We start from the raw sequence: 72,089 nt of genomic DNA on the forward strand, positions 1-72,089 counted from the left end.
ATGTACACTCTTCCAGTAAAATAACTTATTACAGAGCTTTGGAGCAACAAACCAGGACAAGCACACCCACTTTTGAGGAGTTCACTCGGTACAACCTCAGGTGTCCAATAGCTTTCCTCCCTCCCCAGCCCTCTGGCTAGAAATCTGAGGTAGCCAGAAGGATCCCATGGGCAATATGGGGAGTGGGTTAAGCTTCCATGTCCTTGCTTCCAAAGACTGTTGGTATGCAAATTTTAACAACAATTTTTTTCAATTAAAAATCTGGCCAATGAAGTTTCTTTTTCTTACTTAAGCAACTGTATTAGACTTTAGTATATCACATTTTCCTGATTTATCCAAACACTTTTTGTATTCCAAGTTGAATAAAACAAGTATCTGCTTTTTGATTTAACCCTTCTATTTAATTTTGAACTAGACTGTCTTATGAAAATATTAAACCCAACAATTCTGGCCACAAGACAAACACCACAAGACAGGACAAAGAACACAAAAATAATTCCTATTGTACCAGTAAATGCATGGTACATTGAATGCTGTTCAGCTGGCATCCGTTTTCTCTGATGATCTGAAAGACAAAAGAACAGAGGTCTACCCCTTCTGGGTAGTCAGTCATTGCTTAAAATATTTCCTTTATATACACATACTCTTGTTGATTTTAGACAAAACAGAGGAATTACCCCATATTTCCTTGTATTTGTTTCATAGGCAGCCCAGGTTTCAGTGGCTTCTACCTTATTAGTTAGAAAATTGCATTAATACAGATGCTTTCTGGCTTGCTTCCAGATCCAAAGCTATCCACAGCTTAAAGATTCTTACTTTAAAAGGGACACAATTAACTTTCCCAGACTTTTGATTGCCTTTTACTTCTAACTTCTGCTTTCAAACACACAGTGATCTGAAAAAGACAACACAACCTATATTGGTAGGTTTGCATTTCTTTTACCTCTGCTACAATATACACTGCACATGTTCTGGGGAAAATGCACATCCTCTCCACAATTCAATTTCCATAACACTAGCCACATCAATTTCTACACAAGGTGTAACTGTTTCTTTTGTGCTTACAAAATCTCCATGCACCCCTAGTAAAGTGACAGCTCGACCACACAGAGTCAGGGGCACTGTCCTTCTCTCTCTTTTTACCAGATCTTTTATCTGCTATTTTGTTACCCAAAACCAAATTCAAATCTTTTATTCTCCTGGCTTTGACTACCCTGCTGCAGTCACAACCTTTTGTCTTTAGTTAAAACATTTTAAATCTTGTAAAGCATTAAGTCACCTTAAGGATTAAATGCTAAATACCATATTAAACCACACTAGTTTCCTGTGTCTGGCAAAAGTATTCTCGGTTTTTGCAACTTTAAACAATACCAATTCATCTCAATCTATTGCCTGCCCGCTTGGGCCCGATCCTGCTTTTCTCGCTGAACCGTCCCTTCCATGGGCACTGGCTTTTTCACTACCAATTTAGATAGGAGGGTGGGCTTCTCAACTAGCCCCCACCCTTCCTGGTCTCTTCTCTTAAACATTCTTACTCACAAGGCTACCCGAGTCCTCCCTCGTGAGGCTTGCCACTTGGGCAAAACGCATGGCCCATTGGCGTTTAACTATTCAATTTTCTCTTGTGGCAAACACACTGCTGTTACAGCATATGCAAACACAAATGGTTAAATTCTGACAAGTCCCTGAAGGACCGGTACTTGCTTAGCCAGTGCTTCCTTTTCTGCCTGGAAGTCCTGTCTCAAGGCTTGCAACTTGCCCTGGGCATAGGTTTGAGTTGCTGCCTGGTTCATGATCTATGCTCTTAATTGCTCAATTCTAGTTATCAAGTACACAACTCTTCCTATTACTCCAACTTCTCTATTGCCCAGTCCTGCTACGACTGGGGTAGATCCACCTGACACCCTTCCCGGTCAACCGGGGTGGAGAGAGGAATGCTAAATCCCTCTCCGGTTCTCAGACTTACTGCGGCTGAGAGTAGGCACACTTTCATACTCACACACGTATGTCCAGACTGGCCACGTCTGTGTATAACGTTGAGAGAAGGTGCTGTGCAATCTCCAACTTGCTTCCTCTCTTGGGAGGGCAGTTCTTTTACACCCTGAGGTCTCCTGGGGCGTCTTTTCAGTGATTCCAGTCCAGGCCGGCTGCCTGTGGCTTCTTCAGCGTCCCCAAACCACGCCGGCTCCAGGGTCGCAAAGGCAGGCTGTTGGATCTCACTGGACAGTTAAGCTTTGCAAATGTAATCTCAGCACTGTAACTTGTATTGCCTTTGGTTTGACTATGTCTATATTTTTTCACAGCCAGCCGGGGCCGAAAGCAGTTTTTCTTTGTACTTTGCCTGGTCTGCATTGATTCTTGACCTTGAACACAGATTAACTTTCTCTTTATTTCTGGACCAAGCTGAATTTCAAATTAACCCGTTCCTTTCCTCAATAGACAAATTGCTCCCATTGTGTGTCAGAGGCTTTCTTTTGGTGATTAAAAGCTCCTCTGAGATGTATGATCTTATCCAGATTGAAGGTACCTTCTAGTGGGCATTGTTTAGATGAATTTTCACGCGTGTAATGATTCCAATTCTCTAAATACCTGCAGGTTTTAGGACCATAATGTACGTACATAAAATAAGCTGGGGTACCCTTAGGGGGTGAGAGGGAATCCTTAGACTGTCCCCCACCCATTTTCCAATCACACACACAGGGAGGAGGATGCCCTGTCCGCGCTAGCGGCACATAAACTAAGGATCTCTCCCTACAGGGTATTCACACAGGAAAGACTAACGAGGATAGCCATGACCTCCTACACCTCCCTTCAGCAAAGAGCGTCGGCTAATCTCAGAGAGACGGCGCCGCATACTCTGTTGCATCCAGTGAGATGGTCAGACTGTCAGTGGCTCACACGGAGTGGAAAAGGGGAGGGAAGATGGGTTCACACACTCCTAGACCCAGGTAGCCTCCTCGCCGGATGATGCCAGGCCGAGTTAGCGTACCGTGGGTCGGATCTCCTAACAGATCCTCTAGTTACCGGGCTTGCGTTAGAGTAGTTCTGGTCACGAGCCAAAAGACTTCGCAGAGTACTCTGGGCGTCTTCCGGTAACACTCAATTCACACTGGTGTACACACACACACACACACACACCAAGGCCTTACTCCAGGTACTATTCCCAAGTACCTCAGGTACTATTCCCAAGTACCTCGATGCATCACTCGAGGCGGTAAAAACCCCTCTTGAGGCAGTAAACAACCCCTCTGTCCGGACTATGAGGCGGTAAAAACCCCTCCTGCTGAGGCAGTAACAACCCCTCAACACAGGTGCAATCCTATGCACCTCGCATATGCATACAAGGGGCGGCAAACAATTCCCCTACGCCGCTCAGCATCTGACCTTGCTGCACAGTCAATAAGTTCGGATGGCGTGAGCCCAACAGGGACAGACGGCCCCACGGACAGTCCTCCTCCGACACCCCAATAGAGATTTCAAAAGGTCTCCTACCTCTATTGTGGCGCCATGGGGTTCGAAGGGGAACGATCCGTAGCAACTGCCGGTGCCTCTGCGGGCGTTGCCATCCCGGACGAGCCCCCAAATTGTCGGAGAAAAACTGAGTTCTCACTCTTTTGTTTGGGTACAGCAAGTCAGAAGCTTTATTAACTCTCACAATTGTGCAGAGGGAGAGAGCTAAGCAGGTCTCTCTCTCTGATACCTAATTACAACAAGCATTTATACCTTTCATTACAGAAATAATGAGGGACAGCTGCATTTTGTTTATACATAAGCCATCTTGATATCTTATTTCTTAATTGTTTTGACTCTTGCCAACATACAATATTTCCTATACCTTATCTACACAAGGTCTTCTACACCTTATCTATACAAGGTCACAATAACTTCTCACACAGTACTTTCTCACCCGCCTCACACAATCCTCGCTTCTACAAATCTCGCGTTATCAGGGCTACAGTTAGCCTGACTCTTGCTAACAAACTGTCATGCATTGCAGTTCTTTTCTGACAGTTCTTTTTCTGCTTCCACACATATATTCAATTTGTGATTGACTATGACCCCAAGATGCTTTTCCGCAGTACTAACCCTTAGCTAATTATTCCCCATTAAGTAGCTGTACATTTGATCTTTTTTTCTTCCTAAGTGCAGTACTTTGTACCTGTGTTTATTGAATTTCATCTTGTTGATTTCAGACTAATTCTCCACTTTGTGAAGTTGAATCTTGTCCTCTAAGGTGCTTGCAACCCCTTGGTGTGATCCACAAATTAATAAGCATACTTTCCACTCCATCATCCAAGTCATTAATGAAAATGCTGCTGCTGTGTCCTGCCGGGTGCTCAAGATGTATAAGACCAGGAAGCATGCTCAGTGCAAATGAAAGAACAGTGACATCCCAGGAGTAGGCTGAGGGTAGATAAAGGTTTTATTGATTGCTCCCGCAAAATAAAAGTTTAAGGCAAATTGGTACTCAGTCAAGTTGTTCACATGAAGAGAAAGTTATATTAAGACAAACTTTCCCACACATAATCATGGTGGATCCTTCTCTTTCAGATTGAGGCACTGAGAACCTTTGTCAGTATTAGAACTGGGACCTGCCATTAGCTTTCACTATCCAGGAGGGATGTAGATAATGGGCCTGAGACCAGCATGAATTTCCTGAATCTTATAAAAAAAAAACCTTTGGCACTGAGCCATTAGTTATCGAATGGGTAGGGTAGAAACGGTTTAAACACAAATGGTTCAGCATCTCTACTACATCCATGCTGCTGCTATCTGTTTGCAAGTTTGTTCTGCATCTCCAGGACCACTGCTCTAAATTCTGTAAGTCGCAATGCCCTGTGGGTACCTATCCCATCTTTCCGAGTGCAAAAGTGAGAAGCAGACGATTCTGGGAGATTTTGAAAGGCTGTTCTTGTGCAGTGGAAATTATTGGGAGGGCTCCTTGACCCACAGCTTCTCTTCAGTGATTCTAAAATCATTCAAATTGGGATTGTTTGGGACCACATGGCATTTAGTGCTGTTGAAAGCAAGCCTAGTCCCAACAGCATTAGGCATAAATGTAAACCATTGGCAGCACTTTGGTAAACGGACATGAGGTTTGTAACAAGTGGGCTAGGGAGACCATAGTGTTCTTGGCATGGAACGTTTCTCCAATGGGGACAAAGGGGGACTGACTTGGTCAGGAGGTGTAAGGATACCTTGCCACCAGGCAGAGTTTACTGGGCTTGAGGTGGTGAATTTAAGGAACGTCCCTTTTCACCATGCCCAGTACCATGGAATATGGTACAGTAGCAGGATCCTCTCCCGAATTGTGTACTTTGTGTAACAACATCTTTAATTATCCAATGATGTCAATGAGAACCTCTTCCCTGGTGACTACAACAGCTCACAGCAGGGCTTCTGATTGCTCTCAGCTTGTTCATGATGCACCTGTAACTTTCCTTAGTGATTTGAGAAGCTGGGATGGATGGGGGAGGGCGGGGAGTACATGAATTTGCCTTTGTTGTGTTGTCCCCTGTGACATGGATATTGATTGCCCATGACATCCAGCTCAGTCCACCCCACCACACTATTAAAGAACACCTACAAATTATTTTTCCCCAAAGGTACTTTTAGTTTGATCAACGTTATCCTTGGTTTTGTATTGCTTCATAATGGCAATTACTTCTGTGATTCAATGCAAAGTAACAAAGTAAAAAAAAAAAGTTGGCAACTAAATCAGATTTATTTATTTTTACCAATTTATTGAAAGAAAACTATTTGAACCAGATAGTTTATTTTAAAACAATAATTAGTTCACTATCAATGAACTGGAAAAATAAAAAGAAACCAGGTTCGGCTGGTTGGAGGGCTTTTTTCCAAAAGACGTGTCGTTTATCAGATTTAACTATCTGCTTTTTACTCTGAGTGGCCATTCCCAGCACCTTTTGACACAGACTCATGAACAATATGTGGTCACAACAATGTGTGTTACAATTTTACAGTATGAACACAGCCTCTGAAGAGGAAAAGATGAGAGTGGTAGTATTTATTTGGGGATATTTGTCACTGTGTTTGGGATGCCCCAGATTTTGTGGTTTCCATGATCCATCTCATGCCCATATGTCAGGCTTTGGCAAAAGAACCAGCTGCTCACAAATATAGAGCTTTGCATCTTTGCATGGTTCAGAGGAGAGCTTTCCACCTGTGACACGTGCACAGTTCCCATCAATGTATCCTTTCTTTACTGCAAACCTATGACAGAATAAAATGTTACTTCAAGTCATTCTGGTCATATCTCTAATACTACCTTATTTTTTCAAGGTATCAGTAACCAACATATGGCAAAAACAAATAATTTTAATAATAACAGAGAAATTGTGGAGAAGCAGAGGGGCCATTACTAAAAAAAATCATCAGTAAACATGGTATTTATGAATGTCAGGGAATAACTGCTTTGGCTAGAGTCAGGAGTGGTGCACCTCATGTTGTGCACACTTCTCACTTATCTGCCAGTGCACCTCCGCCATGACACACAACTTCCTCTCTACGTTATTTTTTGAGTCACTACTCCCCTCAGTTCTGCCAGTGCACTTTATTCTTGACCTGCAGTACCCACCTCACTTCTCCTTTTGGTGTTTCATTACCTATAGCTTTTAATCAATACATCTTAACCTTGACTTACACCATCCTCTGCTGATTGGGTCCCCATAGAATTTTAAAATACATTTCAGTGATTACATAATGCACTTCTTGTTATTGAAGCTTGGGTTTCTCTCCCTCATGGCACTATCAATGCACTTCATTGAAATGAGAAGTTTCTAGCTGTGTCTGGAACTCACTGGTCGGTGGAGAAAGCTGTGCCATTCACCCACATCCAGGGCCTGTCGGTCTTGTCACGTGATAATCCTATCCAGTGAGAAGTTGCAAGGGGGCTTATGAAATCCTGTACAAAGACAAAGACAGTTAATTCTTCTCCCTGCTCATTTAATGGGTGTATGTACGTCAGGTATTTGCTTGTTTCACAAGGGTATGGATATCAGGTACAGTGATGTGGCTAACAGTGATGTGGTTAATATGCCGAGACAGCCTCATGGTTGATCAACTCCATAGGCCAGACTGATCACATTCTTCATTTCCTCCAAGCATGTTTGCTGTAGAAATTGTGACAGCTTTCTCTGTTGGTTAATCTCTATTCCCTCTCTTGTCTAGAGGGCAATACCTCCCCTAGATCACTTCTGAGACAGAGAAAAATGCCCAGAGTGATGTACAGGTTTTTCTTATACTACAGTAATAGATGTAGCTTGATATGAAAAGTGCTGGTGACATTGGGGTTTTGCCTTGCATCAGGTGCTTTTTAATTTAATTTAGGGTTCAATTATGGCTCTAATGCTGGGGAGAGATGAGGCGGTGTAAGGGAATTAGCCCTCAAGAAAAAGCAAGACACCAAATGAAGCCAAATCTCATTTTCCACAATCCTCTTTTCACTGACAAATCTTCTGTTGGCTGTTTTGAATATGCAGCTTTCCAAAGACAAAGATACTCTACCAGCTCTTCTATGTTTTCTATCAGGAGGAGACTGGAGCCATGAGAAGAGCAGGCCTTTCGACTCTCCAGCCAAGGTTTGTATTCAGTAGAAAAGCGGTAACATTTCTCTCCATGGAGAAACCAATTTGCTGGGCAAAGAAACTTCCATCCTTAAAAAGAAATACAGTTTACATTTCTTCTGTTGCTGTTACCCTTGTCCTCCCTCCTCCATTTCCTCCATTTATTGTGTCTTGTCTGTATTAAATTTGTCATCTCTCTCTTATGGTGTGTTTGTACACCACCTAATATAAATGAGGCCATACCTGATTGGGGTCTCTAGATGTTATTTTATTAGAAGTATTAAGGTCAACTTATGATAATCGATTTTCTGTTGTAGTTTTATTTTGCATCTAGTGCATCACAAACTGACTTGAGATTCACAAGCAAAGACATGGTTGCTGGTATTTTGATGCTGGCATGAGGACTCTTGTTCTATAGCAAATAGAGTAATTATTATTATGCCTACACCACTTTCCCTTTATATTCAAATCATGTTTGTTTGCTTTTCCCCTAGGGGAATTTTGTGTATTTTATGGATTCTATACATTAAGTGTGGGTGCTATTGTAATTAATTGGCTGTTTCTTTGTTAGCAATTATTGAGGAAGATTCTTGCACAATGGATACAATTCAGTGATGATGTGCAAGTGAGGCTCGTTCATACAGAGTTAGACTCCATTTATCACTCACTTACTGATATGCAAGTGTCATGGAATCTAAGATTGTTAAACCTACAGGTGGAGAAGCACCAGAGATGTGATGGAAAACATTAAAATGGAAGGTTGACTAGTTTAGCTTCTTAACAGATGACTACCGTGGCACCAGAGGGAAAATAAAAACCAGTTGGTCTGCAGGGATGAAACTGGCTCGCCACCTCAGGTCCCCCATCCACCATGGCCAAGAACCAGTATGCGGTACTGGCAACAGGAGGTGAGGAGCAGACTCCAATGGCTAAGGCAGAGGATCCACCTGCCCCCAAGGCTGAGAAACTCATGGCCACTACACCCAAAAGGAGGAGGCATTGGGTGGTGCTGACTGGGGACCCTCTTCTGATGGGAACAGAGGCATCCATCTGCCGATCTGACATGATGTCCGGGGAGATGTTCTGCCTTCCTGGAGCTCGCATCCAAGATGCTATGGAAAGGCAGTCATGGTGCATCCATCTTTCTGACCATTTCATAGAATCATGGAATCATAGAATATCAGGGTTGGAAGAGACCTCAGGAGGTCATCTAGACCAACCCCCTGCTCAAAGCAGGACCACACCAACTAATTCATCCCAACCAGGGCTTTGTCAAGCTATGCCTTAAAAACCTCTAAGGATGGAGGTTCCACCACCTCCTGAGGTAACCCATTCCAGTGCTTCACCACCCTCCTAGTGAAATAATTTTTCCTAATATCCAAACTAGACGTCCTCCACTGCAACTTGAGACCATTGTTTCTTGTTCTGTCATCTGCCACCACTGAGAACAGCCAAGCTCCATCCTCTTTGGAACCCCACTTCAGGTAGTTGAAGGCTGCTATCAAATCCCCCATCACTTTTCTCTTCTGCAGACTAAATAAGCCCAGTTCCCTCAGCCTCTGCTCATAAATCATGTGCCCCAGCCCCCTAATCAGCCCTCCGCTGGACTCGCTCCAATTTGTCGACATACTTTCTGTAGGAGAGGGGCCCAAAACAGGACGCAATACTCCAGATGTGGCCTCACCAGTGCTGAAGAGAGGGGAAAAATCACTTCCCTCGATCTGCTGGCATTGCTCCCACTAATACAGCGAATATGCCCTTAGCCTTCTTAACAAAAAGGCCACACTGTTGATTCATATTCAGCTTCTCATCCACTGTAATCCCCAGGTCCTTTTCGGCAGAACTGCTGCTTAGCCATTCGGTCCCCAGCCTGTAGCAGTGCATGGGATTCTAAGTCTTCCATCCTAAGTGCAGGACTCTGCACTTGTCCTTGTTGAACCTCGTCAGATTTCTTTTGGCCTAATCCTCCAATTTGTCTAGGTCGCTCTGGACCCTATCCCTACCCTCCAGCATATCTACCTCTCCCTTCAGCATAGTGTGATCTGTGAACTTGCTAAGGGTGCAATCCATCCCATCATCCAGATCATTTAATGAAGATGTTGAACAAAACCGGCACCAGAGCTGACCCCTGGGGCACTCCGCTTGATACCGGCTGCCATGCTATTCATCCACATGGGCACTAATGACCCTGAGCAGATCAGTAGTGACTACAGGGCTCTGGGAGCAAGGATAAAGAAATCAGGGGCATAGGTGGTGTTTTCCTCCATCCTCCTGGTTGAGGGCAAAGGGCTAGGCAGGGACTTGCACTTCCTGGAGATGAATCCATGGCTGTGACAGTCAATGAAAGGACTTCAGCTTCATTGGCCATGGGATGTTGTTCCACAATGAACGTTTGCTGGAAAGAGATGGGGTCTGCCTGACCAAGAAGTGGAAGAGAATCTTTGCACACCAATTTACCCGCTTAGTGGGGAAGGCTTTAAATTAGATTCTATGAGGGCAGGTGACAGAAGCCCACAGGTAGGTATAAAAAAGATGACATTAACAGAGGGCTTAATGTTGGGAGAGGGGAATGGAAAACTACAATAGAGTCATAGAAGCAACAAAAGGGATAACTGTGGGGGAATCCGATCAACAGTTTAGATATCTATACACAGATGTAAGGAGTATGGGGAATAAACAGTGAGTACTGGAAGTATTATTGAGTAAGTGAAATTATGAAAATGTGGGATAAATCTCAGGACTGGAACACTGGTATAGAAGTGTACAGCTTGTTCTTGAAAGACAGGCAGATGAAAAATAGGAGAAGGTGTTGCACTGTGTATCAAGAATGTATACACTTGTTCTCAGGTCCAGAAGAAGGTGAGAGGCACAGCAGGCCAAAGTCTCTCTTTGAAGATAAAAGGAGAAAAAGCAGGAGTGATGTCATTTAGAGCAGCAAAGAGTCCTGTGGCACCTTATAGACTAACAGACGTATAGGAGCATGAGCTTTCGTGGGTGAATACCCACTTCTTCGGATGCATGTAGTGGAAATTTCCAGGGGCAGGTATAAATATGCAAGCAAGAGTGAGTAAGGCTAGAGATAACGAGGTTAGTTCAATCAGGGAGGATGAGGCCCTCTTCTAGCAGTTGAGGTGTGAACACCAAGGGAGGAGAAACTGCTTTTGTAGTTGGCTAGCCATTCACAGTCTTTGTTTAATCCTGAGCGGATGGTGTCAAATTTGCAGATGAACTGAAGCTCAGCAGTTTCTCTTTGAAGTCTGGTCCTGAAGTTTTTTTGCTGCAGGATAGCTACCTTTAAATCTGCTATTGTGTGTCCAGGGAGGTTGAAGTGTTCTCCTACAGGTTTTTGTATATTGCCATTTCTAATATCTGATTTGTGTCCATTTATCCTTTTACATAGGGACTGTCCAGTTTGGCCGATGTACATAGGAGAGGGGCATTGCTGGCATATGATGGCATATATTACATTGGTGGACATGCAGGTGAATGAACCGTTGATGGTGTGGCTGATCTGGTTAGGTCCTGTGATGGTGTCACTGGTGTAGATATGTGGGCAGAGTTGGCATCGAGGTTTGTTGCATGGATTGGTTCCTGAGTTAGTCTATAAGGTGCCACAGGACTCTTTGCTGCTTTTACAGATCCAGACTAACATGGCTACCCCTTTGATACTTGACATCATTGTAGAGGTCATCCGGAGGAGTGGATGAGGCATTTCTAGAACAAATACCTGAAATATCCATGACACAAGACCTGATATTAATGGGAGATTCTAACTACCCAGACATCTGTTGGGAAAGTAATATGGCAAAACACAGAATGTCCAATAAGTTCTTGGAATGTATTTTATTTCAGAAAGTGGAGGAAGTAACCAGGGAGAATCAAAATCTAAAATGTCTGACTGATGGGGAGGAATTGGTTACAAATCTGAAACTGGAAAGTAACTTTGGTGGTAGATTTCAGGATTCTAAGTGCTGGTCTACACTGAGGGGGGGGTCGATCTAAGATACGCAACTTCAGCTGCAAGAATAACGTAGCTGAAGTCGACGTATCTTAGATCGATTTATCTTGGGTCCTCACGGCGTGGGATTGACAGCCATGGCTCCCCCATCGACTCCGCTTTCACCTCTCGCTCTAGTGGAGTTCCGGAGTCGACGGGGAGCGCGTTCAGGGATCGATTTATCGCGTCGAAACGAGATGCGATAAATCGATCCCCAATAGATCGATTACTACCTGCCGATTCGGCGGGTAGTCTGGACGTACCCTTAGGAAAGGAAGGTGTGAACCAGCAGAATAAGGACAATAGACTTTAAAAAAGTAGACTTTAATAAATTCAGAGAACTGGTAGGTAAGACCAAGTGTAAGGAAAATCTAAGGGAAAAGGGAGTTCAGAAGTGCAGGCAGTTTCTGAAAGGCACAAAAGCAAACTCTCCTGATGCGAAGGAAAGGTGGGAAGAATAGGAAGAGGCCAATATGGCCTCATCAAGAGTCTTCAATGACCTGAAAATCAAAAAGGAATCCTTCAAAAATGAAACATGGATAAATTGTGAATAATGAGTACAAAAGAATAGCACAGGCATGAAGGAACAAAATCAGAAAGGGTACAACAAAAAATGAGTTACACCTAGCAAAGAACATTAAAAAAAAGTGTCCCCCTAAATGCATTAGGTGCAAGACAAAGGTGAAGGAGAGTGTAAGCACATAACAGATGGTATCAAGAAGGTTGAGGTGTTTAATGCCTATCTTGCCTCTGTCTTCACTAAATAGGTAAATCGTACCAAATACTAAAAAAAAACAATTAATATTAACAAGGGGGAAGAAACACAAGCCAAAACAGGGAAACACCAAGATAAATAACAGTTAGATGTATTCAAGTGAGCAGGAAATACAACCTAGAGTACTTAAGGAATTAACTAAAGCAATCTCAGAACCATTAGGAAATATCTTTGAGAACTCCGGGAAGAGTTCAGAGGACTGGAGTAAGGCTAACATAGGCTAACAGATCTTTAAAAAGGGAACAAAGAGGATCTGGGGAATTATAGAACAGTCAGCCTAACTGATACCTGGCAAGACACTGGAACAAATTATTAAACAATCAATTTGTACATATCGAGAGGATAATGGGATGATAAATAGGGCTGTCGATTAATCGCCATTAACTCATGTGATTAACTCAAAAAAATTAATCGTGATTAAAAAAATTAATTGCAATTAATTGCAGTTTTAATTGCACTGTTAAACAATAAAATACCAATTGAAAGTTATTAAATATTTTGGATGGTTTTTTACATTTTAAAATGATTTCAATGACAACACAGAATACAACGTGTACAGTGCTCACTTTATATTATTTTTATTACAAATATTTGCACTGTAAAAATGATAAACAAAAGTAATAGTATTTTTCAATTCACCTCATACAAGTACCGTTGTGCAAGCGCACAATTGTGCAAGTGCAACTTACAAATGTAGACTTTTTTGTTACATAACTGCACTCAAAAACAAAACAATGTAAACTTTTAGAGCCTACAAGGCCACTCAGTCCTATTTCTTGTTCGGCCAATCGCTAAGACAAACAAGTTTGTTTATAATTACGGGAGATAATGCTGCCTGCTTTTTATTTACAATGTCACCTGAAAGTGAGAATAAGCATTCACATGGCACTTTTGTAGTGTCACATGGCATTGCAAGGTATTTACGTGCCATATATGCTAAACATTTGTATGCCCCTTCATGCTTTGGCCACCATTCCAGAGGAAATGCTTCCATGCAGATGATGCTCATTAAAAAAAGAATGCGTTAATTAAATTTGTGACTGAACTCCTTGGGGGAGAATTGTATGTGTCCTGCTCTGTGTTTTACCCGCATTCTGCCATATATTTCATGTTATAGCAGTCTTGGATGATGACCTAATACATGTTGTTTGTTTTAAGAACACTTTCACTGCAGATTTGAGAAAACACAAAGAAGTTACCAATGTGAGATTTCTAAAGATAGCTATAGAACTCGACCCAAGGTTTAGGAATCTGAAAAGTGCCTTCCAAAATCTGAGAGGGATGGGGTGTGGAACATGCTTTCAGAAGTCTTAAAAGAGCAATACACCAATGCGGAAACTACAGAACCCGAACCACCAAAAAGAAAATCAACCTTCTTCTGATGGTATCTGGCTTGGATGATGAAAATGAACATGCATGGTCTGCACTGCTTTGGATCATTATTGAGCAGAACCCATCATCAGCATGGACGCATGTCCTCTGGAATGGTGGTTGAAGCACGAAGGGACATATGAATCTATAGTGCATCTGGCATGTAAATATCTTGCAACGCTGGCTATAACAGTGCCAAGTGAACACCTGTTCTCACTTTCAGGTGACATTGTAAACAAGAAGCAGGCAGCATTATCTCCTGCAAATGTAAACAAGCTTGTTTGTCTGAGCGATTGGGTGAACAAGAAGTAGGCTCTAAAGGCTCTAAAGAAGTAGGCTCTAAAGTCTTACATTGTTTTATTTTTGAGTGCAGTTATTTTTTGTACATAATTCTACATTTGTAAGTTCAACTTTCATGATAAAGAGATTGCACTATACTACTTGTATTAAGTGAATTGAAAAATACTATTTCTTTTATTTTAGTGCAAATATTTATAATAAAAATAAATATAAAGTGAGCACTGTACACTTAGTATTCTGTGTTGTAACTGAAATCAATATATATTTGAAAATATGGAAAACATCCAAAAATATTTATATTAGTAGTATTCTATTATTATTCAACAGTGCGATTAATCGCGTGATTAATCTTTTTAATCGCACAATTAATCGCAATTAACATTTTAATCACTTGACAGCCCTGCTTATTGTGCTTTGTCTGTATTAAGATTGTCATCTCTCTCACATAAGGACTATCTCTTACAGTGTGTTTGTACAACATCCAATATACCTGATTGGGGCCTCTAGATGTTACTTTATTAGAAGTATTAAGTTCAATTTGTAATAATAGATTTTCTCTTGTAGTTTGATTTTGAGTCAAGTGCATCACAAACCATCTTGAGATTCACAAGCATTGACACGGTTGCTCGTATTTTGATGCTGGCATGAGGACTCTTGTTCTATAGCAATGAAGTAATTATTACTATGCCTATATCACTTTTCTTTTATACACAATCACGTTTGTTTATTTTCCCCTAGGGGAATTTTGTGCATTTTTGGCTTCTATACATCAAGTGTGTGTGCTATTGTAATTAATTGGCTGTTTCTTTGTCAGTAATTATTGAGCAGGATTCTTGCACAATGGGTAAAATTCAGTGATCTGTAAGTGAGGCTCCTTCACACAGAGTTAGTCTCCATTTATCACTCACTTACTGATTTGCAAGTGTCAGGGAATCTAAGTTGGTGAAACCTACATGCTGAGAAGCACCAAAGATGGATATCCTTAAAGTGGGAGGTTGACTAGTTTATCTTACAGCTTCTTAACAGAGAACTGGTGGGTAAGATGCCCTGGGAAGAAAATCTAAGGGAATAGGGAGTTTAGGAATACTGGCAGTTTGTCAAAGAGACAATATTAAAGGCACAACAGCAAATTATCATGATATGAAGGTTCTTTCTGTGGTCTTTCAGGAGGTCTATGTTGCCCCCTGACTGGTTTTCTTTGTTTAGCATCTAGTAACGACAATTCTTGGCCCCTGGCTCTAATTAGGCTTAGTGGTCTGCTTCAGCCCCTTCGGGCTGTGTTTCTGGAGTCAGAAAGGTGCAGAGGTGTCACCCCTATGTTGTCTCAGGCCTTTCTCCCTGACTTCCTTTTATTTGAACTCTCTCTTTTTATAGCAGGCCCTGTTTCCGCTATTGGTTGCAACTGTGGGTCCCTGCCTCCATGACTGGCAGTTGTGATAGCTGCATAGGGGTGTGGCCAGGCTTCTTGCCTCTTGGCAGGAGAGGCTCCCCTCCCCCTTCTGCCTGTGCTCAATGTGGGGTCTGATAGGAAGAATAGTAAGAGGCCAGTATGGCCCCATCAAGAGCTCTTTAAGAAACTGAATATCAAGAAGGACTCCAACAAAAAGTGGAACGTGGACAAATTGTGAAGGATGAGTACAAAAGAATGGCACAAGCATGTAGGAACACAATCAGAAACGGCAAGGCACCAAATGAATTACACCTAGCAAAGGACATAAATGGTAATAAAAAGTGTTTCTGTAAATGCATTAGGTGCTAGAGAAAGGTGAAGGAAAGTGCAGGTCCTTGACTTAGCACAAAGGACAGCTAATAACCAATTATATCAAGAAGAGTGAAGTGTTTAATGCCTTCACTTAATAGGCAAATGTGACAAATATTTAAACACAATTAATATTAACAGCAAGGGGGAAGAAACAAAAGCCAAAACAGGGAAAGAACAAGATAAATAATAGTTAGATAAGTTACATGTGTTCAAGCGAGCAGGGCCTGAGGAAATTCACCCTAGAGTACTTAAGGAACTATCAAACATAGTACTGATCTTAAAAGGGGGAACAAAGAGGACCTGGAGAATTATAGACAAGTCAGCCTAACTTTGATACCTGGAAAGATACTGGAAAAATTATTAAACAATCAATTTGTAAGCACCTAGAGGATAATAGGGTGATACATAATAGACAACATAGATTGATCAAGAAAAAGTCATGCCAAACCAACTTAATTTACTCCTTTGACATGGCTACTGATCTAGTGGATAGAACGGAAGCTGTAGACATTATATATCTTGATTTTAGTAAGTCTTTTGACACAGTCTCACATGACATTATCATAAACAAGCTAAGGTAATATGGTGTAAATGAAATTAATATAAGGTGGGTACGAAACTGGTTGAAAGACCTTACTTAAAGAGTAGTTATCAGGGTCATGGGTACAGTATTATCAATATTTTCATTAGTGATGTAGATAATGGAGTAAAAAGCATGCTTATAAAAGTTGTGGATAACACCAAGCTGGGAGGGGTTGCTATCATTTTGGAGGACAGGTTTAGTATGCAAAATGATCTTGACAAATTAGAGAATTGGTCTGAAATCAACAAGATGAAAATCATTAAAAACAAGTGCTAAGTACTACACTTAGGAAAGAAAAATTAAACACACAACTACAGAATGGAGAATAGCTGGTTAGGCAGTGATACTGCTGAAAAGGATCTGGAGTTTATAGTGGATCAAAAATTGAATATGAGCCCCCAGTGTGATGGAGTTACAAAAAAGTTTAATATCATTTGTGGGTATATTAACAGGAGTGTCATATGTAAGACATCAGAGGTAACTGTCCCTCTGTATTCAGCACTGGTGAGGCCTCAGCTTGAGTCCTGTGTCCATTTCTAGGTGTGACATTTAGGAAAGATGTGGACATATTGGAGGGAGTCCAGAGAAGAGCATCAAAAATGATAACCTGACATATGAGGAAAGTTGAAAAGACTGTGCATGCTTAGTGTAGAGAAGAGAAGACTGAGAGGTGACAAGAAATAATCAAGTTAATCTTACCACAAGGGAGAATTGGGTTAGATATTAGAAAAAAATATCTTTCCAAGTATAAGGATTTTTAAGCACTGCAATAGTCTTCCAAGAGAGGTTGTGGAATCCTCATCTTTGGAGGTTTTTAAGAACAGTTTACACAAACACCGGTCAGGCATGATCTAGGTATGTTTGGACCTGCCTCAGTGCAGGTGACTGGACTAAATGACCTCTTGAGGTCCTTCCCTGATCTACATTTCTGTGATTGTATTATTCCCTCCTGTTAACTGTTTTTTTCTTCCTACACTCCTCTCTGATGGTCTTTCAACATGTGACTTAAACCAGCCTGGCCTCCCTTATGTTCCCTTAAGACTCACTTTGAGTTTTTCACTGAATGTACAGTTTTGGTAAATAAGGATAAAAAGAACTGGAATCTAATTAACCAAAATGTCATACTCTGATATCCATCAGTGTAGCAACAGTGTTGGAAATTCAATATGAAATTATTTCAGTCTAAAGTTACAGCACATAGAAGAAAAAAATTGCCCTCCTGAAGCCAACTGACCTGTATCTTTCCTGTTTAAAGCCATTGGCAGGGTTCTATTCTTACCTTGGGTAATTTCCTGGTGCTGGCTGAGGTTATCCTGCTGTCTACATGGTACATGGGAGATCTGAAAAACTTAAAGCCAAAATAATATAACAATATAATGTACCACTCAAAAGTAAATTGCAGCACAGTTTTACCGATCAATATATTGTGCCTTATAGGGAAACAAAGGACCAAGTTCTACCCGCAGTTATACCATCGGGCAGAGTGTCTATTATATTGTTAGAACAACATATGTTATATGTACTTTTTCTTGTTAAAAGTCATCTTAAAAATAACATTTTGAACATAAAACCCTGAGAAAAAATGGTGTGGCTGAAAATCTTGACTCTCTTAAGATTCACATAAAATAGCAATTGAAAACCTCCTGGTTTCTATCATCTGGGTTGAACACAGGTAATGTTTGCAGTGACCACAAAGCAGAAAAATCCCATTTTCCAAGTTAGACTCCAAAACTGAAAAATCAGATACTTAGGAAGAAAGTAGTAAGTGAAAAGCCCTGGAATCTTTGCAAGGAAGACAGGGACACTTACACTATGGACAGGAAATTCAATGAGAGTATCAGCCCAGAGGAATGCTCACATCAGGGGATGTGTTTTGGCCCATGACACTGAAGCCAGTGATTTAGACCCCAAATTCATGATTATGCAGGGGTTCACAGAAAGTCTGTGCTTCATATTTGTTCTGGAGGACCCTATACCCCTTCTGGCTCTTGGGTGATGTGGACAGTTGGAGTTGTTATGCCAGAGGCTTGTCAGCTGCAGTTGTGCCTGGAAACTCTGCAAAGGGGGGGCACTGGTTTGTGTGTGTGAGAGAATGTGACAGAATCCAAATGGTGTCCATGCCAAGCCCCATAAAGCCATAATTAGGCATCTAAATAAGTGGCCCGATTTTCAGAGGAGCTAAGGATTGCAGCTCTTCACCGACTTACATCTCATGAGATTTACTCTCCAGCAGTTAAACAAGGAGAACCCCAGCACAGAGCTTGTCTCTCAGTATCTACTTTGTTCATGCTTACCATTCACAGCCAAGACTCCCACTGCTATGAGCAAAGCCAAGCAGAAGATCCCCAAAATCCCTGCTACGAGCCTCCATGTGGGAGCTGGAGCAGAAGAATCTGAGAGAGAGAAAGAGACGGGAGAAGTACAGAATTGTAGAGGGAAATGCTTTTAAACCCCAAACTAGGCATAAGCCATTCATATTCTCAGTGTTAGTGAAATGCAGCTCAACCGCACACAAGTATTCATTCACCTCCCCCTACCCTCACACATATTCAGCCGTGTCAGAACAAGTTGTCAGGGCTCTTGAACTATGGAATGAAAACTCTTGCCCTGTTCAAAGTTATACAGGTCAAGATACCCGGAGAGCAGGATCTAGCCTTAACGAAGCCTTAGTAAGGAGGCAGACTGTTTTACGTGGGACCTGATGGCAACACAACTGTGCTCTGGGGTCCTAGCAGAACACCATTAAGGGATATTCCTTCCACCGTAGCACTTATATGGAGCTTTTCAACAGTAGCACTTAAGAAGGTAGAAAACTATTATCCTCATTTTACAGATGGGGAAATTGAAACAGAGAGAGGTGAAATGCTTTGCCCAGGCTTACCAAGGGAGTGAATAAAACCCAACTCTCCTGGCTGCCAGTTAGAAGCCTTGTGCAGTGGCCCAAACTGCTTCTATGTAGCAATTTGTGAAAGAGGGGAAACATTATATTCATTCACTGCTAGTATCGTGTACACTCATAAAGGCAGGGTAAGGATAAGGAGGCTCAGAACAAGGAGTTCTAGGAAAAATAAAAAGGGCTCCCCCTTCCCTCTTGGGAGTTTCACCTTCAAGGGCACCTTAAAAAAGCAACAAGGGGTCAGCGGTGCCCTTTAGGAACTGCCTTGTGTTGGGACAGTGTGGAGCCTCCCCAGCAGGAAGACCGGGTTGGGATTGTGTCTCCTGAGGCACAGTCCCTCCCCGACCTCGGAGGTGTGCAAGGGGAGAGCACTCACTGCACCATCTTATAGGATGGTGGAGCTGCTCCCCTGTGTTACCTAGTGGGGGAGGCAGTTTAGGTGCTAGCCCATTGTGCGCCCTAAGCAGGAATATTTTGTGCCCCCTAATTCTAAAACAGGAAAGTTTTTATAATAAAAAGTGAATGGGGGGGGGGCCCGTGGAGCTGGTCAGGGACCTAAGCAATTGCTTAGTCTGCTTATGTCTAGCACTGACTCTGGGGGCATTTCCAGGATATTTCCCCCTCCATCCACTTTGGGGTGGCCAATGCATCTGTACATTCTAGGAGAGAACAATCTCTGCAGCTGGGAAGAGAATATCTGGCCAATGCATTTTGGGGGTAGAAGGCAGGGCACGCCTAGTAACCTCTGTTCCTCTCCCTGCAAACATTCATTCAGCAACTGAGAACAATCTGGCCCAGTTCCCTTTATTACATGGATACATAGCACTGCTCTGAATTTATTTTTAAGGATTAATTTTATATCTTAATATAAAGAATGTGCAAGGAGGCCAGGTGGATCATGCTTGTGGCATCTTAGCCATTGAATGTCTTGATTTGGGGTATTTAAATCCTGATTATTTATATGGAGTTTTGCTTTTAATGTTCTCATACAGTTCAAGAAAGGTGTTAGACTATGGACAGTTAAATAGTAGTATGAGTGGAGTCAGCAGCATGTAGCACACAGTACCTTTGCCCTGGGGGTTCATAGTCCTTTGTCTCCTCTGCTGCTCAGAAGCATTATGGCATTTCAGTTCTGTGTAGGTCACCACCTCCTCATTTACTGCTAGTGGGTTATAGCATAGAAACAGTGAATTTCATTCATTGCACTGACAAGGTCGTGTGGCAAGGCACCTCTTTTCTCTTGCCAGCCTTAGCGTTTCTCCCCCCGGCGATGGTGGGCCTGGTGTAATCAGTCCCACTGAGGCAGGGTTTGCCTTCGCCCTTCGGTGCTCACTTGGTTGAGTCTCCAGGGTAGGCATGAGGGTAAGCCTAAGGGGTGCTCCTTCCCCACTCAAAAAGGGGAAATAGTCCCATAGACCCAAACAAAGGGTGATACCTTTCCCTGCCTCCTCGCTGGGATGGGGTGTTGTTTTGTTGTTTGTCCTGGGGTGTCAGTCCTTCCTCTGGCCAGCAGTCGTGCTTGTCTGCTTCCCCTATGGGGAGGGGCAGAGCCTTTCCTCCTGGAGAAGCTACTTCCCTGCTGCTACTAGCCTGGTAACAGCTAGTGTCTCTCTCTCTTCCCCTTCTCTTACTGGAGGAGGGGTTTTAAAAGGTCTCAGGCAGCCCTTAATTGGATTCAGGTATCTCTAATTAACCTGAGATAACCCATTCTCAGTTTGTAGGGAAAAGGGCCTTTAACATTCTAGGACTAACATATCTGCCTTCCACTACCCTCTTGCATTGAGGAGCAGTGGGCGCTGTCCGGGGTTCTCTGCTCGGTGTCCCCTTCTGGTTCCTTAGTTTTGGCCCTTTGACCCACACACCTGTTCCTGTTGTTGCCTGTGTTGTCCCCCGAACTCTGTTGAGTTCCGGGTTTAGTAGCCCCTCCCTAGGCTGGAGGAGGGGCTTTCAGCAGCTAGCGCTCGCCCACGTCCCGGTACTCAAAAGGACTACCCTCTTGCATTGAGGAGCAGTGGGCACTGTCCAGGGTTCTCTGCTCGGTATCCCCTTCCGGTTCCCTAGTTTTGGCCCTTTGACCTCCACACCTGTTCCTGTTTTGTTTTCCTTCATTGTCCCCCGACTATAGTTGAGTTCTGGGCTCAGTAGCTCCTCTCCAGGCTGGGGGAGGGGCTTTTAGCTGTGTTCCCCAGCACTTCCCAGCACCCAATAGGACTAACCTCTTGCAGCCATCCAGCCTGACTTTATCACAGTGGACAGCTCTAATTACAATCTATAGCCATATAAAAGTGTCATTGTAGTACACAGGGCATGGCAGAACTTTGGTATTAAAAGGTTTTGTCCCAAAGTACAATGGTCTGGAGTAGCCTGTCAGTGTACTGGGGTCAACCAACTAACGTCTGTGAATTCAGAATATACATCTTAGCACCTTGTTTCCAATATCTGACTCCTATTTAGCGTCTTACCCAAAAGTGTTGTTACATTTAAAGTTATTCAAGTTACTTATATAACCATTTGCACATACACTATAATCAGAAAAATACAGTTACAAAGCTAATCATTAAAAGTGTATGGAAATATCCAGTTAAGATAATGTATCTGTTTGACTACCCTTAACTCATTCTGCTAATGACAATCTTGAAATGTAAAATTTCACTTTACATACTTCAAAACAAATTGAACTATGATCTACTAAGCGTATTTATAAACTCATTAAACATTTCCAGTGCTATTTCCTTGATTTAAAGCTTGCTTCTGCTCCTATTGAAGTCAAAGGCTGTTTTACTATTGATTTCAGAGGAAACATGGCACTTGGCATTATGCTCTTCTAGATGGAGCCCATTTTTTTCGTTTTTTTAAAGAGTGTTTTTAAATGTCATCTTCTCAAAAACTAACTGCTCAACTTCTTGGATGCTCAGTGGAAATCCTCTGTAGCTCAGGAAATTCTCTGCTGGACAGGAATGATCTTAAGGCTCTGGGATGGTAAATAAATGTGGACAATTAAGGATCAGTCATGACTTCATGATATTGACTAGCTCAATCAGGCAAAGCATAGAGAAAATGGTACTTTATTCGCATACGAATAGGTTTCGGAAAGGTGAGAAGAATTCACAGGTCACCTCCTTTAATCTTACAACCACAAGGCTTGACTTAAAGAGACCGTGTCTCCTTGAACACAGGGCAAATCAACAACATCCATTGACATGGAATGGTTTGCGATAACACAATCGCAGAATTGTGTTCCAGGGCTCTGAAGGTACGATAACTTTTGCTCCCCATGCCCAGAATACAGTGTAGCATTCCAGGGGCATTTCAGTGCCTGACAGATAACAAATTACTAAAATAACTGTGCCTGACACTGAAGAAAAAGCTAATGATATAAACAACCAGGAGTCCGATGGCACCTTAAAGACTAACAGATTTATTTGGGCATAAGCTTTCATGAGTAAAAAAACCTCACTTCTTCAGATGCATGTCCATGCATGTCCACGCATCTGAAGAAGTGAGGTTTTTTACCCACGAAAGCTTATGCCCAAATAAATCTGTTAGTCTTTAAGGTGCCACCGGACTCCTGGTTGTTTTTGTGGATACAGACTAACACGGCTACCCCCTGATACTTGACACTAATGATATAAGTAGATAAAGTCAGGTACAATGTGTACAGCTCAAGGAAGAGATTTAACATGGACAATAAAATATCAGTAATAGCAGATATGGTCACAGATGCTTACAAACATACCACACCTTTGTCCCTGGTGTTCTTAGGTGTCTTTTTCTTCTGCTGCTTGGAAGGAGTTTGAAATTTCAGGTCTACATAGGTCACTGCCTGCTCACTCATTTCTGTTGCATTCTGGGATAGAAAGGTTGGGTTCAGTAGACTGAGATGAAAAATGGGATCTGATGGAAACTGATACATGTACTATGGAAGAAAAACAGCAAATGTCAGAATCTAATAGCAGAATAACTGAGGATTTGGAAGAACCAAGCCTCCTTCTCACCGCATCTGGAAAGTGGCACCTAGTTCTGAATGGGGAACACATGAATACACACTGGCAAACTAGAGGGATTCAGAAAAGAAAAACAAACAAATAAATAAACCACCCTGGGACAGATTTAGGAGTCTAAAAGACAGAGCTACGATTTCATTTGCTCTGGCAGTGGAGGGAGGCTGGACACAATCTGGCTCCTAATGCTGAAGAACTCAATAGTTAGTGGCAGCGCTAGTAAGAAAAAAGCCCCCAGTCAGACAATTTCTCGGTACTGTGGGAACTGGACTGTGCCCCCCTCCCCTTGCTGACAGGGGTGGCTGTGCAGGGGAAATGCTTACAACATATGTCATACATGCGCAATATTACAAGGAATGCCCCTCTCTGCTCTCCCCTTAGGTTTCTAGAGGCTCTGGCTCTGATTCTCCACCTGTTTTATACCACCGACTTTAATAAGGATTATGCGCCTAAATCACTTATGCACTTTTGTTAAAAATCTCCCCCCCTTAGGTACCTAAATATGGATTTAGGAACAGAACTTTAGACCCAGTGCCTCCAAGAACTGACACTTGATTGGTGCACCTCCTCCATCTGCTCCTCTCCTGAGTGATATCCTTTAGTACTATGCACATTGAGTTCCAGTACAGGGTCACGGGACCAAGTTATGCTCTGAGACGGCCCTGTGTACATCTGGCGTAATTCCATGGGTATCACTGGAGTTACTCCAGTTTTACACAGTCCAAAAGAGGTCAGAATGTGGCCTGAGGCTGCAGAGATAGAAGTGAAGATGTCAATCCCATATTAATGTCATTTATTCCATCCTTTGGGAGTCTGTAACAAGGATAATGCAGCAGACTGGAATGGTTAAGGGATCCCTGACTCTCACATGACAGGGAAGAACAGAAATCAGGGTCCAGAAAGGTCACAGGGGAAAGGAGGTCCTCTTTCCCATTGGCTGGTTGAGGCAGGGAAGCCTCCGGGGCTTATGAGCAGTGTTTTCAGTTGTGTTATTTTTCTCATTTTTGTTTGTTCTCATTGTTGTAAACAATAAAGAAGGGGATGGAAAGGGACTTGGGCCCGGAGATTGCCTCCCTTCCCTAGCTGGTGAAATAGAGACTGTCTTTCCCCCTTCCCCCTCCTCCTCTCTCCACCTCCCCCCGGTCTATACAACAATCCTGCACTGAACACAGACTGGGGCTTATACTTTCATATGTTTGTCCTAGGATTCTGTCTAGAGCTTTATCCAGTCTAATTTTAAATGTTTCTTGCAGAGGGATTTCCATACCTTACTTTGGGAAGTGTTTTTGTCTTACCTCCCTCCCTTTACACCTAGCTCTACAACCTCACACCACCCTGAACAACCCATTTCCCTCTTCGATGTTGATACACTTTCAATATTTCTAAACAGTTATTGTACATCCCCTTTTAGTCATGGTTTGCACAAAGTTCATTATACACACTTAGTTGTTCCATCTTTTGTTTATAAGTCAATCCCTCCAGCCCCTTTAATAAAGTGCATGTCTTGTCTCTGAATTCCTCCAAAACTTCCAACCACTTTCTTCCTTTAAAAAATAAAATAAAAAAAACAAACAAAAACACATTTATCTAAATCTTTGGATTAGGGACCATGGCCAAAATGTTCAAAATTGGGTGCTAAACATTAGGCTTCCAAGTCTATGTGTGGGTGCCTATTTAAGCAGCCAGATTTTCAAAAGTGCTGAGCACCCAGTAGTAACTATAGACTTCAGAGGGGCTGATGGGTGCTCAATATTTTTGAACATAAATCTACTTTTAGATGCCTAGATATTAATTTAGGATCCTAACTTTAGGCACCCATTTTTAAGAACATAAGATCGTAAGAATGGCCATACTGGGTCAGACCAAAGGTCCATCTAACCCGGGTATCCTGTCTTCCAACAGTGGCCAATGCCAGGTACTTCAGAGGGAATGAACAGAACAGGTAATCATCAAGTGATCCATCCCCTGTCACCCATTTTCAGCTTCTGGCAAACAGAGGCAAGGTACACCATTCCTGCCCATCCTGGCTAATAGCCATTGATGGACCTATCCTCCATGATTTTTTTGAAAATCTTGGCCCATCTCCCCTACATTCTATACAGACAGCTACACACTAGGCGCTCAACAAATAAATAATAAAATACTAATAATAATGACTGAAAATGGAAGTGCACAGAATTGAGTGTGGTATTCTAGGTACACTCTCATCAGAGACATAGAGAGACAGTCCTGTAACACAGTGCATCTAAATATGCACAAAATTTTATTTACCTTTTTGGAAACATAACACATGCAACTACATGTTTAATCTGTTCTCCACTCTCACTCCTACATTTCTTTCATCATTACTGGCTTCCATTTCTCCCTACCACTGAATAGCCATGTGTTGGATTATTACATCAGATGTTATAGTTTTAATATCATTTTCTGCTTATTTTGCTAAACTTTCCTGATCTTGTTTGTGTTTGCAACAACCTTCCATTTAGCATCATCTGAGAATTACATGACATTAGTTTACATTACATTAACAGGCTATGTACTCCAGTTTCCAGACTATTTGTGAAGATAAAGATGATAAATTACAAAGATCCTGACACTAAACCCAGTCTATTTCCATTTATCATAACATTTTTTTCACAGTACTTCAACCAGTTTTTAATTCAGTGATAATGTTCTTATCCAAGACTATTTGCTAAGTAAGATTTCTTGAGAAACGCTGTGAAATTCCTTGCTAAAAATTAAGATATTAGGTCTCTGGTCTTCCCCAGTTTATGCTGATCTGCTAGATTCGCCATATACATTTAGATAGTCTACATACTGCACCAGAGATGCATAAAATACAGAAATGTAGAATTCTAATGCCTGTGATAATAAATCCTTCCACAGTCATTTAATACAAATAATAATAATGAAATTGTACTATATTTCATACTGTCTCTCTTAAGTTGTAATCAGAAGAAAAATATTGTAAAGGTTGCAGACATATGTCTATCCGACAATAACTAATTCCACTCATTTCTTGAAGTATATCGAAGTAATAAACGATGCCTCTTACAACGACATGCTCTAACAATGAAGGTCCCGGAAGAATGTGGAACTCATACCTTTGTAGCTCTTTGATAGGAGGCTGGCGTGCAGGAACTAGACCTTGAAGTGCCACAAATGGTTTTGTCCTTCATGAAAATCCTTTGGGGATGGAGAGAGAGACAGTTTGGTATCACCCTGTCACTGCCTTGTAAGGAGATGGACAACAGGAGCTGAGAGGGGAAGAATTATTCACTCTGCAATGTTCCATCTGAAACCGCACAGGAAATTCTCACTCTGCTGGTTTGAAGTGCGCTGCACCCGCACAAAGCGCTCACAGGAACTTCTCTCTGTGTAGGTTTACGCAAGGCCTAAGGTGTTAAATTTAACTTGCTTGAGGTCAGTTAAATATTGAATTTATTAAACAAGGTTGCTTAAGAAACTATTGATCAGCTAGTGTCTCTGCACTTCATTTCAATTCCATCCTATGCCATTTCCTGGGTTAAAATGTCTAACTGACCAAACACTCATTTTTTTCCTCAAGAAATTTTCCAATAGATTTATTAAAAACCATGTTTCTTTCCCTCATTTTAAGACACACCTACTTCCTGAACAGCTCTGTAACGATGCTGCCCTTTGGTGGGACACTTCTGAGAGTATCAATTCAGGACAAATTGTTTAGAGCAGGGCAGTTACAGCCCAAGGCTGGGGTTCCTTTACTCGTAAGGCAAACCAAACCAGCCAGACAGAGAGGACTTTGGTTTTATCCCACTGGCTAACCATAAGTCACACCAGCAATTCCCTTAGACACTCGAGTTTCCCAGTATCACCACCAGTGCCACTGGTCATAGGCGCCGACTTCTACTGGTGCCAGTGGGTGCTCCACTCTGGCCCCGGCCCCACCCTGACTCCACCCCTGCCCTGCCCCCTCCCACCCCCATTCCAACCCCTTCCCCAAAGTCCCCACCCCAACTCCGCCCCCTCCCTGCCCCTATTCCGACTCCTTCCCCAAAGCCCCTCCCCGGCCCTGCCTCCTCCCCTGAGTGCGCCTTGTTCCCACTCCTCCCCCCTCCCTCCCGGAGCTTGCTACAGCTGTTTGGTGGTGGCAAGCGCTGGGAGGTAGGCAGTGGAGCAGGGACATGGTGCGCTCAGGGGAGGAGGCAGAGGACGAGGAGGAGGTGAGGTGGCACGGGGCAGGGTGGGGAGCTTGGCTGCCAGTGGGCGCAGAGCACCCACTAATTTTTCCCCGTGGTGCTCCAGCCCCAGAGCACCCACGGAGTCGGTGCCTATGCCACTCGTTATGGGGATGAATGGTTATGGAAACCAATGCCCCAGTAAAAGAAAAAAGGTTCTCCCAATCCCAAAGGACAAAGCCCCAGACCCAGGTCAATATACAAATCAGATCTTACCCACAAATCACGCTGTTGCCAATCCTTTAGAATCTAAAATCTAGAGGTTTATTCATAAAAGGAAGAAGATATAGAAGACAGATAGAATTGGTTAAATGGAATCAATTACATACAATAATGGCAAAGTTCTTGGTTCAGGCTTGTAGCAGTGATGGAATAAACTGCAGGTTCAAATCAAGTCTCTGGAGTACATCCACAGCTGGGATGGGTCATTCAGTCCTTTGTTCAGAGTTTCAGTTTGTAGCAAAGTTCCTCCAGAGGCAAGAAGCAGGACTGAAGACAAAATGGAGCCTTTTATAGTCTCTGACCTGTGGAAGGTCACAGCAGCAAGATGGAGTTTGGAGTCACAAGGGCAAGTCACATGTCCATGCATGACTCAGTTCTGTACAGGCCGACACCATAGTTTACATGTTAGTTTGAACATTCCCAGGAAAGCTCAGATGTTGATTGGCGTCTCCCAAAGTCCATTGTCAGTTAAGTGTTTCTTAATTTGGCACTTACTGAGAATAGTCCCTTCTCAAGAAGCTGACCAAATGCTTCACTGAGGCTACTTAGAAACAAAACACATTGAGATACAAGTACATAGCCAATATTCATAACTTCAACTACAAAAATGATACACACATACAGACAGCATAATCATAACCAGCAAATCATAACCTTTTTATAGACACCTCACACAACAACCTTTGTACAATATTTGCTGCAAATATATAACAGTGGTTGCGACAATGATCTATATGGTCACAATTTATGTCAATAACGTCATAAGCTCACATTACAGCTACAGCCCTTCTACCCATGGATACTTGAAGACTGGATGGGTTTCCCCCAGCCACCGGGCTTGACAGGCAGGATACAGCACCTCCATAGCATCTTTGGCCTTTGCTGGTCATATGAGAGTGAGGTACCCACATCTGTATGTGGCAGCACAAAGCACTGGCCTGCCGGACCTTTCAAATTGCTTTGCCATTGATTCCTTCAGTTAGTTTTTAAATGTCTGTTCATTTCCTTCTGTAATTTAATGCATTGTCTTCCTTTGACACTGACCAAGAATACAATGCATAGATGGGGCAGAGGGTCATCTTATTAATGCCAGCATGAAAATTCAATGTAAAATCTAGACCCATTGCTGTGTTCATTCCTGGTTTGGTATCTACAGTAAGTGAAGAAGGAAAAGACATTACCAGTTCTTCTTTGCTTTCTATCTTAAGAAGTCTGGAGTCATGAGAAGAACAATAATCTTTATTTCCTTGTCATTTTTTCAATTCACTAGAGAAGTGGTAACAGACTTCTCCATACCAGAACCAATTATCTGGGCTGCATTTGTGGCCTTGAAAAGAGAATACATATTTCTGTGCTCATGGCTGATGCTGATAGATACTGAATATTGTGTAATGTCCTGGCTGCTCTGTGTTACCACTACTCTAACATGAGACCCCACCAAATGTGGATGGGTGAGTATGGGTGTGTACTACTGCCCTCTCTTGGTTAGAATTAGACTTACATGTTCCCATTGCCATTCAGGAGACCAAATATCTTCACTTCAATTTTATAGCCCCATAGTCCAAGCTCCATGAGTCTGAGTCAGCTAACCTAGGCCAACCGTGGTCGTGCCATGGGTCTTTTATTGCAGTGTAGGCATCCCTTATTAATATAACTCCTAAATCTTTTCCTGCAGTACTACTGCCCAGTCAGTTATTCCCCTATTTGATTCCTAAATGTAGTACTTATATCTATATCACTTAGTTTTCCAAAGGTATCTAATCACTCTGGAATCTAAGAGCTGTGGTATATGCCGATGCCAAATCATTTTACTAATAAGAGAACAATTGTGAGAAGCATGTAAATATCTCAGAGGAATAATAAATGAAATTGTGGGAAATCTAGAGACAAAAGTAGAATTTTATCTATATAGCACCTATTATCTTTCAGTCCCTTCTCACACAAGGAACTGACTGAGATGAGGGATAATTTGGATATACTAGACCTCTGACTCACATTAATAGAAATATTTTTGATCTCAGTATCTTGGGACATCCTATGTCTCTTGGCTTCAAGGTTAAACACCACATCAAACATCAGACACCTAGGTATGCCAGGAACCGTGAGAGCTGTAGACCAAGCTGCGCTTCCTCTCCACACCCAGAGCCTGTAGATCTTGCCATGGAATAACCCCATCCAGTGAAAAGTTCTCAATTGGTTTATGAAATCCTGTGCAAAAACAATATCAAATCATAACTAGCATCCCAGCTTTGCTCTTTAATGGATGTATGGATATCAGGTAAAGTTATGAGGTTAACAAGTCCTGGTGGACTGAAAATTCTCTATGGCTGAGAAACCATATTGGTTGATCTTTCCTCAAGACTGAAAGTTTTCAGTATGCCCTCCCCGCACACACTTTTGTTGCCTGCCCAGAACTGGGCCCCGAGATGGCAAACAGGTGTCCGTCGCCCGGTGTGCTTGGCACCAATAAAGACACCGAGGGGAGAAAGCAAGCCAAGTTTATTTCAGAGCTCTGAAATGGCACTAGGATACCAGCATGTCTCAAATCCAGTGCAGCACATACAAATAAAATTTTCCCTTTTATATTCCAAGCTGTTTCTGTGTAAGCCTTTGTTCTGTTACTCCCTCTTACCCCTCCCACCCCTCCCTTCTGTAGCAGTTACAATTAGAAAAATTCCCATTCGTCTGCTTATCTTTTGGCCTTGCAAGGGCTGTTTACAGCAGTCTGAGCAAAACAGCAGCTGTATGCTAGAGAAAAGCTGACCCTTACATTTCTGCTTCAGCATGTAAGCAGTTAGCATAGAAGTAGGTGAGAGTTCACAAGATGGAGTTTTGTGGCTCAGGTAGGCCCAGAGCAGAAGAGCTTCATCGGCTCTTTTAGCCTTCCACTCCCCTGAGTTACCTGGCAGCTATGCCTAGTGACACCAACACAGTGAAGGTTTGGGTGATGGCATGTCAAAGTATTCCACCTGCCATTCACAAGGCATTAGACCAGTGGTTCTCAACCTATTTACCCTATGCGGCCCACAATGTGCTACCTGGCCTGCAGGTGGAGAACCACAGCACCCTCCTGAACCCCCGACCCCGACTCCTATGCCCAGTGCCTCCCACTCAGAGACCCCTCCACAGAGTGGGGCCAGGAGTGGAGCCCTGGGTGCAGGGTGAGGCGGCAGGAACCCTGGACCCCACTGGGCAGCAGGGCAGCCAGGTGGCAGTCCTTACCCTGGACCCACCTGTGCAGGACTGGGTGGCAGGGCAGCTGGGCAGCAGCCCCAACCCCACTGTGTAGGGCCAGGTGGCAGCCCCGACCCCACCATGCCAGGCCAGACGGCAGGGCAGCCCCGACCCCCGCCACACCAAATGACCAGGCAGCCAGGACCCTGGACCCCACCATGCAGGCTGGGCGGCCCTTAGCACACAGCTGGGCCGCAGCTGTGTGCTAATTGAGCCACGGGTTGAAAACCACTGGGTTAGACAGTACAGATCTTCTTTGAGAGAAAGACCGCATCACCAAGTCCAGGGAATAAGAGAAACTGGCCAAAATTTTCAACCATTGGTGTCTGAAGCTAGGCATCTAAACCCAATTTTAGCTACCTAAATAAAAAAATGGCCTAATTTGCAGAATTATGAGGGAATTTAGAATATCTGAGAAAAAAGAAACACCTGTACTGCAGGAGACAGCAGACATGGAACGAGATCCTCAGCTGGAGTCATTTGTGTGGTTCCGCTTAAGTCAGAGGAGCTAACCTATGTACTATTATTTTTAAAGCAGCAGTATGGAGTTGAAGTTCTGACTGTTTGTGGAGGGAGGTTTTAAGAGGAGAAATCAGCACAGAATGCGAGGTCATTCAGAGGTCAGAAGAGCATGGGGCTGGTGTCCAGTTCTGGTGACCACTATTCAATAACAATATTGATAAATTGGAGAGGGCTTAGAGAAGAGCCATGAGAACTATTAAAGGATTAGAAAACCTGCCTTATGGTGATAGATTCAAGGAGCTCAATCTATTTAGCTTGATCTATTTAATTCTATTTAACAAAGAGAAGGTTAAAGGGTGACTTGATTACAGCTTGTAAGGATCTATATGGGGAACAAATATTTAATATTGGGCTCTTAAATCTAGCAGGAAAAGGCATAACACAGGGATCGGCAACCTTTGGCCCGCGGCCCGCCAGGGTAAGCACCCTGGCGGGCCAGGCCGGTTTGTTTACCTGCCACATCCACAGGTTTGGCCGATCATGGCTCCCACTGGCCGCAGTTCGCCGCTCCAGGCCAATGGGGGCTGCAGAAAGCAGTGGCCAGCACATCCGTTGGCCTGAGCCACTTCCCGCAGCCCCCATTGGCCTGGGACGGTGAACCGCGGCCAGTGGGAGCCACGATTGGCCGAACCTGTGGACGCAGCAGGTAAACAAACGGCCCTGCTCGCCAGGGTGCTTACCCAGGGAGGGTGCAAGGATGGTTCGCACCCTAGGCGAAACTTCCACCTTGCGCCCCCCCCTCCCCGGAGCCCTGTGGCAGCTTTCTGTCCCCCCCGCCCTTAGGTGCCTCCCCCCCCCGCAGCAGCTCCCCCCGGCCCGGGGAGCCGTGCAGCAGCTCCCCGCCCCAGCTCACCTCTGCTCCGCCTCCTCCCCCGAGCACGCCGTCGCCACTCTACTTCTCCCTCCTCCCAGGCTTGCGGCACCAATCAGCTGTTTGGCGCCGCAAGCCTGGGAGGGAGAGAAGCAGAGCGGGGCGGTGTGCTCAGGGGAGGAGGCGGAGCAGAGGTGAGCTGGGGCGGGAAGCGGTTCCCCTGCATGCCGCCCCCCCCCCTTACTTGCTGCAGGCGGCCCTCCCTGCGCCCCCCTGCCCCAGCTCCCTCCACCTAAATGCCGCCGCCGACTGGGGCGGCTGAAGATCCGGCCGCCGCAGTCGCTGCCGAAGGACCCGAAATGCCGCCCCCCAAATGCTAGCTCCCTAGGCGACCGCCTAGGTCGCCTAATGGGTTGCACCGGCCCTGTGCTTACCCTGGCGGGCCGCGGGCCAAAGGTTGCCGTTCCCTGGTATAACACAATCCAATGGCTGGAAGATGAAAATAGACAAATTGAGACTGGAAATAAGGTGTACTTTTTAACAGTGAGAGTAATTGGAATAATTTACCAAGTGTAGCGGTAGATTCTCCATCACTGACAATATTTAAATCACGATTGGATCTTTTTTTCTGAAAGATCTGCTCTAAGAATTGTTTTGGGGAAGTTCTATGGCCTGTGTTATACAGAAGGTCAGACTAACTGATCACAGTGGTCCCTTATGGCCTTAGAATCTATAAATCCACTAAACTTTGCTTTTGGGAAGTGAGTTGGTTGCTTGTGAAAAAGTGTTTCTCCCACTTTATTTGTGGTCTGTTTCATAATATCAAAGTCTTAAATGACATTGGTAGTTTGGGAAATTAAAAAATATTACAACTGAACTTGTCTAGGAGTGGGTGTGATTGGTTAAAATTACAGTACAAAGGGAGAGTCAATGCCAATGCCATCATAAAGGATGACATGTGTCCACTGGCTTGGATAATAAAGAATGCAGCTTCCCATTGGTTCACACCCAACCAATCAGAAAGTACATTTTCTCCCTCTGCCAAGGTTATAAAAGGTCCCCAGCTCAGACAAGGTCAGTGGACGAGTCTGGATGCTTTTCAAGAGGTGGCTTAGCCAAACTACACTTCACCAAGCCAGACCAGAAAGTGAGCAACGAAGGCGAAACAAGGAGAGAAAGATCAGGGTAACACAGACAAGCAAATAAGGTTACAAAGCCAAGCAAGGCAAGGCAAGGAAGAAAAGATCCAGACAAACTAATAAAGAAAAGAAAGAAAACCAGAAAAGCCAAATCAAGGAAGGAAAAATCAGACAAGCTACGCAAGTGTTGCTGGAACAGCAGAAGTCTGCAACATGTCTGAGACTGAGACTGAGTCTGAGTCTGAGTCTGAGCACTCTGGTGAGACCTCAAACGCAAAGGAGGCTAAGGCCAAAATCACCCGCTCTTCCCGGGCTGGGCTGCTGTTCTCAGTCAGTCGCATAGACAGACTGCTCCGCAAAGGACAATTTGCAGACCGTGTTGGAGCTGGAGCCCCAGTATATATGGCCGCGGTGCTTCAATACCTGACTCACGAGATTGTGGATATTGCTGGGGAAGTCGCTGCACGCAGCAAGAAGCATCGGATTTCCCCACGGCACTTGCAGCTGGCCATTCACAGCGACTCAGAGCTCAAGAAACTGCTGGGAGGTGTCACCATCTCTCAGGGCGGAGTCCTGCCCTTAAATCGGCCTGTGGTTTTACCTTCCAAGAAGAGGAATGTCAGGAGAGCCATCAAGAGAAGGATTGCCCCTGCTCCTGTCCCTGTTAAGTAAGAACAGAGCAAAGGGGAGACTGCCACGCCAGATTTGGGAGAAATGACATTAACTTGATTGCAAGGCTCTTTTCAAATGCATCAGTATGGTCTAATAAAAGCAGTTAAAATACCTGGTCTTCTTTTGTGAATTAATTTCCTCTTTTACTATCCTACAATTTTAAGGGATCATTCAGTTGGTCAGGTAGCTGCATTGATAATATGGTATAAAAGCCTAGAAAGATAGAACTCAATCATTTCATTAAGAAATGTACATCAGAAATTGTCTAAATGGTGTCAAGTATCAGAGGGGTAGCCGTGTTAGTCTGGATCTGTAAAAAGCGACAAAGAGTCCTGTGGCACCTTATAGACCAACAGACGTATTGGAGCATAAATGTCTAAATCGTGTAGATTCTGGGAGGTGATTTCTGTGTTTTTTCAGGCATTTCCCCAATAGATTGAAGATTAGGAACATTTTTCCCATAGTGAAGTTGATGTGTATTGCATGTTTTGTGAAAACAGAAAAAAGAACCAACTCATGACAGAAAAATTTAATCCATTACACATGAAGAATAAAGCCTATGGGCCTGGTTTTTCTTTTTGTTTTGTTCTTTTTGTTTTGTTTTGTTATTTTTTAGTTACCCCATTATAAAACCATTGACTCGTTTAGAGTAATATCAGATTCATAGAGTATAAGTGATACTAGAATCAGGCTTTCTGAAATTATTAAATACCTGGAGGGGTTCACATAAACTTTGATCGCCTTTTTAAAGGGAAAACTGAGACTGTTTGAGTGTCAATTATATGTAATAATTATTTAAAATAATGGAAGTTTATCAGTGAAAATGTAGTTGAATTTTCATGGAAAATACATACATTATAAATGGCAATGGCATAAATGTAACAATATACAACACAATCGGGCTCGACCATTGACTGTGGGACTCTTCAATGACTCCTAGTTCCAACATCCTTTTTACCTCTGCCTTGATCTCCTTCCTTTTTGCCGCTGGGACCCAGTAGGGCCTTAAAGTTACTTTTGCCCCAGGGTCTGTGATAATGTGGTGATACATTTTGTTAGAAGGTCTGAAAATAATTGATCCCAAATCAATTACTCTTACAGCTCCTCTTCCTCTCCTCCCTCCTCCCTCTGCAGTATACACACACCAAAATGAATATAGAATATATCAGGGGTCGGCAACCTTTCAGAAATGGGGTGTTGAGTCTTCATTTATTCACTCTAATTTAAGGTTTCGCGTGCCAGTAATACATTTTAACGTTTTTAGAAGGTCTCTTTCTATAAGTCTATAATATATAACTAAACTATTGTTGTATGTAAAGTAAATAAGGTTTTTAAAAAGTTTAAGAAGCTTCATTTAAAATTAAATTAAAATGCAGAGCCCCCCGGACCGGTGGCCAGGACCCGGGCAGTGTGAGTGCCACTGAAAATCAGCTCGCGTGCCGAAGGCGGCACGCGTGCCATAGGTTGCCTACCCCTGGAATATATAATGTGTAAGGGTTTGCACTAGCCAGAATCTGGCCCTGATGACTTCTCTGTTGTTCAGCATTAAATGTGTCAGGCCAGTTCCTTATTCGTTTATGACCTTGTAAAGCCCAGTTCCTCCACCAGCTGTCTCACAAGTTTCCTGATTCTGAGAGGTACTAAGTAACTCAGCCCACTACATTTCTACACTGCGTCTGGGAACAAGTCTCTGAGCCTAGGCCAACAGATTTGTGCGAGTGGGACTCATGCTAACACACTGAAGATAGCTGTGTAGATACTGCAGCTCTCCCAGGCTTGAGAGCCTGAGCTCCAGTCCAAGCTGCAAGGTCTACATAGCGACTCTTAGCACGCTATCACGACTCCCACTGCCGCTCCAGTGTTTCTCAAATGTGGCCACCGTGGCTGTATGCGACCACCAGGGGGGTTTCCTGCAGCCACAACAGCCTTCTGAGAGGAGATGGAGGAGGGGGCAAAACAGCAGCAGTCTCTCCCTGCAGCGCCCAGGAGCTCAGTGGACAGGATTCAGTCCCCCCGCCCCCGCCCGCCCACTTCCCACTTCAACCATGGGACTCCTGAGGTGGGCTTCAGCCCCACTCCCCTGCTTCAGCCAAACGCTCAGGCAGCAGGCTTCACCCGCCCCCACCCTGGCTTCAGTCCGTGGCTCCAATGCCAAGCTTGAGCCCCTCCCCCACAGCTTCAGCCACAGGGCTTCAGGGGTGGGCTTAACACCCCATTCCCCTAGGCTCCAGCTGTGGGGCTTCGGCTCGGGGCTTCAGCCCAGGGTGGTGGGGCTTCAGCAGTGCCAGCCTTACCCGGCCCCATGGTCAAGAGGTAAGGAGCCGGGTGGAGCTCAGGGCAATGGGGGGGAAGCAGCAGGGCCCAGGGGAGCGATGGAGGGCAGTGCGGGCCAGAGGCAATGGGTGGGGGGCAGGAGGAGGCAGTGGGGCCAGGGGTATCAAAATACAACTGTACATTATTTTTATTATTGTGTCTGAAAAAACCTCTACATAAATAAATTACAATGTTTTGGACATGTATATGTACATATTTATTTGTTTTCCCTAAAGTTAATTAAGTATTTTAGGAAAATCTGGTCACAGCAGCCACCAGCTAGAGTTGGTGGCCGCACTCTGAAGCCACCAAAACTTTTGTTGTGAGAACCTCTGCGCTAGTCTGTGGACCTGGACTGGGAGGCTCACTATGGGATGCAGTGTAGACATACTGGCTCCTTTTCTGCTTAGATTTTACTTCTCAAATCGTCCCAGCAGGTGGCACTGATAAGCTGCCAAATGATTCTGAGAAAGAAGCCAAATTACAGTGGGCTTGTTCTGGAAGCTGAGTGAAGTGACTCTCACTGGGGGAACCAGCTTCATGCAATGAAACATATTGCCCGCCCAGTTGTTGTCTCTTCCCTGTTTCAGTACATGTTCTCCTATACGCCACTGGGGCTGCTCAGAGATTTGTGTAATATGTTTGTTGGTAAATGGATATGTAGTGGAGAAAATGTTGTTTAAGCCCCAGTATGAATCTTGGAAATCATAAAGGGAACAGGAGAGACATCACAGCTTCAGTTACATTCCGGTCACCTTAAAAGGTTCTGTTAGCAACCTATCACAACGACACGACTGCAGATTTGAGAGAAAAATGCCTGGTAATTGATCCACTATAAAGCAGCCCAATTCAAACCCTGTGGCTGATGGGAGAACTCAACCCATTTAGACATACCCTGCCATAATGACCACCACAGGCCAGTGCATTCTTCTTCACTGATGTGACAGTCTAACTTACCAGCCACCCAGAGTCAGATTTGATAGTGCTAAATGCTACACAGTTTTGTTGTGTGTGAAACTTCTCCTTTGTTTATATGATGTCAGTATGAATACCTTGGAGTGGTACATTTGTGGCATAAAGCTAGACTGCGCAAACTGTGTATAGAAATAAAGACCTTTTCTGGAGTGGAGGGAGGGCCAATGTGTGACGGGTTGGATCACAGAAACCCCCTTGGGAACTGCCACCTGATGTGCCAAGACTACTTCTGCCTCTGCTTTTCTGCCCTGGCAGCTTAAGACATCAGTGCCCTGCCTGGTTTGAGCCAGACCCGCTAGTCTGCTACAAACACAGCTCCACGGTCTGAACCACGTCCCCTAACAGCTGTAGGCTTAACTGGACGCAGCTTACAGAAGTGGTCCTATCTTTAACACTCAGATGCCCAATTCCCAATGGAGTCTAAACCCAAATAAATCTGTTTTATCCTGTATAAAGCTTATACAGGGTAAACTCATAAATTGTTTGCCCTCTATAACACTGATAGAGAGATATGCACAGCTGTGTCCCCCCCCCCCCCCCCCCGTATTAATACATACTCTGGGTTAATTCAAAAGTAAAAAGTGAATTTATTAAATACAGAAAGTAGGATTTAAGTGGTTCCAAGTAGTAACAGACAGAACAAAGTGAATTACAAGTAAAATAAAATAAAACACGCAAGTCTAAGCCTAATAAAGTAATACAACTGAGTACAGATAAAATCTCACCCTCAGAGATGTTTCAATAAGTCTCTTTCACAGACTGGATGCCTTCCTAGTCTGGGCACAGTCCTTCCCCTGGTACAGCCCTTGTTCCAGCTCAGGTGCTAGCTAGGGGATTCCTCATGATGGCTCCCTCTTTGTTCTGTTCCACGCATTTACATATCTTTTGCATAAGGCGGGAATCCTTTGTCCCTCTCTGGATTCCCACCCCCATCTTCTCAATGGAAAAGCACCAAGTTAAAGATGGATTCCAGTTCAGGTGACATGATCACATGTCACTGTAAGACTTCATTACCCACTTGCCAGCACACAGGTATACAGGGAGACTTACAAGTAAAAGAGAGCCATCTGCAGACGATTGTCCTGGTTAATGGGAGTCATCAAGATTCCAAACCACCATTAATGGCCCACACTTTGCATAATTACAATAGGCCCTCAGAGTTATATTTCATATTTCTAGTTTCAGATACGTGAGTGGTACATTTATACAAATAGGATGACCACACTCAGTAGATTATAAGCTTTGTAATGATACCTTACAAGAGACCTTTTGCATGAAGCATATTCCAGTTACATTATATTTAACTCATTAGCATATTTTCATAAAATCATATAGAGTGCAACATCACACAATGGATTTGGCCTGATGTGAGGGGTTCTCTCCAGATGCTGTTTTTAAACCGGTCTCAGAAAATAGCTCACGAACAAGAGAAGCGGCTAATCAAACCTGAGAGTGACAAATGGTGAACACTTGGGTTTCTGGAATGGCAAAGAACCCTTACCATGGGCTTGGGTGCCATGAGGGTTCTCTAAGAGACGGGAAGCATCACCAAGGTAAGGGCTCCAGAGAAACTGGCCAATATTTTCAAACTTTAGGATGCCTGAATTTCAGCCCCTAAACCCACTTTTAAGCAACTAACTAAAAGTGACCTGATTTCCATAGGTGCTGAGCACTCAAAACTCCTAGTGAAATCAACAGGAGCTGTGGGTGCTCAGCTCCTCTTCAAATCAGGCCACTTATAAGTTATTTAGGTGCCTAATTTAAGGCATCTAATTTTCAAAATGTAACCAAAGCCTATTTCATGCCGTTACAGGATGAGTTTTGCTAATAGCAGATATCACTGACTAAAAATCCAACACAAACGGTGAATCAATGGGAATGATGTCATAAAAGGATGACATATCCCCTCTGGCTTGGGTAACAAATGAAGTAGCTGCCCATTGGTTCTCAGACAACCAATCAGAAAGTATGTTTTCTCTGTCTGCACTGAGGTTATAAAAGGCTGCAGGCTCAGACAGGGTCAGCATACTACTGTGGTGATTTCAAGAGGTGGCTTAGCCAAGCCACACTTTGTCAGGCCAGTCATAATCAGGCCAGACCAGGAAGAAATCAAAGAAGGCAAAATAAGAGCGAGAAAACCAAGTGAACAGAGCCAGGAACAGAAGGAAAGAGAGTCAGGCAAGCCAAGCAAAGAAAGACACAGGCAAGTGGAGCCAAGCAAGGAAACATCCACTGAAGCCAAGCAAGTCAAGAAAAAAGCTAGGCAGGCCAATTCCTGAGGAAAGACTCCGGTAAACCAAGCAGAGAAAACAAAAGAAAGCCAAGAAAGTCAAGCCAAGTGTTGCTGGAACACTAGAAGTCTGCAACATGTCTGAGACTGAGTCTGAGTCTGAGCACTCTGGTGAGACCTCAACCGCAAAAGACCCTAAGGCCAAAATCACCCGTTCTTCCCGGGCTGGGCTGCAGTTCTCTGTCAGTCGCATAGACAGATTGCTCCGCAAAGGACAATTTGCAGACCGTATTGGAGCTGGAGCCCCAGTATATATGGCCGCGGTGCTTCAATAAGTGACTCATGAGATTGTGGATATTGCTGGGGAAGTCGCTGCACGCAGCAAGAAGCGTCGGATTTCCCCACGGCACTTGCAGCTGGCCATTCACAGCGACTCAGAGCTCAAGAAGCTGCTGGGAGGTGTCACCATCTCTCAGGGCGGAGTCCTGCACTTAAATCGGCCTGTGGTTTTACCTTCCAAGAAGAGGAATGGCAGGAGAGCCATCAAGAGAAGGATTGCCCCTGCTCCTGTCCCTGTTAAGTGAGAACAGAGCAAAGGAGAGACTGCCACCCCAGATTTGGGAGAAATGACATTGACTTGATTGCAAGGCTCTTTTCAAATGCATCAGTATGGTCCAATACAAGCAGTTAAAATGCCTGGTCTTCTTTTGTGAATTAATTTCCTCTTTTACTATCCTACAATTTTAAGGGATCATTCAGTTGGTCAGGTAGCTGCATTGATAATATGGTATAAAAGCCTAGAAAGATAGAACTCAATCATTTCATTAAGAAATGTACATCAGAAATTGTCTAAATGGTGTCAAGTATCAGAGGGGTAGCCGTGTTAGTCTGAATCTGTAAAAAGCGACAAAGAGTCCTGTGGCACCTTATAGACCAACAGACGTATTGGAGCATAAATGTCTAAATCGTGTCGATTCTGGGAGGTGATTTCTGTGTTTTTTTCAGGCATTTCCCCAATAGATTGAAGATTAGGAACATTTTTCCCATAGTGAAGTTGATGTGTATTGCATGTTTTGTGAAAACAGAAAAAAGAACCAACTCATGACAGAAAAATTTAATCCATTACACATGAAGGATAAAGCCTATGGGCCTGGTTTTTCTTTTTGTTTTGTTCTTTTTGTTTTGTTTTGTTATTTTTTAGTTACCCCATTATAAAACCATTGACTCGTTTAGAGTAATATCAGATTCATAGAGTATACGTGATACTAGAATCAGGCTTTCTGAAATTATTAAATACCTGGAGGGGTTCACATAAACTTTGATCACCTTTTTAAAGGGAAAACATTACCCACTTGCCAGCACACAGGTATACAGGGAGACTTACAAGTAAAAGAGAGCCATCTGCAGACGATTGTCCTGGTTAATGGGAGTCATCAAGATTCCAAACCACCATTAATGGCCCACACTTTGCATAATTACAATAGGCCCTCAGAGTTATATTTCATATTTCTAGTTTCAGATACATGAGTGGTACATTTATACAAATAGGATGACCACACTCAGTAGATTATAAGCTTTGTAATGATACCTTACAAGAGACCTTTTGCATGAAGCATATTCCAGTTACATTATATTTAACTCATTAGCATATTTTCATAAAATCATATAGAGTGCAACATCACACAATGGATTTGGCCTGATGTGAGGGGTTCTCTCCAGATGCTGTTTTTAAACCGGTCTCAGAAAATAGCTCACGAACAAGAGAAGCGGCTAATCAAACCTGAGAGTGACAAATGGTGAACACTTGGGTTTCTGGAATGGCAAAGAACCCTTACCATGGGCTTGGGTGCCATGAGGGTTCTCTAAGAGACGGGAAGCATCACCAAGGTAAGGGCTCCAGAGAAACTGGCCAATATTTTCAAACTTTAGGATGCCTGAATTTCAGCCCCTAAACCCACTTTTAAGCAACTAACTAAAAGTGACCTGATTTCCATAGGTGCTGAGCACTCAAAACTCCTAGTGAAATCAACAGGAGCTGTGGGTGCTCAGCTCCTCTTCAAATCAGGCCACTTATAAGTTATTTAGGTGCCTAATTTAAGGCATCTAATTTTCAAAATGTAACCAAAGCCTATTTCATGCCGTTACAGGATGAGTTTTGCTAATAGCAGATATCACTGACTAAAAATCCAACACAAACGGTGAATCAATGGGAATGATGTCATAAAAGGATGACATATCCCCTCTGGCTTGGGTAACAAATGAAGTAGCTGCCCATTGGTTCTCAGACAACCAATCAGAAAGTATGTTTTCTCTGTCTGCACTGAGGTTATAAAAGGCTGCAGGCTCAGACAGGGTCAGCATACTACTGTGGTGATTTCAAGAGGTGGCTTAGCCAAGCCACACTTTGTCAGGCCAGTCATAATCAGGCCAGACCAGGAAGAAATCAAAGAAGGCAAAATAAGAGCGAGAAAACCAAGTGAACAGAGCCAGGAACAGAAGGAAAGAGAGTCAGGCAAGCCAAGCAAAGAAAGACACAGGCAAGTGGAGCCAAGCAAGGAAACATCCACTGAAGCCAAGCAAGTCAAGAAAAAAGCTAGGCAGGCCAATTCCTGAGGAAAGACTCCGGTAAACCAAGCAGAGAAAACAAAAGAAAGCCAAGAAAGTCAAGCCAAGTGTTGCTGGAACACTAGAAGTCTGCAACATGTCTGAGACTGAGTCTGAGTCTGAGCACTCTGGTGAGACCTCAACCGCAAAAGACCCTAAGGCCAAAATCACCCGTTCTTCCCGGGCTGGGCTGCAGTTCTCTGTCAGTCGCATAGACAGATTGCTCCGCAAAGGACAATTTGCAGACCGTATTGGAGCTGGAGCCCCAGTATATATGGCCGCGGTGCTTCAATAAGTGACTCATGAGATTGTGGATATTGCTGGGGAAGTCGCTGCACGCAGCAAGAAGCGTCGGATTTCCCCACGGCACTTGCAGCTGGCCATTCACAGCGACTCAGAGCTCAAGAAGCTGCTGGGAGGTGTCACCATCTCTCAGGGCGGAGTCCTGCACTTAAATCGGCCTGTGGTTTTACCTTCCAAGAAGAGGAATGGCAGGAGAGCCATCAAGAGAAGGATTGCCCCTGCTCCTGTCCCTGTTAAGTGAGAACAGAGCAAAGGAGAGACTGCCACCCCAGATTTGGGAGAAATGACATTGACTTGATTGCAAGGCTCTTTTCAAATGCATCAGTATGGTCCAATAAAAGCAGTTAAAATGCCTGGTCTTCTTTTGTGAATTAATTTCCTCTTTTACTATCCTACAATTTTAAGGGATCATTCAGTTGGTCAGGTAGCTGCATTGATAATATGGTATAAAAGCCTAGAAAGATAGAACTCAATCATTTCATTAAGAAATGTACATCAGAAATTGTCTAAATGGTGTCAAGTATCAGAGGGGTAGCCGTGTTAGTCTGAATCTGTAAAAAGCGACAAAGAGTCCTGTGGCACCTTATAGACCAACAGACGTATTGGAGCATAAATGTCTAAATCGTGTCGATTCTGGGAGGTGATTTCTGTGTTTTTTTCAGGCATTTCCCCAATAGATTGAAGATTAGGAACATTTTTCCCATAGTGAAGTTGATGTGTATTGCATGTTTTGTGAAAACAGAAAAAAGAACCAACTCATGACAGAAAAATTTAATCCATTACACATGAAGGATAAAGCCTATGGGCCTGGTTTTTCTTTTTGTTTTGTTCTTTTTGTTTTGTTTTGTTATTTTTTAGTTACCCCATTATAAAACCATTGACTCGTTTAGAGTAATATCAGATTCATAGAGTATACGTGATACTAGAATCAGGCTTTCTGAAATTATTAAATACCTGGAGGGGTTCACATAAACTTTGATCACCTTTTTAAAGGGAAAACATTACCCACTTGCCAGCACACAGGTATACAGGGAGACTTACAAGTAAAAGAGAGCCATCTGCAGACGATTGTCCTGGTTAATGGGAGTCATCAAGATTCCAAACCACCATTAATGGCCCACACTTTGCATAATTACAATAGGCCCTCAGAGTTATATTTCATATTTCTAGTTTCAGATACATGAGTGGTACATTTATACAAATAGGATGACCACACTCAGTAGATTATAAGCTTTGTAATGATACCTTACAAGAGACCTTTTGCATGAAGCATATTCCAGTTACATTATATTTAACTCATTAGCATATTTTCATAAAATCATATAGAGTGCAACATCACACAATGGATTTGGCCTGATGTGAGGGGTTCTCTCCAGATGCTGTTTTTAAACCGGTCTCAGAAAATAGCTCACGAACAAGAGAAGCGGCTAATCAAACCTGAGAGTGACAAATGGTGAACACTTGGGTTTCTGGAATGGCAAAGAACCCTTACCATGGGCTTGGGTGCCATGAGGGTTCTCTAAGAGACGGGAAGCATCACCAAGGTAAGGGCTCCAGAGAAACTGGCCAATATTTTCAAACTTTAGGATGCCTGAATTTCAGCCCCTAAACCCACTTTTAAGCAACTAACTAAAAGTGACCTGATTTCCATAGGTGCTGAGCACTCAAAACTCCTAGTGAAATCAACAGGAGCTGTGGGTGCTCAGCTCCTCTTCAAATCAGGCCACTTATAAGTTATTTAGGTGCCTAATTTAAGGCATCTAATTTTCAAAATGTAACCAAAGCCTATTTCATGCCGTTACAGGATGAGTTTTGCTAATAGCAGATATCACTGACTAAAAATCCAACACAAACGGTGAATCAATGGGAATGATGTCATAAAAGGATGACATATCCCCTCTGGCTTGGGTAACAAATGAAGTAGCTGCCCATTGGTTCTCAGACAACCAATCAGAAAGTATGTTTTCTCTGTCTGCACTGAGGTTATAAAAGGCTGCAGGCTCAGACAGGGTCAGCATACTACTGTGGTGATTTCAAGAGGTGGCTTAGCCAAGCCACACTTTGTCAGGCCAGTCATAATCAGGCCAGACCAGGAAGAAATCAAAGAAGGCAAAATAAGAGCGAGAAAACCAAGTGAACAGAGCCAGGAACAGAAGGAAAGAGAGTCAGGCAAGCCAAGCAAAGAAAGACACAGGCAAGTGGAGCCAAGCAAGGAAACATCCACTGAAGCCAAGCAAGTCAAGAAAAAAGCTAGGCAGGCCAATTCCTGAGGAAAGACTCCGGTAAACCAAGCAGAGAAAACAAAAGAAAGCCAAGAAAGTCAAGCCAAGTGTTGCTGGAACACTAGAAGTCTGCAACATGTCTGAGACTGAGTCTGAGTCTGAGCACTCTGGTGAGACCTCAACCGCAAAAGACCCTAAGGCCAAAATCACCCGTTCTTCCCGGGCTGGGCTGCAGTTCTCTGTCAGTCGCATAGACAGATTGCTCCGCAAAGGACAATTTGCAGACCGTATTGGAGCTGGAGCCCCAGTATATATGGCCGCGGTGCTTCAATAAGTGACTCATGAGATTGTGGATATTGCTGGGGAAGTCGCTGCACGCAGCAAGAAGCGTCGGATTTCCCCACGGCACTTGCAGCTGGCCATTCACAGCGACTCAGAGCTCAAGAAGCTGCTGGGAGGTGTCACCATCTCTCAGGGCGGAGTCCTGCACTTAAATCGGCCTGTGGTTTTACCTTCCAAGAAGAGGAATGGCAGGAGAGCCATCAAGAGAAGGATTGCCCCTGCTCCTGTCCCTGTTAAGTGAGAACAGAGCAAAGGAGAGACTGCCACCCCAGATTTGGGAGAAATGACATTGACTTGATTGCAAGGCTCTTTTCAAATGCATCAGTATGGTCCAATAAAAGCAGTTAAAATGCCTGGTCTTCTTTTGTGAATTAATTTCCTCTTTTACTATCCTACAATTTTAAGGGATCATTCAGTTGGTCAGGTAGCTGCATTGATAATATGGTATAAAAGCCTAGAAAGATAGAACTCAATCATTTCATTAAGAAATGTACATCAGAAATTGTCTAAATGGTGTCAAGTATCAGAGGGGTAGCCGTGTTAGTCTGGATCTGTAAAAAGCGACAAAGAGTCCTGTGGCACCTTATAGACCAACAGACGTATTGGAGCATAAATGTCTAAATCGTGTCGATTCTGGGAGGTGATTTCTGTGTTTTTTTCAGGCATTTCCCCAATAGATTGAAGATTAGGAACATTTTTCCCATAGTGAAGTTGATGTGTATTGCATGTTTTGTGAAAACAGAAAAAAGAACCAACTCATGACAGAAAAATTTAATCCATTACACATGAAGGATAAAGCCTATGGGCCTGGTTTTTCTTTTTGTTTTGTTCTTTTTGTTTTGTTTTGTTATTTTTTAGTTACCCCATTATAAAACCATTGACTCGTTTAGAGTAATATCAGATTCATAGAGTATAAGTGATACTAGAATCAGGCTTTCTGAAATTATTAAATACCTGGAGGGGTTCACATAAACTTTGATCACCTTTTTAAAGGGAAAACATTACCCACTTGCCAGCACACAGGTATACAGGGAGACTTACAAGTAAAAGAGAGCCATCTGCAGACGATTGTCCTGGTTAATGGGAGTCATCAAGATTCCAAACCACCATTAATGGCCCACACTTTGCATAATTACAATAGGCCCTCAGAGTTATATTTCATATTTCTAGTTTCAGATACATGAGTGGTACATTTATACAAATAGGATGACCACACTCAGTAGATTATAAGCTTTGTAATGATACCTTACAAGAGACCTTTTGCATGAAGCATATTCCAGTTACATTATATTTAACTCATTAGCATATTTTCATAAAATCATATAGAGTGCAACATCACACAATGGATTTGGCCTGATGTGAGGGGTTCTCTCCAGATGCTGTTTTTAAACCGGTCTCAGAAAATAGCTCACGAACAAGAGAAGCGGCTAATCAAACCTGAGAGTGACAAATGGTGAACACTTGGGTTTCTGGAATGGCAAAGAACCCTTACCATGGGCTTGGGTGCCATGAGGGTTCTCTAAGAGACGGGAAGCATCACCAAGGTAAGGGCTCCAGAGAAACTGGCCAATATTTTCAAACTTTAGGATGCCTGAATTTCAGCCCCTAAACCCACTTTTAAGCAACTAACTAAAAGTGACCTGATTTCCATAGGTGCTGAGCACTCAAAACTCCTAGTGAAATCAACAGGAGCTGTGGGTGCTCAGCTCCTCTTCAAATCAGGCCACTTATAAGTTATTTAGGTGCCTAATTTAAGGCATCTAATTTTCAAAATGTAACCAAAGCCTATTTCATGCCGTTACAGGATGAGTTTTGCTAATAGCAGATATCACTGACTAAAAATCCAACACAAACGGTGAATCAATGGGAATGATGTCATAAAAGGATGACATATCCCCTCTGGCTTGGGTAACAAATGAAGTAGCTGCCCATTGGTTCTCAGACAACCAATCAGAAAGTATGTTTTCTCTGTCTGCACTGAGGTTATAAAAGGCTGCAGGCTCAGACAGGGTCAGCATACTACTGTGGTGATTTCAAGAGGTGGCTTAGCCAAGCCACACTTTGTCAGGCCAGTCATAATCAGGCCAGACCAGGAAGAAATCAAAGAAGGCAAAATAAGAGCGAGAAAACCAAGTGAACAGAGCCAGGAACAGAAGGAAAGAGAGTCAGGCAAGCCAAGCAAAGAAAGACACAGGCAAGTGGAGCCAAGCAAGGAAACATCCACTGAAGCCAAGCAAGTCAAGAAAAAAGCTAGGCAGGCCAATTCCTGAGGAAAGACTCCGGTAAACCAAGCAGAGAAAACAAAAGAAAGCCAAGAAAGTCAAGCCAAGTGTTGCTGGAACACTAGAAGTCTGCAACATGTCTGAGACTGAGTCTGAGTCTGAGCACTCTGGTGAGACCTCAACCGCAAAAGACCCTAAGGCCAAAATCACCCGTTCTTCCCGGGCTGGGCTGCAGTTCTCTGTCAGTCGCATAGACAGATTGCTCCGCAAAGGACAATTTGCAGACCGTATTGGAGCTGGAGCCCCAGTATATATGGCCGCGGTGCTTCAATAAGTGACTCATGAGATTGTGGATATTGCTGGGGAAGTCGCTGCACGCAGCAAGAAGCGTCGGATTTCCCCACGGCACTTGCAGCTGGCCATTCACAGCGACTCAGAGCTCAAGAAGCTGCTGGGAGGTGTCACCATCTCTCAGGGCGGAGTCCTGCACTTAAATCGGCCTGTGGTTTTACCTTCCAAGAAGAGGAATGGCAGGAGAGCCATCAAGAGAAGGATTGCCCCTGCTCCTGTCCCTGTTAAGTGAGAACAGAGCAAAGGAGAGACTGCCACCCCAGATTTGGGAGAAATGACATTGACTTGATTGCAAGGCTCTTTTCAAATGCATCAGTATGGTCCAATAAAAGCAGTTAAAATGCCTGGTCTTCTTTTGTGAATTAATTTCCTCTTTTACTATCCTACAATTTTAAGGGATCATTCAGTTGGTCAGGTAGCTGCATTGATAATATGGTATAAAAGCCTAGAAAGATAGAACTCAATCATTTCATTAAGAAATGTACATCAGAAATTGTCTAAATGGTGTCAAGTATCAGAGGGGTAGCCGTGTTAGTCTGAATCTGTAAAAAGCGACAAAGAGTCCTGTGGCACCTTATAGACCAACAGACGTATTGGAGCATAAATGTCTAAATCGTGTCGATTCTGGGAGGTGATTTCTGTGTTTTTTTCAGGCATTTCCCCAATAGATTGAAGATTAGGAACATTTTTCCCATAGTGAAGTTGATGTGTATTGCATGTTTTGTGAAAACAGAAAAAAGAACCAACTCATGACAGAAAAATTTAATCCATTACACATGAAGGATAAAGCCTATGGGCCTGGTTTTTCTTTTTGTTTTGTTCTTTTTGTTTTGTTTTGTTATTTTTTAGTTACCCCATTATAAAACCATTGACTCGTTTAGAGTAATATCAGATTCATAGAGTATACGTGATACTAGAATCAGGCTTTCTGAAATTATTAAATACCTGGAGGGGTTCACATAAACTTTGATCACCTTTTTAAAGGGAAAACATTACCCACTTGCCAGCACACAGGTATACAGGGAGACTTACAAGTAAAAGAGAGCCATCTGCAGACGATTGTCCTGGTTAATGGGAGTCATCAAGATTCCAAACCACCATTAATGGCCCACACTTTGCATAATTACAATAGGCCCTCAGAGTTATATTTCATATTTCTAGTTTCAGATACATGAGTGGTACATTTATACAAATAGGATGACCACACTCAGTAGATTATAAGCTTTGTAATGATACCTTACAAGAGACCTTTTGCATGAAGCATATTCCAGTTACATTATATTTAACTCATTAGCATATTTTCATAAAATCATATAGAGTGCAACATCACACAATGGATTTGGCCTGATGTGAGGGGTTCTCTCCAGATGCTGTTTTTAAACCGGTCTCAGAAAATAGCTCACGAACAAGAGAAGCGGCTAATCAAACCTGAGAGTGACAAATGGTGAACACTTGGGTTTCTGGAATGGCAAAGAACCCTTACCATGGGCTTGGGTGCCATGAGGGTTCTCTAAGAGACGGGAAGCATCACCAAGGTAAGGGCTCCAGAGAAACTGGCCAATATTTTCAAACTTTAGGATGCCTGAATTTCAGCCCCTAAACCCACTTTTAAGCAACTAACTAAAAGTGACCTGATTTCCATAGGTGCTGAGCACTCAAAACTCCTAGTGAAATCAACAGGAGCTGTGGGTGCTCAGCTCCTCTTCAAATCAGGCCACTTATAAGTTATTTAGGTGCCTAATTTAAGGCATCTCATTTTCAAAATGTAACCAAAGCCTATTTCATGCCGTTACAGGATGAGTTTTGCTAATAGCAGATATCACTGACTAAAAATCCAACACAAACGGTGAATCAATGGGAATGATGTCATAAAAGGATGACATATCCCCTCTGGCTTGGGTAACAAATGAAGTAGCTGCCCATTGGTTCTCAGACAACCAATCAGAAAGTATGTTTTCTCTGTCTGCACTGAGGTTATAAAAGGCTGCAGGCTCAGACAGGGTCAGCATACTACTGTGGTGATTTCAAGAGGTGGCTTAGCCAAGCCACACTTTGTCAGGCCAGTCATAATCAGGCCAGACCAGGAAGAAATCAAAGAAGGCAAAATAAGAGCGAGAAAACCAAGTGAACAGAGCCAGGAACAGAAGGAAAGAGAGTCAGGCAAGCCAAGCAAAGAAAGACACAGGCAAGTGGAGCCAAGCAAGGAAACATCCACTGAAGCCAAGCAAGTCAAGAAAAAAGCTAGGCAGGCCAATTCCTGAGGAAAGACTCCGGTAAACCAAGCAGAGAAAACAAAAGAAAGCCAAGAAAGTCAAGCCAAGTGTTGCTGGAACACTAGAAGTCTGCAACATGTCTGAGACTGAGTCTGAGTCTGAGCACTCTGGTGAGACCTCAACCGCAAAAGACCCTAAGGCCAAAATCACCCGTTCTTCCCGGGCTGGGCTGCAGTTCTCTGTCAGTCGCATAGACAGATTGCTCCGCAAAGGACAATTTGCAGACCGTATTGGAGCTGGAGCCCCAGTATATATGGCCGCGGTGCTTCAATAAGTGACTCATGAGATTGTGGATATTGCTGGGGAAGTCGCTGCACGCAGCAAGAAGCGTCGGATTTCCCCACGGCACTTGCAGCTGGCCATTCACAGCGACTCAGAGCTCAAGAAGCTGCTGGGAGGTGTCACCATCTCTCAGGGCGGAGTCCTGCACTTAAATCGGCCTGTGGTTTTACCTTCCAAGAAGAGGAATGGCAGGAGAGCCATCAAGAGAAGGATTGCCCCTGCTCCTGTCCCTGTTAAGTGAGAACAGAGCAAAGGAGAGACTGCCACCCCAGATTTGGGAGAAATGACATTGACTTGATTGCAAGGCTCTTTTCAAATGCATCAGTATGGTCCAATAAAAGCAGTTAAAATGCCTGGTCTTCTTTTGTGAATTAATTTCCTCTTTTACTATCCTACAATTTTAAGGGATCATTCAGTTGGTCAGGTAGCTGCATTGATAATATGGTATAAAAGCCTAGAAAGATAGAACTCAATCATTTCATTAAGAAATGTACATCAGAAATTGTCTAAATGGTGTCAAGTATCAGAGGGGTAGCCGTGTTAGTCTGGATCTGTAAAAAGCGACAAAGAGTCCTGTGGCACCTTATAGACCAACAGACGTATTGGAGCATAAATGTCTAAATCGTGTCGATTCTGGGAGGTGATTTCTGTGTTTTTTTCAGGCATTTCCCCAATAGATTGAAGATTAGGAACATTTTTCCCATAGTGAAGTTGATGTGTATTGCATGTTTTGTGAAAACAGAAAAAAGAACCAACTCATGACAGAAAAATTTAATCCATTACACATGAAGGATAAAGCCTATGGGCCTGGTTTTTCTTTTTGTTTTGTTCTTTTTGTTTTGTTTTGTTATTTTTTAGTTACCCCATTATAAAACCATTGACTCGTTTAGAGTAATATCAGATTCATAGAGTATAAGTGATACTAGAATCAGGCTTTCTGAAATTATTAAATACCTGGAGGGGTTCACATAAACTTTGATCACCTTTTTAAAGGGAAAACATTACCCACTTGCCAGCACACAGGTATACAGGGAGACTTACAAGTAAAAGAGAGCCATCTGCAGACGATTGTCCTGGTTAATGGGAGTCATCAAGATTCCAAACCACCATTAATGGCCCACACTTTGCATAATTACAATAGGCCCTCAGAGTTATATTTCATATTTCTAGTTTCAGATACGTGAGTGGTACATTTATACAAATAGGATGACCACACTCAGTAGATTATAAGCTTTGTAATGATACCTTACAAGAGACCTTTTGCATGAAGCATATTCCAGTTACATTATATTTAACTCATTAGCATATTTTCATAAAATCATATAGAGTGCAACATCACACAATGGATTTGGCCTGATGTGAGGGGTTCTCTCCAAATGCTGTTTTTAAACCGGTCTCAGAAAATAGCTCACAAACAAGAGAAGCGGCTAATCAAACCTGAGAGTGACAAATGGTGAACACTTGGGTTTCTGGAATGGCAAAGAACCCTTACCATGGGCTTGGGTGCCATGAGGGTTCTCTAAGAGACGGGAAGCATCACCAAGGTAAGGGCTCCAGAGAAACTGGCCAATATTTTCAAACTTTAGGATGCCTGAATTTCAGCCCCTAAACCCACTTTTAAGCAACTAACTAAAAGTAACCTGATTTCCATAGGTGCTGAGCACTCAAAACTCCTAGTGAAATCAACAGGAGCTGTGGGTGCTCAGCTCCTCTTCAAATCAGGCCACTTATAAGTTATTTAGGTGCCTAATTTAAGGCATCTAATTTTCAAAATGTAACCAAAGCCTATTTCATGCCGTTACAGGATGAGTTTTGCTAATAGCAGATATCACTGACTAAAAATCCAACACAAACGGTGAATCAATGGGAATGATGTCATAAAAGGATGACATATCCCCTCTGGCTTGGGTAACAAATGAAGTAGCTGCCCAATGGTTCTCAGACAACCAATCAGAAAGTATGTTTTCTCTGTCTGCACTGAGGTTATAAAAGGCTGCAGGCTCAGACAGGGTCAGCATACTACTGTGGTGATTTCAGAGGTGGCTTAGCCAAGCCACACTTTGTCAGGCCAGTCATAATCAGGCCAGACCAGGAAGAAATCAAAGAAAGCAAAATAAGAGCGAGAAAACCAAGTGAACAGAGCCAGGAACAGAAGGAAAGAGAGTCAGGCAAGCCAAGCAAAGAAAGACACAGGCAAGTGGAGCCAAGCAAGGAAACATCCACTGAAGCCAAGCAAGTCAAGAAAAAAGCTAGGCAGGCCAATTCCTGAGGAAAGACTCCGGTAAACCAAGCAGAGAAAACAAAAGAAAGCCAAGAAAGTCAAGCCAAGTGTTGCTGGAACACTAGAAGTCTGCAACATGTCTGAGACTGAGTCTGAGTCTGAGCACTCTGGTGAGACCTCAACCGCAAAAGACCCTAAGGCCAAAATCACCCGTTCTTCCCGGGCTGGGCTGCAGTTCTCTGTCAGTCGCATAGACAGATTGCTCCGCAAAGGACAATTTGCAGACCGTATTGGAGCTGGAGCCCCAGTATATATGGCCGCGGTGCTTCAATAAGTGACTCATGAGATTGTGGATATTGCTGGGGAAGTCGCTGCACGCAGCAAGAAGCGTCGGATTTCCCCACGGCACTTGCAGCTGGCCATTCACAGCGACTGAGAGCTCAAGAAACTGCTGGGAGGTGTCACCATCTCTCAGGGCGGAGTCCTGCACTTAAATCGGCCTGTGGTTTTACCTTCCAAGAAGAGGAATGGCAGGAGAGCCATCAAGAGAAGGATTGCCCCTGCTCCTGTCCCTGTTAAGTGAGAACAGAGCAAAGGAGAGACTGCCACCCCAGATTTGGGAGAAATGACATTGACTTGATTGCAAGGCTCTTTTCAAATGCATCAGTATGGTCCAATAAAAGCAGTTAAAATGCCTGGTCTTCTTTTGTGAATTAATTTCCTCTTTTACTATCCTACAATTTTAAGGGATCATTCAGTTGGTCAGGTAGCTGCATTGATAATATGGTATAAAAGCCTAGAAAGATAGAACTCAATCATTTCATTAAGAAATGTACCTCAGAAATTGTCTAAATGGTGTCAAGTATCAGAGGGGTAGCCGTGTTAGTCTGGATCTGTAAAAAGCGACAAAGAGTCCTGTGGCACCTTATAGACCAACAGACGTATTGGAGCATAAATGTCTAAATCGTGTCGATTCTGGGAGGTGACTTCTGTGTTTTTTTCAGGCATTTCCCCAATAGATTGAAGATTAGGAACATTTTTCCCATAGTGAAGTTGATGTGTATTGCATGTTTTGTGAAAAGAGAAAAAAGAACCAACTCATGACAGAAAAATTTAATCCATTACACATGAAGAATAAAGCCTATGGGCCTGGTTTTTCTTTTTGTTTTGTTCTTTTTGTTTTGTTTTGTTATTTTTTAGTTACCCCATTATAAAACCATTGACTCGTTTAGAGTAATATCAGATTCATAGAGTATAAGTGATACTAGAATCAGGCTTTCTGAAATTATTAAATACCTGGAGGGGTTCACATAAACTTTGATCACCTTTTTAAAGGGAAAACATTACCCACTTGCCAGCACACAGGTATACAGGGAGACTTACAAGTAAAAGAGAGCCATCTGCAGACGATTGTCCTGGTTAATGGGAGTCATCAAGATTCCAAACCACCATTAATGGCCCACACTTTGCATAATTACAATAGGCCCTCAGAGTTATATTTCATATTTCTAGTTTCAGATACGTGAGTGGTACATTTATACAAATAGGATGACCACACTCAGTAGATTATAAGCTTTGTAATGATACCTTACAAGAGACCTTTTGCATGAAGCATATTCCAGTTACATTATATTTAACTCATTAGCATATTTTCATAAAATCATATAGAGTGCAACATCACACAATGGATTTGGCCTGATGTGAGGGGTTCTCTCCAGATGCTGTTTTTAAACCGGTCTCAGAAAATAGCTCACGAACAAGAGAAGCGGCTAATCAAACCTGAGAGTGACAAATGGTGAACACTTGGGTTTCTGGAATGGCAAAGAACCCTTACCATGGGCTTGGGTGCCATGAGGGTTCTCTAAGAGACGGGAAGCATCACCAAGGTAAGGGCTCCAGAGAAACTGGCCAATATTTTCAAACTTTAGGATGCCTGAATTTCAGCCCCTAAACCCACTTTTAAGCAACTAACTAAAAGTGACCTGATTTCCATAGGTGCTGAGCACTCAAAACTCCTAGTGAAATCAACAGGAGCTGTGGGTGCTCAGCTCCTCTTCAAATCAGGCCACTTATAAGTTATTTAGGTGCCTAATTTAAGGCATCTAATTTTCAAAATGTAACCAAAGCCTATTTCATGCCGTTACAGGATGAGTTTTGCTAATAGCAGATATCACTGACTAAAAATCCAACACAAACGGTGAATCAATGGGAATGATGTCATAAAAGGATGACATATCCCCTCTGGCTTGGGTAACAAATGAAGTAGCTGCCCATTGGTTCTCAGACAACCAATCAGAAAGTATGTTTTCTCTGTCTGCACTGAGGTTATAAAAGGCTGCAGGCTCAGACAGGGTCAGCATACTACTGTGGTGATTTCAAGAGGTGGCTTAGCCAAGCCACACTTTGTCAGGCCAGTCATAATCAGGCCAGACCAGGAAGAAATCAAAGAAGGCAAAATAAGAGCGAGAAAACCAAGTGAACAGAGCCAGGAACAGAAGGAAAGAGAGTCAGGCAAGCCAAGCAAAGAAAGACACAGGCAAGTGGAGCCAAGCAAGGAAACATCCACTGAAGCCAAGCAAGTCAAGAAAAAAGCTAGGCAGGCCAATTCCTGAGGAAAGACTCCGGTAAACCAAGCAGAGAAAACAAAAGAAAGCCAAGAAAGTCAAGCCAAGTGTTGCTGGAACACTAGAAGTCTGCAACATGTCTGAGACTGAGTCTGAGTCTGAGCACTCTGGTGAGACCTCAACCGCAAAAGACCCTAAGGCCAAAATCACCCGTTCTTCCCGGGCTGGGCTGCAGTTCTCTGTCAGTCGCATAGACAGATTGCTCCGCAAAGGACAATTTGCAGACCGTATTGGAGCTGGAGCCCCAGTATATATGGCCGCGGTGCTTCAATAAGTGACTCATGAGATTGTGGATATTGCTGGGGAAGTCGCTGCACGCAGCAAGAAGCGTCGGATTTCCCCACGGCACTTGCAGCTGGCCATTCACAGCGACTCAGAGCTCAAGAAGCTGCTGGGAGGTGTCACCATCTCTCAGGGCGGAGTCCTGCACTTAAATCGGCCTGTGGTTTTACCTTCCAAGAAGAGGAATGGCAGGAGAGCCATCAAGAGAAGGATTGCCCCTGCTCCTGTCCCTGTTAAGTGAGAACAGAGCAAAGGAGAGACTGCCACCCCAGATTTGGGAGAAATGACATTGACTTGATTGCAAGGCTCTTTTCAAATGCATCAGTATGGTCCAATAAAAGCAGTTAAAATGCCTGGTCTTCTTTTGTGAATTAATTTCCTCTTTTACTATCCTACAATTTTAAGGGATCATTCAGTTGGTCAGGTAGCTGCATTGATAATATGGTATAAAAGCCTAGAAAGATAGAACTCAATCATTTCATTAAGAAATGTACATCAGAAATTGTCTAAATGGTGTCAAGTATCAGAGGGGTAGCCGTGTTAGTCTGGATCTGTAAAAAGCGACAAAGAGTCCTGTGGCACCTTATAGACCAACAGACGTATTGGAGCATAAATGTCTAAATCGTGTCGATTCTGGGAGGTGATTTCTGTGTTTTTTTCAGGCATTTCCCCAATAGATTGAAGATTAGGAACATTTTTCCCATAGTGAAGTTGATGTGTATTGCATGTTTTGTGAAAACAGAAAAAAGAACCAACTCATGACAGAAAAATTTAATCCATTACACATGAAGAATAAAGCCTATGGGCCTGGTTTTTCTTTTTGTTTTGTTCTTTTTGTTTTGTTTTGTTATTTTTTAGTTACCCCATTATAAAACCATTGACTCGTTTAGAGTAATATCAGATTCATAGAGTATACGTGATACTAGAATCAGGCTTTCTGAAATTATTAAATACCTGGAGGGGTTCACATAAACTTTGATCACCTTTTTAAAGGGAAAACATTACCCACTTGCCAGCACACAGGTATACAGGGAGACTTACAAGTAAAAGAGAGCCATCTGCAGACGATTGTCCTGGTTAATGGGAGTCATCAAGATTCCAAACCACCATTAATGGCCCACACTTTGCATAATTACAATAGGCCCTCAGAGTTATATTTCATATTTCTAGTTTCAGATACATGAGTGGTACATTTATACAAATAGGATGACCACACTCAGTAGATTATAAGCTTTGTAATGATACCTTACAAGAGACCTTTTGCATGAAGCATATTCCAGTTACATTATATTTAACTCATTAGCATATTTTCATAAAATCATATAGAGTGCAACATCACACAATGGATTTGGCCTGATGTGAGGGGTTCTCTCCAGATGCTGTTTTTAAACTGGTCTCAGAAAATAGCTCACGAACAAGAGAAGCGGCTAATCAAACCTGAGAGTGACAAATGGTGAACACTTGGGTTTCTGGAATGGCAAAGAACCCTTACCATGGGCTTGGGTGCCATGAGGGTTCTCTAAGAGACGGGAAGCATCACCAAGGTAAGGGCTCCAGAGAAACTGGCCAATATTTTCAAACTTTAGGATGCCTGAATTTCAGCCCCTAAACCCACTTTTAAGCAACTAACTAAAAGTGACCTGATTTCCATAGGTGCTGAGCACTCAAAACTCCTAGTGAAATCAACAGGAGCTGTGGGTGCTCAGCTCCTCTTCAAATCAGGCCACTTATAAGTTATTTAGGTGCCTAATTTAAGGCATCTAATTTTCAAAATGTAACCAAAGCCTATTTCATGCCGTTACAGGATGAGTTTTGCTAATAGCAGATATCACTGACTAAAAATCCAACACAAACGGTGAATCAATGGGAATGATGTCATAAAAGGATGACATATCCCCTCTGGCTTGGGTAACAAATGAAGTAGCTGCCCATTGGTTCTCAGACAACCAATCAGAAAGTATGTTTTCTCTGTCTGCACTGAGGTTATAAAAGGCTGCAGGCTCAGACAGGGTCAGCATACTACTGTGGTGATTTCAAGAGGTGGCTTAGCCAAGCCACACTTTGTCAGGCCAGTCATAATCAGGCCAGACCAGGAAGAAATCAAAGAAGGCAAAATAAGAGCGAGAAAACCAAGTGAACAGAGCCAGGAACAGAAGGAAAGAGAGTCAGGCAAGCCAAGCAAAGAAAGACACAGGCAAGTGGAGCCAAGCAAGGAAACATCCACTGAAGCCAAGCAAGTCAAGAAAAAAGCTAGGCAGGCCAATTCCTGAGGAAAGACTCCGGTAAACCAAGCAGAGAAAACAAAAGAAAGCCAAGAAAGTCAAGCCAAGTGTTGCTGGAACACTAGAAGTCTGCAACATGTCTGAGACTGAGTCTGAGTCTGAGTACTCTGGTGAGACCTCAACCGCAAAAGACCCTAAGGCCAAAATCACCCGTTCTTCCCGGGCTGGGCTGCAGTTCTCTGTCAGTCGCATAGACAGATTGCTCCGCAAAGGACAATTTGCAGACCGTATTGGAGTTGGAGCCCCAGTATATATGGCCGTGGTGCTTCAATAAGTGACTCATGAGATTGTGGATATTGCTGGGGAAGTCGCTGCACGCAGCAAGAAGCGTCGGATTTCCCCACGGCACTTGCAGCTGGCCATTCACAGCAACTCAGAGCTCAAGAAACTGCTGGGAGGTGTCACCATCTCTCAGGGCGGAGTCCTGCACTTAAATCGGCCTGTGGTTTTACCTTCCAAGAAGAGGAATGGCAGGAGAGCCATCAAGAGAAGGATTGCCCCTGCTCCTGTCCCTGTTAAGTGAGAACAGAGCAAAGGAGAGACTGCCACCCCAGATTTGGGAGAAATGACATTGACTTGATTGCAAGGCTCTTTTCAAATGCATCAGTATGGTCCAATAAAAGCAGTTAAAATGCCTGGTCTTCTTTTGTGAATTAATTTCCTCTTTTACTATCCTACAATTTTAAGGGATCATTCAGTTGGTCAGGTAGCTGCATTGATAATATGGTATAAAAGCCTAGAAAGATAGAACTCAATCATTTCATTAAGAAATGTACCTCAGAAATTGTCTAAATGGTGTCAAGTATCAGAGGGGTAGCCGTGTTAGTCTGGATCTGTAAAAAGCGACAAAGAGTCCTGTGGCACCTTATAGACCAACAGACGTATTGGAGCATAAATGTCTAAATCGTGTCGATTCTGGGAGGTGATTTCTGTGTTTTTTTCAGGCATTTCCCCAATAGATTGAAGATTAGGAACATTTTTCCCATAGTGAAGTTGATGTGTATTGCATGTTTTGTGAAAAGAGAAAAAAGAACCAACTCATGACAGAAAAATTTAATCCATTACACATGAAGAATAAAGCCTATGGGCCTGGTTTTTCTTTTTGTTTTGTTCTTTTTGTTTTGTTTTGTTATTTTTTAGTTACCCCATTATAAAACCATTGACTCGTTTAGAGTAATATCAGATTCATAGAGTATAAGTGATACTAGAATCAGGCTTTCTGAAATTATTAAATACCTGGAGGGGTTCACATAAACTTTGATCACCTTTTTAAAGGGAAAACATTACCCACTTGCCAGCACACAGGTATACAGGGAGACTTACAAGTAAAAGAGAGCCATCTGCAGACGATTGTCCTGGTTAATGGGAGTCATCAAGATTCCAAACCACCATTAATGGCCCACACTTTGCATAATTAAAATAGGCCCTCAGAGTTATATTTCATATTTCTAGTTTCAGATACGTGAGTGGTACATTTATACAAATAGGATGACCACACTCAGTAGATTATAAGCTTTGTAATGATACCTTACAAGAGACCTTTTGCATGAAGCATATTCCAGTTACATTATATTTAACTCATTAGCATATTTTCATAAAATCATATAGAGTGCAACATCACACAATGGATTTGGCCTGATGTGAGGGGTTCTCTCCAGATGCTGTTTTTAAACCGGTCTCAGAAAATAGCTCACGAACAAGAGAAGCGGCTAATCAAACCTGAGAGTGACAAATGGTGAACACTTGGGTTTCTGGAATGGCAAAGAACCCTTACCATGGGCTTGGGTGCCATGAGGGTTCTCTAAGAGACGGGAAGCATCACCAAGGTAAGGGCTCCAGAGAAACTGGCCAATATTTTCAAACTTTAGGATGCCTGAATTTCAGCCCCTAAACCCACTTTTAAGCAACTAACTAAAAGTGACCTGATTTCCATAGGTGCTGAGCACTCAAAACTCCTAGTGAAATCAACAGGAGCTGTGGGTGCTCAGCTCCTCTTCAAATCAGGCCACTTATAAGTTATTTAGGTGCCTAATTTAAGGCATCTAATTTTCAAAATGTAACCAAAGCCTATTTCATGCCGTTACAGGATGAGTTTTGCTAATAGCAGATATCACTGACTAAAAATCCAACACAAACGGTGAATCAATGGGAATGATGTCATAAAAGGATGACATATCCCCTCTGGCTTGGGTAACAAATGAAGTAGCTGCCCATTGGTTCTCAGACAACCAATCAGAAAGTATGTTTTCTCTGTCTGCACTGAGGTTATAAAAGGCTGCAGGCTCAGACAGGGTCAGCATACTACTGTGGTGATTTCAAGAGGTGGCTTAGCCAAGCCACACTTTGTCAGGCCAGTCATAATCAGGCCAGACCAGGAAGAAATCAAAGAAGGCAAAATAAGAGCGAGAAAACCAAGTGAACAGAGCCAGGAACAGAAGGAAAGAGAGTCAGGCAAGCCAAGCAAAGAAAGACACAGGCAAGTGGAGCCAAGCAAGGAAACATCCACTGAAGCCAAGCAAGTCAAGAAAAAAGCTAGGCAGGCCAATTCCTGAGGAAAGACTCCGGTAAACCAAGCAGAGAAAACAAAAGAAAGCCAAGAAAGTCAAGCCAAGTGTTGCTGGAACACTAGAAGTCTGCAACATGTCTGAGACTGAGTCTGAGTCTGAGCACTCTGGTGAGACCTCAACCGCAAAAGACCCTAAGGCCAAAATCACCCGTTCTTCCCGGGCTGGGCTGCAGTTCTCTGTCAGTCGCATAGACAGATTGCTCCGCAAAGGACAATTTGCAGACCGTATTGGAGTTGGAGCCCCAGTATATATGGCCGTGGTGCTTCAATAAGTGACTCATGAGATTGTGGATATTGCTGGGGAAGTCGCTGCACGCAGCAAGAAGCGTCGGATTTCCCCACGGCACTTGCAGCTGGCCATTCACAGCGACTCAGAGCTCAAGAAACTGCTGGGAGGTGTCACCATCTCTCAGGGCGGAGTCCTGCACTTAAATCGGCCTGTGGTTTTACCTTCCAAGAAGAGGAATGGCAGGAGAGCCATCAAGAGAAGGATTGCCCCTGCTCCTGTCCCTGTTAAGTGAGAACAGAGCAAAGGAGAGACTGCCACCCCAGATTTGGGAGAAATGACATTGACTTGATTGCAAGGCTCTTTTCAAATGCATCAGTATGGTCCAATAAAAGCAGTTAAAATGCCTGGTCTTCTTTTGTGAATTAATTTCCTCTTTTACTATCCTACAATTTTAAGGGATCATTCAGTTGGTCAGGTAGCTGCATTGATAATATGGTATAAAAGCCTAGAAAGATAGAACTCAATCATTTCATTAAGAAATGTACCTCAGAAATTGTCTAAATGGTGTCAAGTATCAGAGGGGTAGCCGTGTTAGTCTGGATCTGTAAAAAGCGACAAAGAGTCCTGTGGCACCTTATAGACCAACAGACGTATTGGAGCATAAATGTCTAAATCGTGTCGATTCTGGGAGGTGACTTCTGTGTTTTTTTCAGGCATTTCCCCAATAGATTGAAGATTAGGAACATTTTTCCCATAGTGAAGTTGATGTGTATTGCATGTTTTGTGAAAAGAGAAAAAAGAACCAACTCATGACAGAAAAATTTAATCCATTACACATGAAGAATAAAGCCTATGGGCCTGGTTTTTCTTTTTGTTTTGTTCTTTTTGTTTTGTTTTGTTATTTTTTAGTTACCCCATTATAAAACCATTGACTCGTTTAGAGTAATATCAGATTCATAGAGTATAAGTGATACTAGAATCAGGCTTTCTGAAATTATTAAATACCTGGAGGGGTTCACATAAACTTTGATCACCTTTTTAAAGGGAAAACATTACCCACTTGCCAGCACACAGGTATACAGGGAGACTTACAAGTAAAAGAGAGCCATCTGCAGACGATTGTCCTGGTTAATGGGAGTCATCAAGATTCCAAACCACCATTAATGGCCCACACTTTGCATAATTAAAATAGGCCCTCAGAGTTATATTTCATATTTCTAGTTTCAGATACGTGAGTGGTACATTTATACAAATAGGATGACCACACTCAGTAGATTATAAGCTTTGTAATGATACCTTACAAGAGACCTTTTGCATGAAGCATATTCCAGTTACATTATATTTAACTCATTAGCATATTTTCATAAAATCATATAGAGTGCAACATCACACAATGGATTTGGCCTGATGTGAGGGGTTCTCTCCAGATGCTGTTTTTAAACCGGTCTCAGAAAATAGCTCACGAACAAGAGAAGCGGCTAATCAAACCTGAGAGTGACAAATGGTGAACACTTGGGTTTCTGGAATGGCAAAGAACCCTTACCATGGGCTTGGGTGCCATGAGGGTTCTCTAAGAGACGGGAAGCATCACCAAGGTAAGGGCTCCAGAGAAACTGGCCAATATTTTCAAACTTTAGGATGCCTGAATTTCAGCCCCTAAACCCACTTTTAAGCAACTAACTAAAAGTGACCTGATTTCCATAGGTGCTGAGCACTCAAAACTCCTAGTGAAATCAACAGGAGCTGTGGGTGCTCAGCTCCTCTTCAAATCAGGCCACTTATAAGTTATTTAGGTGCCTAATTTAAGGCATCTAATTTTCAAAATGTAACCAAAGCCTATTTCATGCCGTTACAGGATGAGTTTTGCTAATAGCAGATATCACTGACTAAAAATCCAACACAAACGGTGAATCAATGGGAATGATGTCATAAAAGGATGACATATCCCCTCTGGCTTGGGTAACAAATGAAGTAGCTGCCCATTGGTTCTCAGACAACCAATCAGAAAGTATGTTTTCTCTGTCTGCACTGAGGTTATAAAAGGCTGCAGGCTCAGACAGGGTCAGCATACTACTGTGGTGATTTCAAGAGGTGGCTTAGCCAAGCCACACTTTGTCAGGCCAGTCATAATCAGGCCAGACCAGGAAGAAATCAAAGAAGGCAAAATAAGAGCGAGAAAACCAAGTGAACAGAGCCAGGAACAGAAGGAAAGAGAGTCAGGCAAGCCAAGCAAAGAAAGACACAGGCAAGTGGAGCCAAGCAAGGAAACATCCACTGAAGCCAAGCAAGTCAAGAAAAAAGCTAGGCAGGCCAATTCCTGAGGAAAGACTCCGGTAAACCAAGCAGAGAAAACAAAAGAAAGCCAAGAAAGTCAAGCCAAGTGTTGCTGGAACACTAGAAGTCTGCAACATGTCTGAGACTGAGTCTGAGTCTGAGCACTCTGGTGAGACCTCAACCGCAAAAGACCCTAAGGCCAAAATCACCCGTTCTTCCCGGGCTGGGCTGCAGTTCTCTGTCAGTCGCATAGACAGATTGCTCCGCAAAGGACAATTTGCAGACCGTATTGGAGTTGGAGCCCCAGTATATATGGCCGTGGTGCTTCAATAAGTGACTCATGAGATTGTGGATATTGCTGGGGAAGTCGCTGCACGCAGCAAGAAGCGTCGGATTTCCCCACGGCACTTGCAGCTGGCCATTCACAGTGACTCAGAGCTCAAGAAACTGCTGGGAGGTGTCACCATCTCTCAGGGCGGAGTCCTGCACTTAAATCGGCCTGTGGTTTTACCTTCCAAGAAGAGGAATGGCAGGAGAGCCATCAAGAGAAGGATTGCCCCTGCTCCTGTCCCTGTTAAGTGAGAACAGAGCAAAGGAGAGACTGCCACCCCAGATTTGGGAGAAATGACATTGACTTGATTGCAAGGCTCTTTTCAAATGCATCAGTATGGTCCAATAAAAGCAGTTAAAATGCCTGGTCTTCTTTTGTGAATTAATTTCCTCTTTTACTATCCTACAATTTTAAGGGATCATTCAGTTGGTCAGGTAGCTGCATTGATAATATGGTATAAAAGCCTAGAAAGATAGAACTCAATCATTTCATTAAGAAATGTACCTCAGAAATTGTCTAAATGGTGTCAAGTATCAGAGGGGTAGCCGTGTTAGTCTGGATCTGTAAAAAGCGACAAAGAGTCCTGTGGCACCTTATAGACCAACAGACGTATTGGAGCATAAATGTCTAAATCGTGTCGATTCTGGGAGGTGACTTCTGTGTTTTTTTCAGGCATTTCCCCAATAGATTGAAGATTAGGAACATTTTTCCCATAGTGAAGTTGATGTGTATTGCATGTTTTGTGAAAAGAGAAAAAAGAACCAACTCATGACAGAAAAATTTAATCCATTACACATGAAGAATAAAGCCTATGGGCCTGGTTTTTCTTTTTGTTTTGTTCTTTTTGTTTTGTTTTGTTATTTTTTAGTTACCCCATTATAAAACCATTGACTCGTTTAGAGTAATATCAGATTCATAGAGTATAAGTGATACTAGAATCAGGCTTTCTGAAATTATTAAATACCTGGAGGGGTTCACATAAACTTTGATCACCTTTTTAAAGGGAAAACATTACCCACTTGCCAGCACACAGGTATACAGGGAGACTTACAAGTAAAAGAGAGCCATCTGCAGACGATTGTCCTGGTTAATGGGAGTCATCAAGATTCCAAACCACCATTAATGGCCCACACTTTGCATAATTAAAATAGGCCCTCAGAGTTATATTTCATATTTCTAGTTTCAGATACGTGAGTGGTACATTTATACAAATAGGATGACCACACTCAGTAGATTATAAGCTTTGTAATGATACCTTACAAGAGACCTTTTGCATGAAGCATATTCCAGTTACATTATATTTAACTCATTAGCATATTTTCATAAAATCATATAGAGTGCAACATCACACAATGGATTTGGCCTGATGTGAGGGGTTCTCTCCAGATGCTGTTTTTAAACCGGTCTCAGAAAATAGCTCACGAACAAGAGAAGCGGCTAATCAAACCTGAGAGTGACAAATGGTGAACACTTGGGTTTCTGGAATGGCAAAGAACCCTTACCATGGGCTTGGGTGCCATGAGGGTTCTCTAAGAGACGGGAAGCATCACCAAGGTAAGGGCTCCAGAGAAACTGGCCAATATTTTCAAACTTTAGGATGCCTGAATTTCAGCCCCTAAACCCACTTTTAAGCAACTAACTAAAAGTGACCTGATTTCCATAGGTGCTGAGCACTCAAAACTCCTAGTGAAATCAACAGGAGCTGTGGGTGCTCAGCTCCTCTTCAAATCAGGCCACTTATAAGTTATTTAGGTGCCTAATTTAAGGCATCTAATTTTCAAAATGTAACCAAAGCCTATTTCATGCCGTTACAGGATGAGTTTTGCTAATAGCAGATATCACTGACTAAAAATCCAACACAAACGGTGAATCAATGGGAATGATGTCATAAAAGGATGACATATCCCCTCTGGCTTGGGTAACAAATGAAGTAGCTGCCCATTGGTTCTCAGACAACCAATCAGAAAGTATGTTTTCTCTGTCTGCACTGAGGTTATAAAAGGCTGCAGGCTCAGACAGGGTCAGCATACTACTGTGGTGATTTCAAGAGGTGGCTTAGCCAAGCCACACTTTGTCAGGCCAGCCATAATCAGGCCAGACCAGGAAGAAATCAAAGAAGGCAAAATAAGAGCGAGAAAACCAAGTGAACAGAGCCAGGAACAGAAGGAAAGAGAGTCAGGCAAGCCAAGCAAAGAAAGACACAGGCAAGTGGAGCCAAGCAAGGAAACATCCACTGAAGCCAAGCAAGTCAAGAAAAAAGCTAGGCAGGCCAATTCCTGAGGAAAGACTCCGGTAAACCAAGCAGAGAAAACAAAAGAAAGCCAAGAAAGTCAAGCCAAGTGTTGCTGGAACACTAGAAGTCTGCAACATGTCTGAGACTGAGTCTGAGTCTGAGCACTCTGGTGAGACCTCAACCGCAAAAGACCCTAAGGCCAAAATCACCCGTTCTTCCCGGGCTGGGCTGCAATTCTCTGTCAGTCGCATAGACAGATTGCTCCGCAAAGGACAATTTGCAGACCGTATTGGAGCTGGAGCCCCAGTATATATGGCCGTGGTGCTTCAATAAGTGACTCATGAGATTGTGGATATTGCTGGGGAAGTCGCTGCACGCAGCAAGAAGCGTCGGATTTCCCCACGGCACTTGCAGCTGGCCATTCACAGCGACTCAGAGCTCAAGAAACTGCTGGGAGGTGTCACCATCTCTCAGGGCGGAGTCCTGCACTTAAATCGGCCTGTGGTTTTACCTTCCAAGAAGAGGAATGGCAGGAGAGCCATCAAGAGAAGGATTGCCCCTGCTCCTGTCCCTGTTAAATGAGAACAGAGCAAAGAAGAGACTGCCACCCCAGATTTGGGAGAAATGACATTGACTTGATTGCAAGGCTCTTTTCAAATGCATCAGTATGGTCCAATAAAAGCAGTTAAAATGCCTGGTCTTCTTTTGTGAATTAATTTCCTCTTTTACTATCCTACAATTTTAAGGGATCATTCAGTTGGTCAGGTAGCTGCATTGATAATATGGTATAAAAGCCTAGAAAGATAGAACTCAATCATTTCATTAAGAAATGTACCTCAGAAATTGTCTAAATGGTGTCAAGTATCAGAGGGGTACCCGTGTTAGTCTGGATCTGTAAAAAGCGACAAAGAGTCCTGTGGCACCTTATAGACCAACAGACGTATTGGAGCATAAATGTCTAAATCGTGTCGATTCTGGGAGGTGATTTCTGTGTTTTTTTCAGGCATTTCCCCAATAGATTGAAGATTAGGAACATTTTTCCCATAGTGAAGTTGATGTGTATTGCATGTTTTGTGAAAACAGAAAAAAGAACCAACTCATGACAGAAAAATTTAATCCATTACACATGAAGAATAAAGCCTATGGGCCTGGTTTTTCTTTTTGTTTTGTTCTTTTTGTTTTGTTTTGTTATTTTTTAGTTACCCCATTATAAAACCATTGACTCGTTTAGAGTAATATCAGATTCATAGAGTATACGTGATACTAGAATCAGGCTTTCTGAAATTATTAAATACCTGGAGGGGTTCACATAAACTTTGATCACCTTTTTAAAGGGAAAACATTACCCACTTGCCAGCACACAGGTATACAGGGAGACTTACAAGTAAAAGAGAGCCATCTGCAGACGATTGTCCTGGTTAATGGGAGTCATCAAGATTCCAAACCACCATTAATGGCCCACACTTTGCATAATTAAAATAGGCCCTCAGAGTTATATTTCATATTTCTAGTTTCAGATACGTGAGTGGTACATTTATACAAATAGGATGACCACACTCAGTAGATTATAAGCTTTGTAATGATACCTTACAAGAGACCTTTTGCATGAAGCATATTCCAGTTACATTATATTTAACTCATTAGCATATTTTCATAAAATCATATAGAGTGCAACATCACACAATGGATTTGGCCTGATGTGAGGGGTTCTCTCCAGATGCTGTTTTTAAACCGGTCTCAGAAAATAGCTCACGAACAAGAGAAGCGGCTAATCAAACCTGAGAGTGACAAATGGTGAACACTTGGGTTTCTGGAATGGCAAAGAACCCTTACCATGGGCTTGGGTGCCATGAGGGTTCTCTAAGAGACGGGAAGCATCACCAAGGTAAGGGCTCCAGAGAAACTGGCCAATATTTTCAAACTTTAGGATGCCTGAATTTCAGCCCCTAAACCCACTTTTAAGCAACTAACTAAAAGTGACCTGATTTCCATAGGTGCTGAGCACTCAAAACTCCTAGTGAAATCAACAGGAGCTGTGGGTGCTCAGCTCCTCTTCAAATCAGGCCACTTATAAGTTATTTAGGTGCCTAATTTAAGGCATCTAATTTTCAAAATGTAACCAAAGCCTATTTCATGCCGTTACAGGATGAGTTTTGCTAATAGCAGATATCACTGACTAAAAATCCAACACAAACGGTGAATCAATGGGAATGATGTCATAAAAGGATGACATATCCCCTCTGGCTTGGGTAACAAATGAAGTAGCTGCCCATTGGTTCTCAGACAACCAATCAGAAAGTATGTTTTCTCTGTCTGCACTGAGGTTATAAAAGGCTGCAGGCTCAGACAGGGTCAGCATACTACTGTGGTGATTTCAAGAGGTGGCTTAGCCAAGCCACACTTTGTCAGGCCAGTCATAATCAGGCCAGACCAGGAAGAAATCAAAGAAGGCAAAATAAGAGCGAGAAAACCAAGTGAACAGAGCCAGGAACAGAAGGAAAGAGAGTCAGGCAAGCCAAGCAAAGAAAGACACAGGCAAGTGGAGCCAAGCAAGGAAACATCCACTGAAGCCAAGCAAGTCAAGAAAAAAGCTAGGCAGGCCAATTCCTGAGGAAAGACTCCGGTAAACCAAGCAGAGAAAACAAAAGAAAGCCAAGAAAGTCAAGCCAAGTGTTGCTGGAACACTAGAAGTCTGCAACATGTCTGAGACTGAGTCTGAGTCTGAGCACTCTGGTGAGACCTCAACCGCAAAAGACCCTAAGGCCAAAATCACCCGTTCTTCCCGGGCTGGGCTGCAGTTCTCTGTCAGTCGCATAGACAGATTGCTCCGCAAAGGACAATTTGCAGACCGTATTGGAGCTGGAGCCCCAGTATATATGGCCGCGGTGCTTCAATAAGTGACTCATGAGATTGTGGATATTGCTGGGGAAGTCGCTGCACGCAGCAAGAAGCGTCGGATTTCCCCACGGCACTTGCAGCTGGCCATTCACAGCGACTCAGAGCTCAAGAAGCTGCTGGGAGGTGTCACCATCTCTCAGGGCGGAGTCCTGCACTTAAATCGGCCTGTGGTTTTACCTTCCAAGAAGAGGAATGGCAGGAGAGCCATCAAGAGAAGGATTGCCCCTGCTCCTGTCCCTGTTAAGTGAGAACAGAGCAAAGGAGAGACTGCCACCCCAGATTTGGGAGAAATGACATTGACTTGATTGCAAGGCTCTTTTCAAATGCATCAGTATGGTCCAATAAAAGCAGTTAAAATGCCTGGTCTTCTTTTGTGAATTAATTTCCTCTTTTACTATCCTACAATTTTAAGGGATCATTCAGTTGGTCAGGTAGCTGCATTGATAATATGGTATAAAAGCCTAGAAAGATAGAACTCAATCATTTCATTAAGAAATGTACATCAGAAATTGTCTAAATGGTGTCAAGTATCAGAGGGGTAGCCGTGTTAGTCTGGATCTGTAAAAAGCGACAAAGAGTCCTGTGGCACCTTATAGACCAACAGACGTATTGGAGCATAAATGTCTAAATCGTGTCGATTCTGGGAGGTGATTTCTGTGTTTTTTTCAGGCATTTCCCCAATAGATTGAAGATTAGGAACATTTTTCCCATAGTGAAGTTGATGTGTATTGCATGTTTTGTGAAAACAGAAAAAAGAACCAACTCATGACAGAAAAATTTAATCCATTACACATGAAGAATAAAGCCTATGGGCCTGGTTTTTCTTTTTGTTTTGTTCTTTTTGTTTTGTTTTGTTATTTTTTAGTTACCCCATTATAAAACCATTGACTCGTTTAGAGTAATATCAGATTCATAGAGTATACGTGATACTAGAATCAGGCTTTCTGAAATTATTAAATACCTGGAGGGGTTCACATAAACTTTGATCACCTTTTTAAAGGGAAAACATTACCCACTTGCCAGCACACAGGTATACAGGGAGACTTACAAGTAAAAGAGAGCCATCTGCAGACGATTGTCCTGGTTAATGGGAGTCATCAAGATTCCAAACCACCATTAATGGCCCACACTTTGCATAATTACAATAGGCCCTCAGAGTTATATTTCATATTTCTAGTTTCAGATACATGAGTGGTACATTTATACAAATAGGATGACCACACTCAGTAGATTATAAGCTTTGTAATGATACCTTACAAGAGACCTTTTGCATGAAGCATATTCCAGTTACATTATATTTAACTCATTAGCATATTTTCATAAAATCATATAGAGTGCAACATCACACAATGGATTTGGCCTGATGTGAGGGGTTCTCTCCAGATGCTGTTTTTAAACCGGTCTCAGAAAATAGCTCACGAACAAGAGAAGCGGCTAATCAAACCTGAGAGTGACAAATGGTGAACACTTGGGTTTCTGGAATGGCAAAGAACCCTTACCATGGGCTTGGGTGCCATGAGGGTTCTCTAAGAGACGGGAAGCATCACCAAGGTAAGGGCTCCAGAGAAACTGGCCAATATTTTCAAACTTTAGGATGCCTGAATTTCAGCCCCTAAACCCACTTTTAAGCAACTAACTAAAAGTGACCTGATTTCCATAGGTGCTGAGCACTCAAAACTCCTAGTGAAATCAACAGGAGCTGTGGGTGCTCAGCTCCTCTTCAAATCAGGCCACTTATAAGTTATTTAGGTGCCTAATTTAAGGCATCTAATTTTCAAAATGTAACCAAAGCCTATTTCATGCCGTTACAGGATGAGTTTTGCTAATAGCAGATATCACTGACTAAAAATCCAACACAAACGGTGAATCAATGGGAATGATGTCATAAAAGGATGACATATCCCCTCTGGCTTGGGTAACAAATGAAGTAGCTGCCCATTGGTTCTCAGACAACCAATCAGAAAGTATGTTTTCTCTGTCTGCACTGAGGTTATAAAAGGCTGCAGGCTCAGACAGGGTCAGCATACTACTGTGGTGATTTCAAGAGGTGGCTTAGCCAAGCCACACTTTGTCAGGCCAGTCATAATCAGGCCAGACCAGGAAGAAATCAAAGAAGGCAAAATAAGAGCGAGAAAACCAAGTGAACAGAGCCAGGAACAGAAGGAAAGAGAGTCAGGCAAGCCAAGCAAAGAAAGACACAGGCAAGTGGAGCCAAGCAAGGAAACATCCACTGAAGCCAAGCAAGTCAAGAAAAAAGCTAGGCAGGCCAATTCCTGAGGAAAGACTCCGGTAAACCAAGCAGAGAAAACAAAAGAAAGCCAAGAAAGTCAAGCCAAGTGTTGCTGGAACACTAGAAGTCTGCAACATGTCTGAGACTGAGTCTGAGTCTGAGTACTCTGGTGAGACCTCAACCGCAAAAGACCCTAAGGCCAAAATCACCCGTTCTTCCCGGGCTGGGCTGCAGTTCTCTGTCAGTGGCATAGACAGATTGCTCCGCAAAGGACAATTTGCAGACCGTATTGGAGTTGGAGCCCCAGTATATATGGCCGTGGTGCTTCAATAAGTGACTCATGAGATTGTGGATATTGCTGGGGAAGTCGCTGCACGCAGCAAGAAGCGTCGGATTTCCCCACGGCACTTGCAGCTGGCCATTCACAGCAACTCAGAGCTCAAGAAACTGCTGGGAGGTGTCACCATCTCTCAGGGCGGAGTCCTGCACTTAAATCGGCCTGTGGTTTTACCTTCCAAGAAGAGGAATGGCAGGAGAGCCATCAAGAGAAGGATTGCCCCTGCTCCTGTCCCTGTTAAGTGAGAACAGAGCAAAGGAGAGACTGCCACCCCAGATTTGGGAGAAATGACATTGACTTGATTGCAAGGCTCTTTTCAAATGCATCAGTATGGTCCAATAAAAGCAGTTAAAATGCCTGGTCTTCTTTTGTGAATTAATTTCCTCTTTTACTATCCTACAATTTTAAGGGATCATTCAGTTGGTCAGGTAGCTGCATTGATAATATGGTATAAAAGCCTAGAAAGATAGAACTCAATCATTTCATTAAGAAATGTACCTCAGAAATTGTCTAAATGGTGTCAAGTATCAGAGGGGTAGCCGTGTTAGTCTGGATCTGTAAAAAGCGACAAAGAGTCCTGTGGCACCTTATAGACCAACAGACGTATTGGAGCATAAATGTCTAAATCGTGTCGATTCTGGGAGGTGATTTCTGTGTTTTTTTCAGGCATTTCCCCAATAGATTGAAGATTAGGAACATTTTTCCCATAGTGAAGTTGATGTGTATTGCATGTTTTGTGAAAAGAGAAAAAAGAACCAACTCATGACAGAAAAATTTAATCCATTACACATGAAGAATAAAGCCTATGGGCCTGGTTTTTCTTTTTGTTTTGTTCTTTTTGTTTTGTTTTGTTATTTTTTAGTTACCCCATTATAAAACCATTGACTCGTTTAGAGTAATATCAGATTCATAGAGTATAAGTGATACTAGAATCAGGCTTTCTGAAATTATTAAATACCTGGAGGGGTTCACATAAACTTTGATCACCTTTTTAAAGGGAAAACATTACCCACTTGCCAGCACACAGGTATACAGGGAGACTTACAAGTAAAAGAGAGCCATCTGCAGACGATTGTCCTGGTTAATGGGAGTCATCAAGATTCCAAACCACCATTAATGGCCCACACTTTGCATAATTAAAATAGGCCCTCAGAGTTATATTTCATATTTCTAGTTTCAGATACGTGAGTGGTACATTTATACAAATAGGATGACCACACTCAGTAGATTATAAGCTTTGTAATGATACCTTACAAGAGACCTTTTGCATGAAGCATATTCCAGTTACATTATATTTAACTCATTAGCATATTTTCATAAAATCATATAGAGTGCAACATCACACAATGGATTTGGCCTGATGTGAGGGGTTCTCTC

The 72,089-nt window shown here is 42.9% G+C and overlaps 1 protein-coding gene across 1 annotated transcript; it reads right to left on the reverse strand.

Annotated features, from left to right (window-relative positions):
• Positions 1-6,092: 6,092 nt before the first annotated feature.
• Positions 6,093-26,450, reverse strand: LOC135876357 (natural killer cells antigen CD94-like). Its single transcript, XM_065401546.1, has 7 exons — positions 26,376-26,450; positions 23,012-23,117; positions 18,669-18,767; positions 17,609-17,722; positions 7,528-7,676; positions 6,822-6,925; positions 6,093-6,234 (listed from the first exon to the last, which is right to left on the reverse strand). Exons 1-7 carry the CDS (start codon positions 26,448-26,450, stop codon positions 6,093-6,095), a joined length of 789 nt encoding a protein of 262 aa, XP_065257618.1.
• Positions 26,451-72,089: the final 45,639 nt, after the last annotated feature.

The sequence above is a fragment of the Emys orbicularis genome, chromosome 1 (assembly GCF_028017835.1).
Source record: "Emys orbicularis isolate rEmyOrb1 chromosome 1, rEmyOrb1.hap1, whole genome shotgun sequence".
In the NCBI taxonomy this organism is placed as follows: Eukaryota; Metazoa; Chordata; order Testudines; family Emydidae; genus Emys; species Emys orbicularis.

Bases quoted from the DNA above. Each gene is read 5' to 3' on its own strand.
- LOC135876357 (XM_065401546.1), bottom strand. From the start codon at position 26,450: ATGAAGGACAAAACCATTTGTGGCACTTCAAGGTCTAGTTCCTGCACG. The intron at 23,118-26,375 runs GTATGAGTTCCA...TTTCTATCCCAG, and splicing joins CCTATCAAAGAGCTACAAAG to AATGCAACAGAAATGAGTGA. The intron at 6,235-6,821 runs GTGAGTTCCAGA...ATTCTGTCATAG, and splicing joins ACAGCTTTCTCCACCGACCA to GTTTGCAGTAAAGAAAGGAT.